This window comes from Colossoma macropomum, unplaced genomic scaffold, assembly GCF_904425465.1.
Source record: "Colossoma macropomum unplaced genomic scaffold, Colossoma_macropomum, whole genome shotgun sequence".
Lineage (NCBI taxonomy): Eukaryota > Metazoa > Chordata > Actinopteri > Characiformes > Serrasalmidae > Colossoma > Colossoma macropomum.
In genome coordinates, this window is record NW_023494784.1 from 40,195,015 (window position 1) to 40,267,103 (window position 72,089).

The window sequence follows — 72,089 nt, forward strand, 5'->3', positions numbered from 1 at the left end:
TGCCTGGTTTTAAGAAGAGGAGAAAATTCCATACAACAGAATATGTAATCAGTTCTGCTTCCAAAACATACACATATTTTGTTTTTTTTATTCTTCCAGCTCTGTACAATGTAGGGTTTGCACAACTTTGGATTTTTTAAAGTTGACATTTATTTGATGAAAGTAGTCATTGATGACAAAATGAATAAAAACACAAGAGAAGGGAATGTTTTGCAACAGGTGACTTAAACAATCCAAATCCATTATGCTGCCAAGCTCCACAGGTCAGTAGAGAGTGACATGCCCTTTCCAATGGGTTGCACTGCTAGCCTTCCGTGAACTGGGGATTCAGACAGTGGAATCTCACAAATTTGTTTCCAACTTAGGAACACCCAAGGTGGCCTTTCAAAGATGCTAGCCTGTAGTGGAGGTCTGAAGAGCAACATAACAACAATGTGCAAATGAAACATCTTTGTATAGGGTTAAATTTGAGCGATTGTTTAATTTTACTGTGAATATTTAATATAAGCAGTCTATTACAGTGAGCAGTCTGTTAGGGTGTGAATAAAGACCCTAGCTACTCAAGTGCAGAATTCATACATACCAACAGTGACCACAGCAGAGCATGAGGCACTACCAGCTTGATTCCACAGGTGTATTGTGTATTTCCCTTGATCTTCCTTTGCAGTGTTCTTGATTGTCAAGCTAAATGTTGTACCATATTGATTTATTGTGTACTTGTTGTGTACACATTCCAATCTGCGTCCATTCTTCTCCCATTTTGCTGTTACTTCTCCTGTGTTTGCCACACAGCGAAGAGTAACATCTTCTCCTTCTGCCACATTTTGATCAACCAAAACAGAGACAAATTCTGTTGGAAATAGGAGGATGAGAGTATTAGGAAACGATTCTCATTCAACAGGGAGATTTCGTCTACATATGTCAGTATTCACAGTATCTGAAATGTTTCAGTGTATCTGAAAGTGCATTTGGAAACTAACAAAATACATATCAGGAAGCACTTGTCCCACAACTGAAAGCAGAAGGTGCTATTATGCCAAGTACAAATGCCCAGGAAATAAAGGCACTGTTCTGTAATTTTACCGGTCATATTTTGCTACGTTTTTTCTGTGCAGTTTGCTTAGATATAGAGTTAAACTTATACACAGTTGTGACTAAAACCATTACAGTTCCATTTGTAACATTTTTCAACCATTTGGAGAAACTGACAGCAATAGCACAGTTTGTATTCAAAGTGCAGGCCTATCCACAGCGCCTGGGGAGCAGTTGGGTGTTAGGTGCCTTGCTCAAGGGCACTTCAGTCACATACTTCGGCTCAGGGGATTGAAGCAGTGACCTTCCAGTCACAGCGCTGGTTCCCTAATCTCCAGCCCACGACTGCAAAAATTTGAGCAGAACTCAAAAATGCTAGCCAGTACATGATTAGCAAACACAACATAAAATCCTATTATTATTCATTAAAACACAAAGAAGTTGACTTAATTGCAGATAATATGTTTCGGTAGTGACAATTCTTAATGTTCCACTCGGATTTTCAAACCGTCGGGGCACATTTACTTCAGAGCAATAGGATCTAACGTGTGGCCATGAGGGACAGGCATGCAGTCTCACTTCCTGCCATAAAATGGAGGGGTGTGACTAAAATAAGGCTCTGCTTTTGGAATAAAACTGTTTGTGTTTTAATAGCAAAAACAATTGTACAGCATTTTTGAGTACAGCTTCTTTTAAGTTAAATCTTCACTTTAAAAGAAATTTTACTAATATTTTCTACGAATACCATGTCTATGAGCATCTATTAGCACATTCATAACATGTTATAATGTATTCATGAGGCATTATAAATATGGCTATAAATATGAATGAAAAATGGATTACATTTCACATTAACGTGTAAAGTACATAATGCATAATAAGTAGTGTTAAAAACATGTTGTATTGTCAGTGCCAGCCTGTAGAGTATAAAGTACAATAAGACAAACACATTTATTTACACCATGGCATTTCCAGTATCTTATTTTTCACCATGGGTGTTAGGTCTGCACCTTTGGAGCTTAAGTCCTGAATATTCAGATACCAGCCCTAAACAAGTTGCCCAGCCCAGAGTTATTCCTACAATGCACAGCGAAGGTATGGGGAGTGAGAGGAAAGCTAGTAAAGTGCTATTTGCTCATTCACTGGTTCTAACATTAACCGCTAGAAACCTTCACTCTATAACATCACTACACTGCACTACAGTAATGCTAATTTCTGCTAGCATTCTATTGGATATGCAGTGTTAATTTAGCGCCAAGCTGACAGTGGTGTACATTGACTTTTCCACATTGGGTAAAATACTACTGATGGCAACACTAGTTTAAAATCTGATATTTGAAGATTGTAATGGATTTTACTTTGTATGTTGCAGTGTTTCAGTCTTAATACTGGAGGAGACTTCAGTACAGTGTGCCTCACTTGGAGCTGACAAATACAACTTACAAGCTGTAATAACATGTTACGAACAATACTTAAATGTGTTATGTTAATAATTTGAAAGGCATAATAAGCATGGTTATAGAATGCAATACATTCTTATAAATATCTATAGCCATATTTATGATGCCTTATGAATGCATTATAATTGTGTTATAACTGTGTTCAGAAAATTCTTTTTACATAGATTTTACTGTGGGACCACAGATTGAACTAATTCAGTAAAACTGTACATTTCAGCTTATATCTTTTTTCATGAAACCTACAAAGACATTTATAAAGGCTTATTCCAACAAGCATCAGTTGTCATAAGGACTGCTTTTGACAATTTACTTATCATTTTACCTCAGCAAGTTATGCTTCTTGAAATAAAGGTCTTTATAAATATCTACATAGGCTTAAGTCAGTTGTCATGAAAGGTGTATGTAGGTGTTGTGTAACCTTATGAATGCTGTCCTGTTTGGATTGGAATTTAAACTCACCAGGTTTTGTTGTACTTGATCCCATGTTTAAATTTCTGAAAGACAAAAATAATAGTATTGTTATTTATATATTGCATGTATATCTCTTCCCAGTATTACACAAATACCCAGGAAGTAAAATGCTTACAGAAATGGAAATGGAATCAGACTGGAAGGTTTTGTATTTAAACACTTCTTGCAACAACATGTTCAGAGGTGGGTTGCACTTAATTACATTATTGATGGACTTATAGTTGCCTGAGAATTTTACTTTTGTCCATCTATATTGTGTAAATTCTTGAAGAAAGAATTGAAATTTTTACTCAACAAAGTTTTAGTTGACAACATTTAGTAACTTATTGTTTTTGTCTGTTGGTGACAGCATCATGTTATTTTAGACCAAAGGATCACAAAAAGAGAATAGCACAAAATGTGTATATATATGTATGTATGTATGTATGTGTCTGTGTGTATATGTATTACCTGACTTATATATATATATATATAGTCAGGTAATTTGTTGTTGAACATTTGTTAGAAGGTAAGCTTGATAACAGACGGCATGGCAGCAAGTTTAACCTGAAATAGTTCAGGTGTTTTCCCCTCACATTCCCCTCTGTCAAAACATCAGTGAGATGGGCTTATAAATCTAACAATATAAATATTGGCCCTCTAAAGAACCTTTCAATTGAGGATTTTTTTAAAGAACAATGCACTGAAAGGTTATTTAGGAAACCAAAAGTTATTCTGCTGGCCATAATGACAGACAATATTAGACAAAAAATGAAATCTTTTCCAAAAGAAAAAAATCATAAAATGTAAAGCATGGTGGTGGCAGCATTACAGTCTGTATTTCTATCAGCTTGTCACTGTAGCCAAACATGAATTCTACATTGTACCAGGCAGAACTTTTTATTTGTCAAATAGTAAATAGAGTAAATAGAGTTTATTTGTCAAATTATGCAAATGTTAATGCACAGTTTTTTTTTACTTGCTGAATTCAACATACTAGGAGACATAAAACTTTAAAGGTAGCCTGTGCAAAATAATTGGCACATTTTATATATCTTATTGTATTTTATTTTTTTTTTCCTATATGATAAACGCAAATAAATAGAAATTGTGTTCTTGAATTTGCTGGAAAATGCCATTTATAAATTTTAGAGAATATGTTAACTTCTTTACTGACTGGTCATGCAAGCGAGCCATCACACATCATACAGTGAACATTTGCATTTCTTACTTTTTGTTGAATTCATGATTGCAAAGAATAACTAGACAAAAACTAGAAATGATGATGAATGCATAATTGCACAAACTACATTATGTGGGTTGTGTGTCAGGTTTAGCCATGACTAACACAGTACATGTGCTCTTATAGTAATTCACCTTTGAACTCATTTTGAAATCTTAAGAACTCCCTGCTTTCAAATGTAGCTTAACTTACCTTTGTAAGAAGTGATGCTGATTCTGTGTCTCCTTCTCCTTCTCTGTGTGATGCTCTGTGTCTGCAGCTCTTCTTGTCTATATATACACATCCATTTCACTTTCACTTTGTAGGGGACTTTCACATTGTAGGGGAGGGGGACATGATGCTTATACCGGTTTATCTTGTGAAGCACCAATTTCTAAAAAATTGAAACTAAAAGCACCTTTGAGGTTTGAGTCCAGAATTGATTTGATGAGCATTCTGGAGAGTTCTGACGAATGGTGTGGCCTGCACGTTCACCCGACATCAGCCCAGTAGAGCGTTTATGGGATGTGGTGGAGAGGTCCATTAACACCAGAGATCCTACACTTATAAATACCACAATGCTATGGGTGGCTATCCAGATGGCATGACTCAACATCCCTTCAGACATCTTCCCTCCACATGTGGAATCGATGCCACATCAAGTTGCTGCACTTCGCTGGGCTACACTGTAAAAAAATCCAACTCGCTAAATGTTAGGCAAATGTAAAAAATACAGTTGGCCCAACTTTCTCATGATGATTTAATTGTCTCAACTGTCGGGACTAAATGCAATTCCCTCTCGCTCAGAGCCCCAACATATGGAAAGAAATTAAACTAATCAGTTTTACAACTATGTTTAAGTTTTTCAATAAATCCAGTTGCTTGTTCTCATAAACGCAAAAATAAAATGAAGTTCAGTCAAAAATAAAAGAACGTTGAATAAAAGACTTCAGCCGTTGAATTCTTTTTGAAGGAAGGAAAAGGCCCTCTTCTTTATTCAGCTTCAGGTGGCAAGATGGCCTCCGGACAACCAAATGCAAAGTACATTACAGAGACATAATTTTTTATACCCTGTTTGGGGGCGATGAAGCAATCGCCCCCTCCCTTTTACCTTTTCTCATCTCACTTTGGTTCCCATTATTTCCCATTTTTACACTTCAGTTGGAAACCCTTATTTCCGATCGCACGTGTCCTTGATTTTTTAAAAACTTGCATACTCAGCTGTCCCAAGCTACTCCTATCCTCTCAAGGTTTTTAATTAAATTTTGTCTTTTTAAACTGGTTCCAACACTGATACCGTCTGGTTTCCTATCAGCTTACCTCACTCTTTGGGGTCAGCTTGCCCTCATAACAAAAGCACACTAACTTCTAGAGACTTTCTGAACCTCAGGGACTTTTCATTGCGAAATCCCCTAGCTTACACACAGCAAGGCCTATACTTAGTGAGAGGATTAATACACTTTTGTTAATTAACTTTTTAGTATATGATTATGGATTTCTTATTAATTATGATGGTAATATATTCATTATAATTCCACACAACAATCTATACTGCGTTCAGTATAGTACAAAACTACACATAAAAATCATTTTTGCTGCAAAAGTTAACACTTCACAAAAAACAGCCATTAGCAGACGCTATTTGGTTTATATTGTACATTATCAGTGCTGGACTAAGTAGCTAACTATAACATTATATTCCCACAGCAGGATGGCTGTTAGCTAGATGACACTAGCTAACATGCTAACGGGCTACTAACCCAGCTAACATGAAGAGTCGCCCGAGCTCGTTTGATGTGCGGCAGTCTCGGCTAAGAGTTTTGGCACACGGGAATCGGGATGGGTACGGGCAAGACTCGGCAACTGATGTTTAGGGAAAAAATAAAGGCAGATTCTACCTGTATTGAGGCAGATTCTACCCGTACTGAGGTCCAAGCCCTCACCAACGCTCCACCGTGGGAAGCACGCGCTTAGAGCAGCTTCTGGAAACTTTGGAAAGCTTCAAAACATGTCTGGTAAGTAAATGCTTGGTTTATTTGACGTACCAACAGTTTTTCAGTCAGACATTTACTCAAACCTAATACTATAATTTGAACTCTTCATTATGTTAAAACGAACATGAGTGTCGTTTGCTAACAGTCAGTTAGTTAGCTCGCCATTATCTTCTGTGGTAGCTCGCCTAGGGAGTCACATCTTTTAGATGAGTGCTCTCACAAAATAATATGAGAAATTATTTTTTTAATGAATTTGGAACGGTGTCGAATTTATATTCCATGTCTAATAAACTGGTGTGTACACTTGTTAGAGTTGTTAGCTAACTAACTAACGTATTTGAGCATGCTTAGCTAACGTTAGCAGGCTAAGTCAATAGCTCCGCTGGAAGACCGGCTCAGTTCCGGCTAACTTATCCTAACCCACGACGAATAAAGGCTCAAATCTGAGCAAGTGAGGTCGAGTGTCTGGCGTTGGCGTGACAGAAAAGGAGAAAATAACCAGGTTCTGTGATGTGTGAGGTTGTTAGCTTGCTGGCTAGCAGGCTAATGGCGTAACACACCACAGACCAGCTTTACTCTGGAGCTGCAGTTACAGTTAAAACGGTAAGTTATTATTTCAACTGAGCCATGATTTGGTAACTAGATGCTAAGTGACTTGTAAGTGACTTGTAAGTGACTTGATACAGAAAATACTGTATCAGACTAATGTTTGTGAAATCTTTGTTTTCTCTTCTATTCATGTTGCTTTAAGGCTTAACCACATTGGTACTGTTCTTGTAATAACCTCCACATCTCTTACATCTACCACCAGCATTTCTCAGGTATGGAAGCAGCTTTATATACATTTCTTTCTTTAACATGTTGCTGGTTTGTTTTTCTTAGTACTCAACAGTTCTCATTTGCAAAAAAATGGTTCATCAGTTCAACTTAAAATATTACTTCATATGGTACTGAGCATTTTATTCAGCTCAAAAAGTTACATTAATTGAAAGAATCGTTCATTCAAATTATTTATTTAGCTTGAATATTTTTTTTTTTATTGTTACCACATGAAGTATTTTTTTAGGTTGAACTGACAAGTAATTTTTTTACAGCGTGAAGCTGAAGTTGACTTTTATTCATACTTCTGTGCCACCTCAAATTGTGGAATGAAAACATTGAGATTTAAGGTGATTTAATGGAAAATAAAAAGGAGAACTATGGCCTGCTTTGTTGAGAACTGGTAACTAATATCCTTCAGTACAATGTGGACGAGAGTCTGCCAGCTTTTAAGGATGGAGACAATGTTGTTTCTAGGTAATAAAACTTTTTTGTTTAACCTAATTTGCACCAGAATTTTTCATTTTCATTTTAAAATCGCTAAAACTCTGACTGGTGAGGATGCCTCTGATCTCGCCTACAGCGGATTGTGTTTTCTCAACTTTTTCTTTTTTTTTTAAATTCCTTTTCATAAACTGTAAAACTATTATTGGTTATTTGTTATTTTATTTTATATATGTTTTTATTTGTGAACGTCATTGCAGATGGAAGATAATGGTGAAACAGAATTTAGTGTATTATGTATAATGAAATGTGTTTAATACGATCATGGACATTAACAGTTGCAGTTATATTATTCTGATATATAATTTGTTAAGGAGGCCTGTGTGGCTGCAGACATCAGAGTTCACTGTTTGTGTCTATAGCAAAGTCTTCTTAACAGAAAGTATTAATCAAAATTAACATTTTCTATAAAGACCTTTGCTTCTGATACATATGTAAATTAGAAGTACTCAAGCTAAAATGTTGACTGAATACCTCTACACAGGTAATATTTAACTAAGATAATTTCTGCTTTTACTCAAGTTGGTATTTGTATTTTGCCCACCCTGCTCCTCGCTGACCATCTAAGCCTGGAAAAGGTCAGGAACAAAAAAGTATTTGTATTTTTCAGGTATGGAAGCAAATTTAAGTATGGAAGTCTTTTCTAGATTTGAGAGGATTGAATGCTTCTATAAGTTTAGTTAGTCAAAAGAAACATGACTGCATCTGATTCAGTTGTTGAAGTTAGCATTTTGCCAAATGTTCTCTCTTCCTACAGCCATCTGACTGGTTCTCGACTGATCAGGACTTAAAGCTTGTCCCAGGTGCTTTTACTGATAGTTCTTTTTATAGTATTGCTCTTTGTATTATTAGTACAGATTTCATTATATGTTTTACTGCATCTTTTAGCTCAAAATATTGCCAGTGTTATGAATTTTAGGATGTATTTAGAGGTATGGCTCCCGTGCTTTGCTTTTTTCTATATTTTGCAAAACTGTTGCATGAAAGCAAGAGCTTTCAAGATTGTGTGATGTTGTGAAAAAACATAGTACATTGTTATTCACAATAACATGCTCCTTCTTGTATTCTGTTCTGTATGTCTTTTCTTTTTCTTGGTGTTTTTTTCATCTGGTGAGTGTTTATTACCAATTTTGCTTACTTTTTCTTCATTTTTGATATAGCCATGAAGAATCCAACCTCACAAGATGCAAGTGGCAAAGAAATTGACCAGAGACCTCCACATCTGTTAAGGGACGAGTATGTTTAGCACAGTGAGGTGGGCTTCAGATGTTCATTCACTTTCTGTCTCTCTCTCCCACACATACATATGCACTCACTGGCCATTTCTAAGGTATTCCTAACTTGCAGTCTTATACAATAAATGGACCTGATTAAATAGGAAATGAGTATAGATACAAGGTAGCTGTACATAATCAAGTACAACAACAATTTAGTTTGTAGTTTTTTGGTAAACATCTTTGCAACTGTTTCTTTACTTATGTTTCACTCATTTTTTTCTGAATTGTAAATTCTGTTTAAGTCGTTTTGACAATTAAAGCAGTTGCTTCAAAATGCTTTTTGGTGTAATCGGTTCATTTCCACATACTGGTGAACACAGGTGAGCTTTAAGAATTGTTAAATTTAGAGGACGTGATACAGTACATAGTAGCTTAATGTATAACATTATTTTCTTAGAACTGTGGCAGATTATTGATTACTCAGCTGTGATCACCTGTGTTGTACTACCTCTTCTATTTCTTTACACATTCATGGTTTTACTGTAGAGCTGGACACTAACTGTGTTCTTTAAGTTTAATGGCACAAATTAATATTCCTTAGTACTGATTTCCAAAGAATACATTTAGTTAACTCAACTTCAAAAAGCTTGCTTGTTAAACAAAGAAATAAAAATTAGTACAAGTCAGTACAGCTCAAAGAGCTTTGCTCAAGAATAGTTGTACTCATCTTAGCTCAACTAAATATTTCTTGTAGTGTTGACAAAAAAATGTCAGTCAATATAACAGATAAATTATAAAAGTTGAGTGAACAAAAAAAAATCGGGGAAATTCTGTACCTGTTGTGCAAGCTAAATTTTTTTGCAGTGTAGAGGGGGTCCTACACAATACAAGTTCCTTTCCCGTGACTTTTGGCATATGCAACTTGAGTGCAATTTCAATCTGAGTCACTTACTTGTGTCCTCATCTCTGCACTATTCTTATAAATGATTTTGTTTAGCGTCTTTTACATGGAGAGTATAAGACCAGACTGAGCTCTAACCCAACTGTTTGGGTTCATTTTCCATACCTTAATATCCCTAAGACTGGCTTTACTTGCATTAGAGGAAGATTAAAGCATCCTGCAACTTATTTGAAACTCTCCTGCAAGGGTTGCAAACCTCTCAAATTGTGTTGCACACAACTCTATTTGTATCTGTGTTGCTTTGTGTAACTGTCAAGTTGAATGGAAATTATTACCACATTACTAGATGCATGGGCGGCACGGTGGCGCAGTGGGTAGCGCTGTCGCCTCACAGCAAGAAGGGCCTGGGTTCGATTCCCGGCTGGGCGACTTCTGTGTGGAGTTTGCATGTTCTCCCCGTGTCTGCGTGGGTTTCCTCCGGGTACTCCGGTTTCCTCCCACAGTCCAAAGACATGCAGTCAGGCCAATTGGAAATGCTGAATTGCCCCTAGGTGTGAATGTGTGTGTGATTGTATATGTATGTCTGTCTGTCTGCCCTGCGATGGACTGGCGACCTGTCCAGGGTGTATTCTGCCTTCCGCCCAATGACAGCTGGGATAGGCTCCAGCACCCCACCGCGACCCAGAAGGATAAGCGGTTTAGATGATGTATGTATGTATGTACTAGATGCATGAAAGTTTCACCCTTACCTTTGCAACTGACAACTGACGATGGAAATCTGATACCTGAAAACAGGCGACTGATATCTGATATCTAATACCTGACAACTGATGACTGATACCTGATACTTGACAACTGATATCTCATAACTGATGACCGATATCTGACACCCGATACCTGACAGATGATATCTGATACCTGAAAAGTGATACCTGATGACTGAAAATTGATACCTGACCACTGATTCCTTACAACTGATGCATGACAAGTGACGACTGATGACTGGCACCTCATATCTCATAAGTGATGACTGATAGCTGACAACTCAGGACTGACACCTGTCAGCTGATACCTAGGTGGCAATAACTGAAGCAGTGTTGTATAATACTGGAGTACTTGAGGGAGACAGCATGACTGGAGTACTTGAGGGAGACAGCATGACTCAATTCAGTTTGAAACATGATTCTTTTTATTCTGATATAAGACGTCTTGGTAGAGCCATAAAGACTTAGTGGATGACTGTCCATGACGATTACAGTGAGCAGCCTGTTAGTGTTTGAATAAAGTACTTAGTCACTGAGGTGCACAATTCTTAATTACAAACAATGACCATAGCAGAGCATGAGGTACTGCCAGAGACATTCCTCAGGTGTACTGTGTATCTCCCTCCATCCGCTTGTTGAACATTCTTGATTGTCAAGGTAATTGATGTACCACTTTGTCTTATCAAGTGTTTGCCCTCCACACATTCCAAGCTGCGTCCGTTCTTCTCCCACGTTGCTGTTACTTCTCGTGTGTTCACCTCACAGTGAAGAGTAACATCCTGTCCGACTTTCACTTGTTTATCAGCCATAACAGAGTGAAATTCTATTCAAAACAGGAGGATGGAATTATTAGAAAAACATACTAATAAAACAGGAAATGTTGCTGTTTATCAGAGTTTTATCCAAGAGAATCCAAAAGGACAGAAAATCAATAAAAAAACATGTCTGCCTTATGCTAATTGTTTATTTTTACTCATAATAACCAATAAAATGAATCACCATCAAAATGATTGCACTTTCACCTCACAGGCACTCCAGACTAACAATTTCGGAAAAGATACTACTGTAAAATACAAAATTTGGCAGGCACTAGATAAATTTTTGATCAGAAATGACCCAAATTCATAAAGATATCAATTTTCTGTTAGCATTTACATGTGAAACAATGGAATATCTGAGCAGCCCAGGGTCTCCTGAAAATAACAACATATGGCATGTGTGACTGTCACATGTAAATACTTTATAATTGCAATTTTAATTGTAATTGACCCAAAAAATACCAAAACTTTAAGTGGATAAATGTATACATTTTAAATTTCTTTGAAATGTGTTTAACCAGATAATAAGATTACTATTTTGTTCTGGTTAAACATTCACTGAATAAATGTAACAGTGACTGATTTGGTGTTATCGTTATTGCCACGTGGTGAGCAGGGAGATCCCATTGTTTTACATAAATTTGTCGCAAAGTCTGAAAATCAGTGTGAAACATTAAAAATGGTCAGTACTGAAACACATATTTTCTGCAATTAAGTAAACTTTTTTGTGTTTTGATGAAAAATGTTAGGATTTTATGTGTACAACTGTTCAAAGCAATGTTTGCTAATCATGTACTGACTAGTTTTTTAGTTCTCAAAATTAGGTGAAATTGTCACAACCAAAATACTTCAAACATTTATATATGGTTATGTCAGTTCTCATGAAAAGCTTATGTAGGAGTCCTGTGGCCTTATGAATGCTGTCTTATTTGGATTGGATCATTTAAACTCACCAGGGCTGCTTTCAGATGCTCCCATGTTTGAATGTCTGGAACTAAAAAAAAATATTGATCATCATATATCGAATCTGTAACTCTGCAATTTTACACAAATGCATAAGAAGTAAAAATGGTAACAGAAATAGAAATGGAATTAGATTGGAAGGTCTTGTTTCTACACACATTTTTACTTCTAACAAAATATCTTAATGTCATTAATATTTAGTTGCTTTTGTTTTGCTGTTGGTGACAGTATCTGTGCTGAGTTCCATGTGGTTACACGTTTGACTTTTGAGCTTTAGCATTTTGTTTTAGACCAAAGGCTCCCAAAAAGAAGAATAGCACCAAACAAATTTCAGTTTCAATGCTGATAGATGCTGGATTTGCTATGTAGTTCCACTGCAGTTCTATAAGTTACCCAGTTCTAAAGTAACTTTTTGGGGTGCTACTTTTGGATGTCTACTCATGTTTTTGGAAAGGTACTTTTTCTTTTACTGCAGTCAGTAATTCTCTAAAATAGCAAAACTTTTGACTAGGGTTTGCTCTAATTTGGTTGTCCATGGTTCAATTATACGCTTTGTTGATTTTCTCAGTGAAAATAAGTGAAACACATCCTCTACAAAGAATACACTTAAATTTGACAATTTTCTGCCAGTGTTAATGCATGATTTCTATGTATTTGGAGAGTTTAACATATTGGAAAAAGAAAATTAAAAATCTTTTCTTGCCACTTAATCTTCAAGAGTTCAGTAGGTGATATCACATCACATCCTCTTCCATCCTCTCTGAAATTGCACCCTGTTATAGCCAGAGGTGTGGACTTAAGTCATGTAACTTGGGCTCAAGTCAGACTCGAGACTGTAGAGAAAACTGCATCTAAAGTAAATTTAATACATCATAGTCATGTCGTCAAATGTCTGTTACTATGCTTATGTTTGACTTTTTCTACAACCCTATTTCCAAAAAAGTTGGGATGCTGTGCAAAATGTTAATAAAAACAAAATGCAATGATGCGCAAATCATTTAAAGTCTATATTTAGTTGACAATAGTACAAAGACAACATATCAAACGTTGAAACTGAGAAATTTTATTGTTAATTTAAAAACATATGCCCATTTAGAATTTGATGCCAATAGCATGCTTCAAAAAAGTTGGGATGGGGGCAACAAAAGGCTGGTAAGGTTGTGTAATGCCAAAAAAACACCTGGTGGTTGATTGGCAACAGGTCAGTAACATGATTGGGTATAAAAAAGCATCCCAGAGAGGCTGAGTCTTTCAGAAGTAAAGATGAAGAGGGGTTCACTGCATGATTAAATAGTGCAACAATTCAAGAACAACGTTTCTCAACGCAAAATAGCAAAGAACTTTTGCTTTTCATCATCTACAGTACATAATATCATTAAAAGATTCAGAGAATCTGGAGAAATCTCTGTATGCAAGGGACAAGACCAAAAACCAGCATTTGCTGGCCGTGATCTTTGGGTCCTCAGGAGGCACTGCATTAAAAAACAGACATGATTCTGTAGTGGAAATCACTGCATGAGCTCAGGAACACTTCTGAAAACCACTGTCTGTAAAAGCAGTTTGTCGCTGCATCCACAAAAGCAAGTTAAAACTCTAAAATGCAAACCAGAAACCATATATGAACAGGATCCAGAAATGCTGCCACCTTCTCTGGGCCTGAGTTCATTTAAAATGGACTGAAGCAAAGTGGAAAAGTGTCCTGTGGTCTGACAAATCAACATTTGAAATTCTTTTTGGAAATCATGGACACTCTGTCCTCCAAGATGAAGACCGCTTAGCTTGTTATCAGTGCCCAGTTCAAAAGCCAGTATTCATGATGGTATAGGGGGGCATTAGTGCACATGGCTAGGGTGACATTCATATCTGTGAAGGCAACATTAATGCTGAATGAGATATACATGTTTTGGCAACTTATGCTGCCATCCAGATGACGTCTTTTTCAGGGAAGGCTTTGCTTATTTCAGCAAGACAATGTAAAACCACATTGCATACGTCACCCACTGATAACACCTGCCATATTATGAAATGAAAAATACGACAAAAGAGACCTTGAACTGTTGAGCAGCTGAAATCCTGTATCAAACAAGAACGGGAAAACATTTCACTTTCAAAACTACAGTAGTCGGTCTCCTCAGTTCCCAAACACTTACAGAGTGTTGCTAGAAGAAGAGGTGATGAAACACAGTGGTAAACATGCCCCTGTCCCACCTTTTTTGGAACGTGTTGTCCGCATCAAATTCAAAAAGGGCATATATTTTTCAAAAAGCAATAACATTTCTCAGTTTCAACATTTTATATGTTGTATTCGTAGTATTTTCCTTTAAAAATGTGGTTCACATGATTTGCATATCATTGCATTCTATTTTTATTTACATTCTGCACAGCATCCCAACTTTATTGGAAATGAGGTTGTAGTTTACAGAGGCATCTGAATAGCATCAATAGCATCAGTTAGTCATAACTGAGCACTTAAACTCTAGTCTTACTAGAGAAACTTACCAGGCCAGTTTACCATTTTCACCATTGTAGTTAATCAAAAGAAACAGAACTCTTTCTATTAGAGCAATTTTAATGTCTGCTGCAAATTTAACAAGCACTACATTTACCATGAAGCTGAAATTGACTTTTTATTCTCCAGCTTCATGTTCAAGTTTTCAATTCCACCTTAAATTTTGCAGCTTTCTTGCATCTTTATTTTTAAGAAAGTGGTTGGCCACAGTTACATACATATTCTACATATTAGACTAAACCCAAAAAACTTTAATTGTGGTGGCGGCAGCATTACTCTTTGAGGCTGTTTCTGGCAGCTTGCCATTGTAGCCCACCATAAATTCTACATTGTACCCAACAGTACTTTTGGAGAATGTAAGGTCGTTTTTCCATTTATAGTTACTGCATTTCACTGTAACACTTCACTTGCTATGACTGTAGATCTGAATACTTGCATTTTTGCAGCTTTTATTTCCACAACAATATCTGACTTGCATTTTTTGCACATTCTACTTCAATATTAGCTGCTAGAATTACTGTATCAACCAAATACTGTATACTGTATATAGTTCTGACTGCTACCTCAGTGACTGCTATGCTTATATATGTTAGGCTATCTGCTAAGCTGCTAATATGTCATATTATTTTACCCCCTCCTTTGCACAGCTCCACATACTCTCAGTATCATGTACTGCCTGTGTTCTGTTCTGTTTTTATTGTAAGTTTTTCATATTTATTTATTATACTGTATTGTCTGCACTGTGTATATTGTATTTTCTGGCACTTGTGTTTAACTAGACAAAATGAGAAAATTGATAAATGCAGAATTACATAAAGCTACATTATGAGGTTTGAAACTGTGGCAGGTTTAGCCATGACTAACACAGTACATGTGTTGTTATAGTAATTCACATTTTACCTCTTTAATCTTAAAAATTCTTATACAAAGTTACAGCAGCTCTTACCTTTACAAGAAATGATGCTGAGGTCTGAGTCTCTTCCTCTGTCTGTCTGGTGTCTGCAGTTTTTCCTCCGCATATATACAGGCTCATTTCACTTTCACTTTCGACTCCATGAGGATAACGGAGGGGAGGGGGGCAGGGTGGGGTCCTCATGACATAATTTTTCTAGTTCTGCATCAGTTAGGTAAAAAAAATGAAGAAATTGCATTTTTCTACTCAGTTTCTCCAGTAGCTGAGATTCTTTCCACTCACCTTAGACATTTTCTTTTCTTCTGTCTCCGAGTTCGACACAAAACAGAAACTGAAAGTTCAGTGATGAGGTGATTATTTCCCACTAAATTGTTTTAAAAGGATGTAATTCTACTCCAGTCCAGGAAATGCAATAACATAAAATGTAAGTGCATATTGTGGTCTTATCAAGGCAGATTTGCATCTTTTCATGTATGGACATCTGGCTCTAATAGCTATAATTATCATCATAGTGTTTAAGGCATGCACTCTGTCTAGCTGATGTGTCTGCTGTTATCATTAAAGGAAGTTTCCCAACAACAATAACAATCCTTTGAGATATTAGCACTAATTTGTGCCTGGTTTTAAGAAGTGGAGGAAATTCCAGCAATGGAATATGTAATCAGTTGCGCTTCCAAAACTTACACATATTTTGTTTTTTATTCTCCCAGGTCTGTACAATGTAGGGTTTGCACAACTTCAGATTTTTTAAAGTCAACATTAATGCAGTGAAAGTAATCATTGATGATATCATGAATAAAACCACAAGAGACGGGAATGTTTTGCAACAAGCAACTTTAAAAATCCAACTTTCATAATCCATGATGACGCCAAATTCCACAAGAGTGGAGCTAACCCCTTTCCAAAGGATTGCATTGCTAGCTTTCAGTGAGCCTGAGATACAGCCCTCAGAATTTGAATACCACATAAGGACACCTGAGGCGGGCTAGCCTGTGGTGGAGGTCCAGAGAGCCTGAGAAATTTAGAGTGCCATAACTGGGCGAAAATAAGAGTAACCAACTCCAAACTTTACTGGATTATAGGGCATTTTGCCCCCTTTCCAATGACCTATGACTTTTTATTGTAGTTTTTGGGAAACCAGAGATTCAACAACATTCAATATCTGATCCACTGTCAATGGGCGTAGAAATGCTAGAACAAAGCCAAACTCGACAGGTCAGTAGTGTATGACATGCCCAACAACTGTTCTCAATCATTTTGCAGTGGGCATTACAGTTTTGATTTAGTTCAAAACACTTTTTTTGTTTTCTCTTTTTTTTTAAGTGATCTGAACTCAATAAAAAGTGGTGGTGCATTGCCCCAGTGCTTTGAGAAGTGCTGGGTCAAATGTCATCTCACCCCTGATGTTCTGGCCACTGTAGTATCAGGGACAGACAAGCAATACTCTTTTTCTCCACTGGTGGACAAAGAGGAGGTCAAGAGTTTCTGTTGTGCTTCCCACACGAATGAATACATCTCCAAGCACTGCAGTTACTAAACAAGAGATGTAGAAGAGAAAGAAGAGAAATCTTATTTTCTGAGCACTTTGTTCTTAATTACTGACTTCATACAAATATAGTCCTGCACTGGTCATTACAAACCCCATTTTTTGGAATCCTTATTCTGCTATTCTTATAGAAATAGCTCTCTGTTTTGATGTGACAGTTTACTTTTATGGATGGGAGAGTGAAAATCAATTGATCTCTTTTCACTGTAAAGATTGTAAAAAGTTAATTTATGAGCAACATTACTTTAAGAAAGTAAAACAGGATTTAATGTTCACAATGTTTTCATTTTCAAGACTGCATTCAGTGGGCCAGGCCCGGTGCAATATATATGACTCAATGGAACCTCACCTACAATACCCTCCACAAATGTGAGAATGTGCTGTATTACTATGGTACTACATAGCACCAAAAAGGGTTCTGTTATTGCAATGATATCAATCTTGTAACAATACACAAACTCTTTTTAAAAAAAAAAACTTCTGTATAAAACCATCTACAGCACTGCAATCATGCAAATGGTTCGTTGAGTGTTCATGGTTCTATATAGAACCATTTTTTTACTACACTTTAAAAAGATGACTCTTCAAGGGTTATTTAGTTAAGAAAATGGTTCTATATAGAACCATGAAAACTCAAAGAACCCTTTGCAAGATTAAAGCATTCTTTGCATCATGAAAGGATTCTTCAGATTGATGAAGAATGTGCTGTAGATGGTTCTATTTCTAACCTTTTTGAAAAGTGTTCTATATTCCACCAAAAAGTGTTCTGCTATTCAGACAATATCAAGCTTCTAACAATAGAAGAACCCTATACAGCACATTCTTTTTAGAACCGTTTTCTTTACTACACTATAAAAGACGGCTCTTAAAGGGTTATTTGGTTAAGAAAATAGTTCTATGAAGATCCATTCAAAGAACGCTTAGCATGCGTAAAGGGTCTTTGCATCATAAGTGGGTTCTTCAGATTGATGGAGAATGTGCTGTAGATGGTTATGTATAGAACCTTCTTGAAAAAGATTCTATGTAGCACCAAAAGGGTTTTTCTATTGTCACAAGCATGACATCTTAACAATAGAAGAACACTTTTGGGTGCTATACAGAACCTTTTCAAAAAGATTCTATATAGAGCCATATACAGTGCATTCTCTATCAATGTGAAGAGCCCTTTAGTCATGAAAATGGTTCTTTGAGTGTTTATAGCTCTATATAGAACGATTTTTTACTACATAACATTTTTTACTCTGAAACAGATGGTTCCTCAGAGGTTCTTTAGTAAAGAAAATGGGGTAACACTTTCTATGAATGTCACCTTTGTAAGCATCTATAAACACATTTATAACATACGTTATAATGTATTCATAAGGTATTATAAACATGGTTATAAATATTTATAAAAACGAATTACACTGAATTACACTTTATAGCCATGTTTATTATACATTATGAATTGTTAATATAATGCATTATAAATAGTGTTAATAACATGTTATAATGTCAGTGCCAAAGAAGTCAGTCCCAGCTTGGAGAGCGTAAAGACAAATACCAAGCTAACGGTGGTGTACATTACCTTTCCCACATTGGGTAAAACACTGATGGCAGCTCTAGTTTAAACTCTGACATTTGAAGCCTGTAATGTGCTTTACTGTGAATGTTTTAGTGTTTCAGTAAATCCTTCAGTAAATACTTCAACTTGAAGCCTCACTCTTAACACTGGAGGAGGCTTTAGTACAGTACGCTTCACTTTACTTAGAGCAGATACGACTTACGAGCTCTTATAATATGTTATGATCAGTACTTATAATGTATTATGTTAACAATTCATAATGCATAATAAACATGGCTATAAGGTGTAATGCATTTTTATAAATATTTATAGCTATGTTTATAATGTCTTACAAATGCATTATAACATGTTATGAATGTGTTTATAGATGCTTACAAAGGTGACATTCATAGAAAGTGTTACCGAAAATGATTTTATGAAGAACTATGAACGCTCAAAGAATGCTTTGCATGGTTAAAGAGTTCATTGCATCATGAAAGGGTTCTATAGATTGATAGAGAATGTGCTGTAGATGGGCTTATATAGAACCTTCTTGAAAAGGATTCGATATAGCACCAATGGGTTCTTATAATATTACATGACATTTTAACAATAGAGGAACCCTTTTGGGTGCTATACAGGACCTTTTTGAAAAGGTTCTATATAGAACCATCTACAGCACATTCTTAAGAATCCTTTCATGATGCAATAAGCCCTTTAATCAGGCAAAGTGTTCTTTGAGCGTTCATGGTTCCTTATAGAACCATTTACTTTACTAAAGAACCATCTTTTGTACAATGTGGGACCTTTAAAGCTCCTCATCGGCCCAATGTGACGACCTCAGTATGGACATTACTCGTATTAAGAGTGGCTGCTCCACTCTGCCTGCATACGTGCCATAGTCACATAAATGATGTTAATGATTAGCGGGCTAATCCAGAGCTCATTAGACCCCAAATCTACTGAGACCACAGAGAGAATTATCATTAAAGGGAGGAACAAGTCTTTCTCATATCTTAGAAAGAGAGAGAGAGCGTCATCTTCTTCATGCCTAATTGGCTCTATGCTAGTTTTATAAGGGGAGAGTAGAAAGAGGGACGCTTAATGATTTTAAAGCCAGGCAGATTTAGTTTGAGGAAAAGTCACTGTTTGAAAAGAGGCTCTGCGGGTCTGTGATCTTTGCAGCCTGGCCTGGGATTGTAGACAGCGTTCCTTCAGATGTTTGTGTTGATGGTCCTTCTATTTCTCTCTCTCTCACTCTCTCATATCTTGCTTCATCTAAGGTTGCAGGGAAGGAAGTGACCTTGTCAACAACACCAGACCCTCTCAGACAGATGGATGAAGTGGGGTCACTCCAAACTAATCTTGCAGTTGTGTGTGTATGTGTGTGACAGTGAAGTAAGAGTGAGGCAGAGAAATATCATTATCTCTAACTGAAATAGTGTCTCTGTGATCTGTACTGCCACAGTGTCTCTGTGAAGCTTCGGCTGGGTCACTTTCTTTCTTTCTGGTGCATTTCTTCAGGCTGCCCACTGCACATGTTTTGCTCGCTCTTTGGCCTCAACTCCAAAAATGTTGGGATAGAATGAGAAGTCATATGGTGAGAAGTAAACAAAGTTTCAGTCTTACTGGGACGTCACTGTTATATTTTGCACTTCATAATGCACCTCATGTTTCAGTTGGAGACAAGTGTGGACAGGTAAGTGTTGTAGTCCTAAATTGTGCCTGTCTCAACTTTTTTGGAATATGGTGGTAGCATTAATTTTAGATAAACTGAATTGAGGTTTGTATTACATAAATAAAATATGGGACATTATTACAAAAAGGTGCTTGCATGTATGTATAAGATATATATATGACAAATATATATATATATATCGCTGCTATCTGTACACCAATCAGGCATAACATTATGACTTTGTATCTTTGTTTCTATGCTCATTGTCCATTTTATCAGCTCCACTTACTATATAGGAGCACTCTGTAGTTCTACAATTACAGACTGTAGTCCATCTGTTTCTCTGCATACTTTGTTAGTCTCCTTTTACCCTGTTCTTCAGTGGTCAGGACCCCCATGAACCCTCACAGAGCAGGTACTATTTGGGCGGTAGATCATTCTCAGCACTACAGTAACACTGACATGGTGGTGTATAGCAATATATATATATATATATATATATATATACACACACCCTGGATAGGTCACCAGTCCATGTGAGGAAATTTATATATATATATATATATATATATATATATATATATATATATATATATATATATATAAATATACATACATATATATATATATATATAAATTTCCTCACATGGACTGGTGACCTGTCCAGGGTGTTTATTGCCTTCTGCTCAATGACCGCTGGAATGAACTCCAGCACCCCCAGTGCAACCCAGGAGGATAAATGGTTTAGAATATTTGTGTGTGTGTGTGTGTGTGTGTGTGTGTGCGTGAGTGTGTGTGTGTGTGTGTGTGCGTGAGTGTGTGTGTGTGTGTTTGATCTTTCTTTCAGAATATTGTCAAAAAATAATCCATAATTTAGGCATGTCAACTGGGGCCTTCCTGGCCAAAGTGCTGCAGAGATTTGCATCTACCCCCATCTACTGCTCTGAATTAAGTTCATTAAGGCCTTGCTTATTAGCTGATGAGCTGAATCAGGTGTGTTTAATGAGGCAGTGTGCAGAATATTGCAGTGTTTGGGCCCGGAAGGACTGGAGCTTGACACGTGCCTTATTTGAAATACAAAAAAAAAAATCTTTTCAGGAAATAAATATTCTAACCTCAAATCTGTGTGTGTCATAATTGTTGGCACTCCTTCATTTAACACTTTGTGCTACCCACCTTTGCAAGAACAACAGCTCTGAGTCTTCTCTTATAAGGCTTTATGAGAGAGAACATGGCAAAGGATCTGAGACCATTCCTCCAAACAGAATCTCTCCAGATCCTTTAGATTCTGTGGTTCACACTGTGAACTCTCCTCTTAAGCTTATTCTACAGTGTTTTGTTTTTTTGTTTTTTTGTTTTTTTATTGGGGTTTAAGTCAGGGGACTGTGGTGGCCATGGCAAAATATTAATTCTGCGGTCAGTGAACCATTTTTGTTATAATGTTTAAGCGTGAAGCTTTAAATCACTGTCCTGCTGGAAGATTCAAACTATTCCATAGAAAACCTGTTGGATGAGCTGACAATGTGAATCTGAAGGATCTGGAGAGATTCTGTATGGAGGAATGGTCTCAGATCCTTTGCCATGTGTTCTTGCTCCCATTAAGCGTTATAGGAAAATTCTCAGAGCTGTTATCTTTGCAAAGGGAGGCTGCAGAAAGGATTAAATGAAGGGGTGCCAACAATTATGGCATGGACAGATTTGTATATCACAGATATATATGACAATAATATTACTCCACATAGAAACAGTTCATATGAACTGTATTAACTTGTATTAGCATATATATAATACATATGGGACATTATTATTACACATAGGTACTATGTATGTATATACACACACACATATATATTCTCCACTCCAGAGTTCTCCAGAGGGTCCACAAGATAATCAAGGACAAAACCCACCCTCAACGCAATCTCTTCACACTTCTTCCATATGGCAGATGATACAGGAGTGTGAAATCAAAGACCACCACATTACAGAACATTTCTACCCCCAGGCCATCAGGACTCTAAACACCTCACACCCAGTGGCCCTCCCTCCAACCACCATAGGACTTCACACTTGACTGGGAAATTTCACCTCCGCATTTAACCCATCCATGCAGCGAAACACCACATACATAGTGAACACACACACTAGGGGGTAGTGAGCACACTTGCCAGAACAGTGGGCAGCCCTATCTGCAACACCTGGGGAGCAACTGGAGGTTAGGTGCCTTGCTCAAGGGCACTTCAGTCACATACTGTCAGCTCAGGGGATTGAACCGGCGACCTTCAATATATATATGTATGTGGTGTTTCACTGCATGGATGGGTTAAATATATATACGTTTTTTTCTACTCTTCTATTTTTTATGTTTTCTTTTACTTAGAACTTAGTATTTATAGTATTTGTATCTGAACTTGTGGTCTGGGAGTAAAAAGTTCAGAGTAAAAATATTTCATTGTATAACGCAACTGTGTTTCCTTGTGCATATGACAAACTCTTGAATTATGAATTTTAAAGTACTTATATATAATTCATCTGTCTAATATGAAATGTAACTGATTTCAAAGTCTTGAAATTGTATGAAATAAAACGTGTGTGTATGTTTCCTTTGGCTATCTTTTACAAGCATCATGCAAGCCCAAAAAAGACCACTGAGACCATCTCAAACATAGAGTGGAAATGTTCAATCTCATTATTAATGCACTGAGAGCAGCTACAGCTTCAAAGCAAGCCTCAGCAAGGGCCTGTCTCACACACCACCTCACCACAGAGCAGAGGATGAATGTTCAGCGTTTGACAGAGGCGAGCATAAAAATCAAAAAAAGGACCATAAGATTGGCCATGAGTGGGCATCCAGCAGGATTATGGACGAGGAAAATGCAGGTGATTGTGTAAGCTCAACTGCACTGCTGTTCACCTTGACCTGTCAATGCGCCGCCCAAAAATAAGTTCTTTCATAGTAACTATTGCCAGTTTGGACAAGCTTTACAGGTTGCTAACTAGAATCTCCTTCGCCCCTAATGAGAAAATGTACCACAGTTTGCTTAAAGTCACTGCTGGAGTTTTTAAACACTGTGTCCACTCACTGTCCACTCTATTAGACACTCCTACCTTGTCAGTCCACCTTGTAGATGTAATGTCAGAGACGATAGCTCATCTGCTGCTGCACTGTTTGTGTTGGTCATCCTCTAGTCCTTCATCAGTGGTCACAGAAAGCTACACCAAGGACGCTGTTGGCTGGATATTTTTGGTTGGTGGACTATTCTCAGTCCAGCAGTGACATTGAGGTGTTGCACTGCTGTGTTTGATCCACTCAGACCAGCGCAACACACATTAACACACCACCACCACGTCAGTGTTACTGCAGTGCTGAGAATGATCCACCACCCAAATAGTACCTGCTCTGCGAGGGTCCATGAGGGTCCTGACCACTGAAGAACAGGGTAAGAGGGGGCTAACAAAGTATGCAGAGAAACAGATGGACTACAGTCTGTAATTGTAGAACTACAAAGTGCACCTATATAGTAAGTGGAGCTGATAAAATGGACAATGAGCATAGAAACAAGGAGGTGGTCATAATGTAAGACTTAACTTTTTTAAAGAAGTTAGTTTTGAAGCTTTACACTGGAACTGGACAGCAAGAAGCCTGACTGGAATTGCCTGTGATTGTGATGTGGAAATGCCTTTTAAGCCATCTTTTTGATGTGAATCTTTTGATGCAGATGCAAGATATTTTGCTGAATATTTTCTCAGCATTGCATATCTAAGATGTCAAGTTTGGTGATGTAGTGCAGATACTTCCATATAAAAAAGTTCAAATCAGCCATCTGTGATTTCAGAATCATGAAGGGAAGTATGCCCATACTAGGGATGGGCATAGCAGCCAAAATTGACATATAAATATGATATTCAGCATCTCTATTACTGCATTAAGTTAAACCCAAACCCAGGCCACAAAAATCCATACTAGATGATAGTGACTTTACAAGATAGGTATTTAGGCAGATACAGCCAAGCAAGCCCTCCCATTGGTTAGGCCTTCAGTTGCTGGACTGAAGATCTTATACATTAAATCAACCACTGACATAATTGAGTGACAATGAAATCAACCAATCATGATTTGATTTCCACTGAAAGGGACACATTTCATCTTAAAAATGGTTCTTCAAGGGTTCTATAGTAAAGGGAATGATTCTATATAGAACCATGAACACTTAAAGAACCATTTGCATGCTTAAATGGTTCTTTGCATGATGAAATCGCTATTCAGATTGATGCAGAATGTGTTGTATATGGTTCTATTTAGAACTTTTTTGAAAACGGTTCTGCTACTGTTATGATGTGAAGCTTGAAACAATAGAAGGACTCTTTTTGGTGCTATATAGAACCCTTTATAGAACCATATACAATACAATCTCTATCAATCTGAAGAATGAATTCACCATTTTAAGTGTGCCTTTTAGCTTGAAAACATGAGATTATACCATTAAAAAATATGCCCGTAAAGTGTAAAATGAGCTTGAGCTTGATATTTATCTGTGATTTTCCTCATCGTGCTCTATGAGCTATAGCTGTGCTTCGCATGAGCCCAGTTTAGGCGCCTGCAGTAGTCTTTCAATGTTTCATTTGCTGAATTACACTGATACATAAGACGCAGGTGCTAAATGGTATACCGGTGGAGTATAAAGTTCAGACATTTTATGGTTCTGAAATATGTGAACCTGTTACATTCAAGAGAGACTAATTAATATTAAAAAACCCAATTTATGATTGAATTTTCTAGGCTTTCATGACTTCAAAAACTCTCACTCATAACTAGTTCATATTTCTTGTAGTACTTAGATTCTAATTTGTAATTTGCATTTGTAATTTCCAGCAACAGGTTTGGAAATGACATGGAAGCACAAAAAACAGCTACTGCCCTCTACAAACCTCTCTATTTCCTGGCTTTGCTGCTCTCCAACATTTTAATTACAAAGCAGTTAACCAGCGGCCCATCTGTACGGTAGGAAGTGTGACTGAAGCACGCCTGCAATGGAGCCTCCATTAATAAAGGCTTTCTGACCAGCAGTATTCAGCCTCAGTCTCTCGGTCACTGCTACCACCAGCGTGCCAGTGGCCGGTGACAATTTTGTGATTTAGGCTTTTTTATGTAGCCATATTGCTAATGCTATTTCTAGTCCATTATCAAGCACTCAGGGCAGCTCTCCACCTGTGCCCAGCATTGAGGGCCATTACGAGCGGTCTGAAAGGCAGGCTGGAGCTCAAACAGGCGGCCTTATTATACGTGACCAGCTGCAGATGGAGAGAGTGGCACTTCACCCCACCATTCACCCCACCATTCATGGAGACCAGCTCGCCGTAATGTGTGCTGTGCCCTCTGTTGCTTACTTGCTTTCACTTGCTCTCTCTCTCTCTCTCTCTCTCTCTCTCTCTCTCTCTCTCTCTCTCACTCTCTGTTGCTCTCATGTGTTGCCTCTTATCCATACCATCTGCTCCTAATTGTGCTGATTTGTATTTCTCTTATAAGGGTCTAAACTGTTTTGAATTCACACTCAAGTCTCTTACCATTTAGTCTCGGTGTAATGCTGCCATGTGCACCTACAAGCTTGTGTGCATCTTAAAACACATTTCGTATTATTTTATGCACTCATGCAGACTTAACCTGGAAATATACTGTACTGTGCAAAAGTCTGAGACCTCCCTTCATTTATTTCCTGTTAAAATGTGAATAATCTGTTAAATAGAAGAATAATATCCGTGTAAACGCCTGAATCTGATTACATTCCCTATCGGAAAGTTTAAGTCCGTTCTGATCATGTGCATTGCATTTCTACTGTTCAACATGGCGGAGCAGAAACTGGTCTGCAGAGGAGACGAAGTTTATGCTCTGATCTTTAAAAACCGGCGGTGGGACGGACGTCCAGCTTATGTGTCTCAGAACACGACGTCTTCCTCTCGGCCTTCTTTAATAAGGACATGTGAAGGACGTTTTCCTGAGTCTGACATCATTTTAAAGCAAAAGTACAAGTTATTCATTTTTCACTTTTCATTTCTGAGATTACATATGCAACTGATAGAGGCACGTTTGTGAGCAAACTAAGTTGGCCTGACAAAGCCATCACAATGGAATCTCATGTGATTGCTAGAGGCATAGATATTGCTATGGTATCCCAGGTGGTTGCTAAGATGGTGCTAGAATGTTGATATAGTATCTCAGGTGGTTGCTAAGGTGTTACTATTCCACTGAGGGATTGCTAGGCCATTGCAATGGTATCCCAGGTGGTTGCTAAGGGATTGCTAGGCCATTGCATTTGTATCCCAGATGGTTGCTAAGGGATTTGTAGCAGTTAGAATTGAGCTTTCTCATTATTCCACCATTCATTTCCTATTGGAAAAAAATCATGGAAGTGTGATCAGTCCCAAAAGCACAAACACACCATGATCCTGCAAAGTTTCATGGTTCTAGCTAGAAAACTGCAAACTTGCCAAAATGGCACTACACAGCACAGAGTAATAATAAGAAGAAAGAGAAGATTACAAAGAACATAAGATTGACAAAATTGCATAAGCAGATTTCTTAAAAAAAAAAAAAACTGAATACTTCTCTCCTGAAAAGAATGGAAGCTGAAAGAAAGGTAAAGAGAGGACACACTTTAGTTGTTGAGACCTCTGTGTAGTTTTGTGTTCAATATTTGTTTTCCTGATGTATAAAAATGAATGCCTTGTACGTATTTACTTACAGAAAGGGTGCTCTCTGACTTCCACAGCCCTCCCTCATTTATTATTTAATTTCCAAAATAACTATTAAATTAATTTTTCAGTAGATACTTATGAGATTACATTTAAGACTAAAAGAGTAAAGTTTGTGAACAAACATTACGTTGGCTTGACAAACCATTGCTATGGAATTCCATGTGATTGCTAGAGTGTAGCTAGGCTCTTGCTATGGTATGCTAAGATGTTGTTAGGCTTTTGCTATAGTACTTCAGGTGGTTATTAGTCCATTGCGCTGATATGTCAGATGGTCACTAAGGATTTGCCAGGACCTTGCAATGGTATCCCAGGTGGTTGCTAATATATGTGTATATATATTTGCTAGTATGTATGTGAGTTTGTTTGTAACGTCTATGAGGGTCAGTGTGAGAAATGTCTTTGGGACATCAATCGTAGCAGTTAAACTTTCTCCCCATTCTGCCAATCATTTCTGTTGGAAAAAAAAATCATGTAAGTGTGATTTGGTCCCAAAAGCATAAGCCCACTATTCCCATATAGGCTTTATGATCTTGCAAAGTTTTGTGGTTCTAGCTCGAAAAACTGCAACCCCATCAAAAAAAATACAGCACAGAGTAATAATAAGAAGAAAGAGAAGATTACAAAGAACATAAGCTTGAGAAATTTGCATAAGCAGATTTCATTAAAAAAAACTGAAAGCAATTCTCCTAAAAAGTGTGGAGGCCGTAACTAGGGTAAAGAGTGGACTTACTAAATAGTGAAAAAATGATATTATATTTAGTTGTTGAGACTTCTGTGTAACTTCTATTAACTATATGTTTTCCTGATGCAGAAAAATGAATAACGTGTACTTACTTACTTACAGGAAGACTTTTGCACTTTTGTATATAACCCAGTTAGTTTCTCTTGAGAAAATATCAGCTTAACCTGGTAATAAAATGAAGATTTCTACATTAAATGCCACAGTGAAATGTGCAGTGTGTGCATGTTCATGTTTATAGAACAAAAAATTCAAATGTCTATTGAGTAACTACAATATCCCCTCCTTTATTTCATATCAATACAGCTGTTTTAGTCCTTTAGTATGTATGAGCAGCTTCATAGCTTATGTGTGTCCTTGTTTATTTATACCAATATAAAATATTTTCTTGATTGGATATTTAAATATCCAGATGGCAAAAATAATAATAAAATGTTGAAAAATTGGGGACTTTAGGGAAATTTCCATTTTTCTTCTTGTGCGCCAATTTGCTAGACTGAACAGCCAATCAGAGAGCTCTGTCTGACCACTGACCACAAACTGGCTCAGACAAGTGCTGACTAGAGCTAATAGTGTGGGAAAGCTCTCAACAACTACTGCCCACGATCAGCAACAGATGTTCAACAAGTTTCTGTTGAGGTCAGGTTAACCAGTTTCTAAACTAGAATAAATAAATCAAGAGGAACATTCTGTCCCCCCTGTGAATCCTGTAAAAGGCAAAAATGGAAGAAAAAAAAACAACTGTACAAACAAGAAAAAAAGTTTTTATAAACAGCTCACAGGAGTGTACAGTACATATGAGTCTTAATGAGTCTACAACAAGAGACAGGTGCAGGTGATAATTAGAGTGGCTTTGGAATGGAAGAGGCCCAATCATTGGGCTACTGGAAGTTATTGTTTCCCAGAGGTAAACTGGCATTTTCTATGTAATATAAACCACAGATTTCTCTCATGAACACCTGTTTCCATAGCCAGCACCTTGTCCTACGTGAAACATTTGCAAACTGTAATTCCTTTAATTAATTTAATTTGTATGTCTATGCTAACTTGCTGTGTCATAAGCCAATCCAAGTGAGAGAAAAGTGACCAATAGCAACAGCATTTGCAGCCTAATGACTTGACCCAGCACCTCGAGAGGAAGGAGTGTTGGCAAGGCAGGATGGAAAGATAACAACTGACCTGAAATCATTGCCTTAAAGCCTGTGTAAATTAAAACGTCCAGAATTCTCAAGGCTTCCTGAGAAATGCAACACCCCAGAAGTGCCTAATGATAAGGCCACCACTGTGTACTCCGGTACAAGCTTAAGAGTGACCTCATTGAGCAAGGGCCCTGACCCACCAAGTTGGTAGTCTTAAAGCTGTAATGGCCAACAGTGGCTTCCAAACCAGCTGTGGTGATGGGCATGCACTAGAACCCTATTTAGGGAGCAAAAGTCAAGATGGAATGGCTCTCCAGCTCAGATTTCTGAACCTCACACTCTCAGAAAATAAAGTTCTGAAACTTTCACTGGGGCAGTACCCCTCTTGCCAATGAGGTGATGTCAGTACCTTAAGTCTGGGAACATAATTGTGCCATAATCCACTGAAATTATGTTTTTTAAGTTGTATTGACTCCACACACCCCGTCTCGTCTCCAGGCTTTTTATTTTATTGTCCTGTTTTAAAACATTAGGTTATGAAAAGGTACAAATACAAACTTTTCACCTGGAAAAACGTATTTAAGGGTCACAATTAGACCTTAAAAGCACTGCTGCACCTTTGAGGGCACATTTACACTGTTTGTACCTTGATGAATGAAAAATTTACCTGCATAGAACCTTTATTTCTAACAGTGTAGGTAACAATTTTATAGAGAAACTGTAAATAGTTGTTTTTCTCTGTTCTAAAGGGTGTGCGTGAACCAAATTTAGCCAACGGAAAGTTACAGTGCTGCGGCAGGGTCCGCCCAGCCAGTCTGCAGCGTAACGACTGTCAGCACGCCATTTGTTTGGGACGTGAGGGCAACCAAGAAACTCCACAATCAATAATAAGTGGCATTTTGCTTTCTAATTTTCTTCAGACCTTACTGGCATTCATTTGGCCATGTAGTCTTTTCATTGTAATTAGAGTTATTGAAGCCTTGACTATTATTGCTGGAAATTTCAGTTAGTGAGCTCAGTTTAAAATTATTAGCTATATTTATAATTAGCATGCTAGTTGAAATATGTTATTATTTGTTAGGGAGGAAATGCATTGCAATCAAAGATTTACCGGTTAATTATAAAAATCCATGAATGGAGATGTCATTTTAAGGTATTTCAGTGTGAAAATGTACCAGAAACAGGCACTATAGGAGTGTTTTCGCAAAAAAAAGTGTAAAACCAGTAAAACATGGTAATTTCCACCCCTGTTCCCAACATGTGGTCTTTGAACACATTTCTTCCCTATCAATTTTTGTCAATGTATAGGAATATAAACATAATTGTTCATGTTTAAAAGAACAAAATCAAAAAACCTTAAATAACACAAATAGAAGTGTCTGAAAACGTTTCCCCTCACTGTATGTTTGTATAGAAACGTCCTTTAACTGTACAAGTACAATTACTCCCAGGTTTGTATTCAGACCTGTCTTTGCATCTGCCCTGAAAACACGTTTTTTTTGTGAAATGAATCGTAACCTCACCCATCATGCTAAAACAAAGAAGTACACACACACACTTCCACAAACTCATTCACATCAATTGCTTCCACTGCTCGTTTTAGAAACTGAGCTGTAATTGAGTTTGTATGTTAACGGGATGGGAACTGGGGAGTGCTCATTAAAATGCTGTAGCCTTATGAATAAATAACCGTGTAACAAGTGAGAACATTAGGAACGTAATGATGAAGAAGGAATCAAAAGCATTAGCGCTGTGCTGCAGCTTGCTTTCATTTGCGTTCACAAAATCACACACCTGCATGCTGGAATCGACTGGTCCACAGTAAGAAAGGTACTTTCTCAGCTTTGGGCAGTCATAAGCATTGGCTTCACAATAGCAGGTTACATGCAATATTACTTTAAATATTTTCTCTAGTAGATGGGAGGTGCAGTGAATATTTGGTAACACGATATCTGCTACAGAGTGGTGGACAGTAGCAAAGTAAATGTAATTCATTACTGTACTTAAGTAGCTTTTTTTCACATATCTTTACTTTACTGAAGTTTTTCCATTTTTGGTGACTTTTTACTTTCACTCCACTACATTTCGAAGTCAAATATCTCACTTTTTACTCCACTATATTATGAGAAATCTATCGATCCTTTTGGCTTATGTGTGCATAAAAATGTAACATGTCAAAACGAAAGAAGCGTGAAGTGAGAACACCAATCAGGGCACAGTGCGCACTTCGTTTTGAGCTTGTTTTGACCTGTTGGTCATACCGACCCAGTGCAAGCATACAGTTCAACATCAGTGCAGCAGCATAAAATTTTGGGAGTGTCTATTCAACATAAATGATGAACTAACCTAACTTTGTGTAAATAGACCACAATATAGAAATATGTACACATATGCAGTTGTGACTGACGTGTTTTTTTTCTGAATTTATACAAACACTATTTCATTTTATAGTAAATTCGTTTTGGCTAGTTTATGTTTATGAACAGAGACCTACAGATGCAATATAGTAAAGGAAAACTCATTTGTGAATCTGTGTTTAAAGCAAGTTTGGTAACACTTTCTATGAATGTCAACTTTGTAAGCATCTATAAACGCATTCATAGCATGTTATAATGCATGCATAAGACATTATAAACATATCTATAAATATTTATAAAAATGCATTATACGTTATAGCCATGTTTATTATGCATTATGAATTGTTAACATAATACATTATAAGTACTGATCATAACAAATTATAAGAGCTCATAAGTCATATTTGTCCGCTCTAAGTAAAGTGAAGCGTACTGTACTAAAGCCTCCTCCAGTGTTAAGAGTGAGGCTTCAAGTTGAAGTATTTACTGAAGGATTTACTGAAACACTAAAACATTCACAATAAAGCACATTACAGGCTTCAAATGTCAGATTTTAACTAGTGCTGCCATCAGTGTTTTACCCAATGTGGGAAAGGTAATGTACACCACCGTTAGCTTGGTATTTGTCTTTACTTTACGCTCTCCAAGCTGGGACTGAATTCTTTGGCACTGACATTATAACATGTTATCAACACTACTTATAATGCATTATATTAACAATTCATAATGTATAATAAACATGGCTATAAAATGTAATTCAGTGTAATTCTTTTTTATAATTATTTATAACCATGTTTATAATGCCTTATGAATACATTATAACATGTTATAAATGTGTTTATACATGCTTACAAAGATGACATTCATAGGAAGTGTTACGGCAAGTTTTTATTAAAATTAAACTCGTAACTAAGTTGCAAATAAATCTTAAACCGAAAAGTTATTTCAGAGCCACTCGGTTCTACCTAATGGAAACTGTTTGCCTTCAGTGTTTTGTGCTTTTGATCATTTTAATTGACATCAGTGTCCGACTAATTAAGACATTCTATTAAAATATTGGTGCTACGAGAGGGACACTAGAGTATTTTCACCTAAAATTAGTTGATAAAGCAAGATTCGTGTTACAAAAATGATAATTGGACATTAGAGCCATAATTAATCTTTTAGTACTTTCACTTATGATACTTAAGTACATTTGAAGGCAAATACTTTTGTACCTTTACTCAAGTGGAGGTCTAAAGGGAGGAACTTCTACTTTTACTGGAGTAATACTTCACCTTGGTTATCTCTACTTTAACTCAGGTACATGGTTTGTGTACTTCGTCCACCACTGCTGCTACATAACAATGACATAGCCATGCTGTAAACATGCCATGGTGGATGTCACATGCAGTTATGAGTTGCTCTGACAAATGTTGTTCAATACATGACACTGAACAACATAACTTCTGTCATGATAATTGCTGGTAATGATAACATGATACTATTATATTGATGAACAAAATCTGTCATGACAACTCCTTAATGCGGTAAATAAATAAAACCTTTCTTTTACAGCCTTAGGTGACTTTGCTTGTCAGTTTTGCTATAATCATGTACAGTCATTACAGCAATGCTGTTCTCCCATAGCTTGCATTGGCATACTTGAATAGCGAGTATGATAGTTGGCATCCCAGCTATTATTATATTATTGCACAATTATTATTGTGCAAATTAGCTTGCTTACATGCTATATAAACTACAAACTAGCTGGCCCTGTCAAGTGGTTTTGCTACTTTCCTTTAATCACCGCATTTGCTGCATTATGCATTAGTTCAGTCCTTCAAACTGAAGGGTTTTCTATCATGAAAGGTTCATTATTTGAAGCCATGTTGAACCTGACAGTGTAATGTCTGCAGTTAATAACAAGACTAAACTAAAATTCTCTACTAAAGACTCGCCTCGCAATAACATGACTCAGATTTGAAAGCCAGAGACTTGAGACCCAACTCACACTGAGTGTAGCTGAGATTTGCAAGGTAGGGACTTAAGACTCAACTTGCACTAGATTTGACTGAGACTTGCACCACAGTGACTCATAACTGAGCTTGGACTCTCACCTCAGAGACTCAAGACTCAGCTCAGACTCATATCCCAATTACTCAAGATTTGCCTCAGATTCGCACCTCAATGACACAAGACTTGACTCAGACTTGCACCCCAATGACTCCAGACTCGACTCAGGCTTGCGCCTTGATGACTCAAGACTCAACTCAGACTCGCACCCCAATGACTTGAGACTTGACTCGGACTCCCACCCCAATGACTCAAAACTCGATTCAGGCTCACACCCCAATAACTCAAAATTCGACTCAGATTTGCACCTCAGAAACTGAAGACTCAGTTCAGACTCATACCCCAGTGACTCAAGACTCGACTCAGATTTGCACCAGTAACTTGGTACTTGACTCAAACTTACATCTCATGCTAACCACACACTTAGAAGCCTTTGAAAAGACTTTTAAAAGACTAAAGTCTGACACCCTCTCACATCTAAAGAGTGTCGCATTTTTTTAGTCAGAGACTATGATTTTGCAAAGACTAGGAATCTTGCAGTGTCACTATTTACAAGACTGCAACTACATTTTTGAGATTATTCATATATACTGGGTGTCATGAACTAAACCATAAGAAACAAACAGACAAAATAAGAAACCAGTGTAACAGAAAACAGAAAAAAAATAGAAAGAAATTGATGATTCTTCAATAATGGCATTCTTAAAGTCCTCTGCACATTCCCTTACCTGTTACAGGCTCAGTGAACCTGAAATATTAAAACAGTGAGTTTACATTTTAAGTTATTATGATTATTGTATTGAATTGCCGTTTTTTACAGAGATTTCAGGCAGTCACGCCTGCATTCTCTCTCTCTCTCTCTCTCTCTCTCTCTCTCTCACTCTCTCTCTCTCTCACCGCACACCTGCGCTTACCCGCAAGCGCTCATGCGTGCCCCTGGCACGTCACTATTTGCATGAGGCAAGACTTATGTTAATATGAAACACGGTTGATTTTGTCGCAGCGTCAAGACGAGAAAAAGACTCACTTAAGACCGCCATCTTGACCACCTTATACCAAACGATCAAGATGACGTGAGCACGAAACGACTCTAACAAAACTCTCGTGATTTTATTCCAACATGGATATTTGTCTGAAATCGCTTGAAAAGTCGTTTGGTGTAAGGCCGGCATCAGTGACTTGAGACTTGACTTAGACTTACAGCCCAGTGACTCAAAATTCTACTCAGACTTGTACCCCAGTGATGCAAAACTCGACTCAGACTTACATCTCAGTGACCTGAGACTAGACTTAGACTCACACTGCAGTGACTCTAGACTTGACTTAGACTTACAGCCCAGTGACTCAAAATTCTACTCAGACTTGTACCCCAGTGATGCAAAACTCGACTCAGACTTACATCCCAGTGACGCAAAACTCAATTCAGACACCCCCCCCCGCCCAATGATTTGCAACTCAACTCAGACTTATACCCCAGTAACTTGAGACTCGCACCCCTGTGACTCACGACTCAACTCTGACTTGAGAGTCAACTTGGACTCAGACCCCTGAAACTTGGGACTCGACTCAAATGTGCATGAATAGATTTGTGAACATCCCTGGCACACTTTTAAAGATGACCAAAAAGTTTTCTTTGGAGTGATGTCACAGAAGAACCATTTAGAATCTAGCTGCCATTGGCAGGGCTTGCACTGCACCCCCTACTGGCCAGAGCTGAAAGTGCTTTATCATGTCAAAATTAACACATCCAAAAATAATAAAAGGGAAAAATAATAAAATACTAAAGTGTACGTGTGCACTCTAAAAGGTTTTTGGAGCGATGCCACACAAGAGCCACTTCTGGTTCCCTTAAGGACCCTTTAATGGATGGTTGAACCCATTCAGCTGAAAGGATCTGTAGGGAGCCAGAAGTGGTTCTTCTGTGGCACTCAAAAGCATGCTTTAAGGTACTTTTGGTATTTTATTCTTTTTACATGTTATTAATTTCAAATGTGTTATGATGAATCAATTTCCAGCTCTTGTCAGTAGGTGCAGTGTGAAATCAACCAATGCCATGAACTTACTGAAACACTATCCTCGTTATCATAGTCATGATCATTATGATCACAGCGACAATATTGTTCTGAACTTCCACAGCCACAAATGTGATCACTTGTTAAAAATCTGATGATATCAGTGGAAGAAGCCTTCCGGAAACCCATCAGTATTCTGGTGCTCACCCCACAGCATCTGTCCAAACCTCCTGCCTCTCCTGCTCATTTACTTTCATGAAACAGAGAATCGGTGAGGGGAAAAAAAGAGAGGGAATACGAGAGTGCTGAAACAACAGATAGTCATTCTGACAAGCTGGCCCAATCCTCAGAGGCTGTAAAATTAATTAGCGCGTTCTTGTATCCGTTAGTTACGATTCGGTGGCCATGATTCCGGCTTTGTCTCCGAGGCCGAGAGCAGCTGTGTTCAGAAGAACAGTCCTTTTACCGGAATCTTTTTTGAGATACTGTAGCAAAGTGAGCAGGGTTAGGAATAAGCCAAACCAGTGAGACTTGCTCAAGCGAGCCATTAAAAACCCACCACACTTCACGAGATTTGTAGTTTAGGCCTTACATGATGAAGAGAACCTCAAAGCCAGTGGTCTGTGTTATCTCAAGCCCCGTCTCAAAGCCCTGCGGCCTTTCTCCAAGTGATGACATCAGCATGCAGAGGTAGAGGAGAAGAGGCCTTGAAGATTCTAGGTATAAAATCATGTGTTTGGGACAGACGTGCAGGCTCTGCAAGTGACACACCAAGTAAGATGACATTACCGGTCATTTTGCCTCAAGGAACAAAACAGAATCTCTAAAGGCCACCACACACTGGTCATCATGTAACATAGCATCAAGTAGCAGATACAGTACAAAACACTGCTGTACCAGGTAGAATGTGCTCCAGAGAAAGAGCCTTTTTAAAATAAGGTTCATTTGTTAAATAAATGTTAGGAAATAAAATATAAGTTGTTAAGAAATAGAACATAATTTATTATGCTTGGCATTTTTTCACACACTCACTGAAAGCTGAAAGATATGAGGTGAACAAATGACTAGTCTATAGATGTTAGCTGAGGTAACAGCCCTTTAGCAGTAGTCTGTTTATCTAAAAGACTAACAGAGTTTGTCAGTCACATAGCTCCCCAACATTTGTTTCACCTGTTCCCTGAAGGGTAAGAGAAAAAAAAACAGCCACCCCCTGCTGGTCAAAGTTGATGTAACATGCTCAGTGTTGGATATTTTTTCTTTAAGTGGTGGAAATAAAATGTTGTGAGAGAGAAATAAAGAGGTTTTTGAATGCTGAAAGTGTATAAGTGATGCTAGAAATATATTTAGTTTTTGGTATGTTTTTCAGGGAAAAAAAATGGAATTTTGACTCAAAATTTCACTCTGTTTTAATCTTACCCTTCAGGGCTTCCATAAAATTCCATAGCAAATGTTTTAGCCAGGGAGCTCCACAGAAATTATTATTTTTATTCCTGGTTCACAAAGGGTTCAGGAGGGGATTCAGCTGTATAGTTGGAATAGCGTGCCATTTGGCAGGCACTTAGATCCAAAATCATTTTTTTCACCTGTTCCCTGAAGGGTAAAAAACACGGTCACCCCCTGCTGGTCAAAGCTGGTGTAACATGCTAAGTTGGCTATTCATACAGTGATGGAAAAAAAAATGTGAGGGAGAAATAAAGAGGTCTTTGAAGACTGAAATAGTACAAGTGATGCCAGAAATATATTTTTGGCTGTTTTTGTTATATTATACAGGTGTGCTGGGAAAAAATAACTAAAGTGGAACTTAGGAACACACTCAAATGTTTTTTTTTTTTTTCCATCTTACTCTTTAGGGCTGCCTTAATATTTCATAACAAAGTTCATGTAAAGTGTTACCAAGATCTACTTTCCTGCCAGATAAAGTCAAAGTTGGAGTTGTGCCTAGAGATGGTACGATTACCGATACTAATAATGAAATCTAATCTCCCAGAGCCAGACAAGATCTCATAACAAGAATACACAACTAGGGACAACTTGTAAAACTTTTGATGCCGGACAAAGCCTGACTAGCTGTTAAAAAATTGACAGTCTTAGTTATATGTTCAGTATTATCCTTAATGGAGGAGCAAGTTCATATTTAATGAAAAAATTAAGCTGTATAATTCAAGCTAATGACAGGCTTGTTACCACACAATTATGACAAATCACCCCCTGCTTTGAGCTCCGCCTTAATGAACTGTTGTGCAGTATTCTACTGTATATACAATGCAATCATTTTTATGTGAAACTGAAAGATGTTTAAGATTCAAATTTCTTCTCTTTTGCTTTCAGCTTATTCTGACTTATAATACAAAACAGAAGCAGTTATACAGAAATTGAAAAGGCTAAGGCTAATTGAAAAGGCTAATATCACATAATAATGAAAAACAGAAAACAGGGATTTCTTCATTTATTTCATTTATTTAGTTATTTGTACATATTCAAAGGCCATTTTTTCATCTTATTTTTAAGTCTGTAGTGAACTTTCCCACCTATTTGAGCCATTGTGAGCCTTACAGTCGGAGGCCCCCTGCGAGTTGGACTGGTTTAGAAATTTTACACTCAGTTTGTTCCACTTAAGTTGAATAAGTCTATGTTTTTATGTACATTTTCCTCATAGCTGTCCCCAGACCTCCTCATTATGAGATCACGTTTCACATATCCAGTTGTGACAAAAGTGAAAAAAGGTATAAAACTATCACTGGGGCAGTACCCCTCATGTCACTGGGGTGGTACACTCAAGGGTCCGTCTCAGTACCTTAGGTCAGGGAACATAATTGTACCATAATCTATTGAAATAATATTGTAAAGTTGTATTGACTCCACACACCCCATCTCGTCTCCAGGCTTTTTATTTTATTATTAAAACTTATTTAAGGTTCACAATTGGACCTTAAAATGACTTTTCTAAATTTGAGGTTACATTTACACTGTTTGTACCCTGATGAATGTAAAATATACCTGCACAGAACCTTTATTTCTCACAGTGTATGTGCGGTTCATATTTAAAATATCCACAGTGAGGAATGTGCCACTTTCTAAAAGAGATTATCAGCATTTTATTGGTGAGTGTTCAAGCAATGTGGTCATGAGTGACAGGTCGGGGTTACTAAGGAAACCCACAGGTGGTACTCCACCAGAAGGGGCACCCAAGAGCGATAAATCTTATGGAACCCAAGCCACTCTGCAAGCTCTATTCCCAGGACCAGCCTCATCTTGGTGAAACGGGTCTTGAAGAACAATGTAGGCAAAATTATTATACACACCAACAAAAAGTCAGTCTGATGGCAAAGGGGCAGGAACTCAAGCCCTCCCCCCGAGGTTTATCTGTGTACAAGAAGGCTATCATGCTGAAACTACTCAAATACTCTACTACCCCACGGGAAGAAATACAGAAAGTGAGTAAGCATTGTTTCAGGATACATTTGTTACAGAATTGGATCGCATGAATTTGTTTTTCCGATATGCCCTCCATCATTTTCTGCTATTGGCCCCATCCCGTTTACCTGGTATCCGATCTGTGCCGTCTCTACTTGTGCCCATTATAAAAGTCTCATGTGCACTGGTAGTTAGTTCTGAGAATTGTACTCAGCAGCAAAAACTCCAGAAGAAAAATTAACGTCTGTTTTTCTGAGGAAAAGAGAACGTGGCCCGCTCAGCCTCCCCAACAGCTGTTTTGCCTACGCTTGACCATTGACCTTAGCAAATCACTTTTCTGCCATGTGCTGTGGCTCGCAGGCAGCCGAGCGTGGAGGAAACACATGTCTGGGCAAAATGGCTGCCGTCAAAATGGCTGACGCCGAGCATCTGGTTGTCGTTGCTGTGTCCATGGAAACAGTCTCTCTTTGCACGGTTCATGCGCTCGGCAGCTGCCGACGCCTCGTTCAATTTAAGTTTGAAGATTTCTATCTTTAATCATCACAGCTTGGGACTTCATGTGTAGTTTTGTGTTGATTACACTGGTGGTTCTCAGGCCCAGTCTTGAGCTCCTCAACTTGATAGTGTTTCACAGCCCTGGTCTGGGATAACCTCCACTGAACATGTTAGAGTTCCTCTTGATCCCAACACACCTAATTCAACCAATAGACTAATGAACAAGCCTTTTTAAGGTGATCCTGGGTGTGTTGGAGCAGGGAAAACAATAGCAGAGCCGCAGTACTCCAGGAATAGGATCTAGCAAACCTGATTCAGCTCAGGAAAGGCTTGGATATGTGTTGAATAAGGTGTGGACTGCACTACATGGTACAGTGTAGATGTTACCAAGACTGGATTTGAGAACTACTGGTCTGCCTTCTGCAGATGTGAACCATTTGCCTACAAATGTGTTCATTTGAAGCATTCTTTTGAGGGTAAGTTGTTGATGTACACTATAGTACCCCCACATTGTAGATGTCTAGTTTTGGTGTTTTAATACAAATGTTCTTCTTTCTTTGTTTATTTCTTCTTCTCAGTACTACACATCCTTTCAGACCCATAGCGCTGAATTGTCTTCTCACAGTGAAAGGATGGACAGAAACACCTGTGGATTTTTTTCAGATCTATAGCAAAGGTGGAGCTTTGAAAGATGAAAGATTTAACTACTGTTTTTCTGATGGGGACAGTTTTCTTGGTCTACCACAGGGGTGCTCAACTCTGGTCCTGGAGGGCCAGTGTCCAGCACAGTTTGATGATTTACCTGCTCCAACACACCTTAACACAATTACACTTATCTGTTAACTGCCTGGTTAAGTGGGTGTGTTTGAGTAAGGAATCCTCCAAACTATGCTGGACACCGGCCCTCCAGGACCAGAGTTGTGCACCCCTGGTCTACCAGGTCTTCCAGGTTGTTGTTAGGAGTCCCATTTTCTTCGTATCTTTTAATAGTTTTGGAAACAATCGTGTTGCCATTACTGCTGTTTGGCACTGCTGTATTTACTGGACAAAATCTGTCAGCATATGACACCTGCTGTGACACGTTCATGGTGAGACTATGTCAATGTTATGTAGTAGGGTTTCAAGTAAAGTGTTACTGAGCATGCTAACAGAAAAAGCACGGTTTGTGTCACGCTTCCCTGGATACCCCTTGGAAACCAATGAAAATAATTTCCTGCTATTTTATTTGATTTCAGTGCAGTTTTGGTGCTTCACAACTTCTCCCAATGAATCAGGAACACGTTCTGATTAGCAATTCACGTCTCACCTGTCTTAATTACGACACCAAAAAGGCGACATCAATCTCCAGCATTTGGAACATCTGCTGAGCGCATGATGCTCGTTTCCCCAAAGAGGGGGGCTTATTCCAGTCCCACTGGGGGTCATGCTGATACAGTTAGCATTCAAAACACATGCTTGTTAATTACTGATATTCAGGTACAGCATTCAGTAAACAGACACTGACGGAGGGAGAAGAGGCGCTTTTCTTTCTCCAAACTTGTCTGGCTGTCGATCTTTTTTGCCATTGATAGAGATAGGCAGGCAGGCTGATGAGGAAATTGTTACTGATTGCAGCCTGTATTTTTCTGCCATTTTCCCAGCGTTGTTTTCATACCAACGTTTCTGGCGTGTTTTTTGCATCAATCACGATCTGACTTGATTTGGGGACTTGTTAAGTTGTAACCCACAGTCACCCTTCCTATGTGAGGGATCTTCATACTGTTGCAATGTCGCATGTAGTTGAATGCTGAAACATTTCAACTGGTTAATTCCTATTGCGGTAGTTGCTGTGGCAACCAGTTTGCAGCAAAAAAGGGAGGTCATTGACCTCTCAAATGTATGCAGTTAATTTACAGGCTGAGAGGGAAAATAATTTCACTGGGCACACACAAACTAGCCTTCGTGTGTTCGTGCACTCATAATGACATCTAAAAATGACAGCAGGCCCATGGAAGTTGATAATCAGTATATACTGCTGAGAATATATCATTTCTCTTTCCCTCTTTCTTTATTTCTTTCTCCCTCAGGTGTACATTTTCTCATAGTTTCCTCTCCAGGGACTACAGTTGCGGATTATTGGGTCTTGCAGTGGAATTAGAGTTAAAATTGCTTTCCGCTTCTATTTCTATTTCGCTCATATACAGCGAGGTACAGTTGGGGAGCTGGAGGTGTTTTGATGTTAGAGGGAAGAGTTGTTTGTCTTTCTTTTTCTTCATTCGCTTTGTTCGGGTTATGGGAAATAGCACCTCCCAGAATGTGACAGAGTTTGAGTGGGAGTCATCAGATGAGGGAGATGGGAGCAAAGTCTGTTTAAATAATGAAAACTCCAGCACTTCAGAATGTTTCCAATCAGTTTGTGAAGCAAGCGTGTATATGTGTGTTTGTTTAACTCTGTGGGGATTAAACATCTCCAAGTTCTTATCTCACAGAGCAAGCTCAATTTAGACATGGTTCCTGGCCAAGTTTCAGCTTAAAAAAACGAATGAATGTAATCAAGGTGAACTTGTTTCACTAGTTTAACATTTTACTGAAGGACAGCATCTGCAAGGCTACACAATGTCTACATAAGACTTTGACAACTGACCTAAACCTATATAGACATTTATAAATGCTTATTTGGCTGTCTTAAGACTTGCTAAGGCAGGATTACATCAAAATTCACAAAAAAAGTCTTTATAATGGCATCTGATGCTTATGTAGACATAGGCTTATAGGCTTATGTCACACATTAGCACTAAATAACTTATTTTAAAGGAAATACTTTAATATTTTTTTTTTAAATCTGACATAAGCTGTTTATGAATAATCAAGTATTCATTTTAAATACATTATGCAATGCTAATGGATGTGTTATGAATTTCTTACATCGGCAGCTTTCAAAAAAGTGTTAGCATAAAGTATTACCGAGGTTTAGATGCACTGTAAACTGAGTTTACTTTTAAAAATTCTAACTTTTTCAAATTTCTCTTTTGAAAACATATTATTTGAGTAAACTTTTGAGTTAATCTAAAATTAGAAAACCTGCTTACAGCTTTGTAGTAAACTGCAATATGCAATTACCATTTACAGTGTACTCAAGCTTGGATTTTTCTCATGCTTTGAAGGTTTCAAGGTTCGAAGTTTATGATGAATGGCCAATCACATGAAATATGAGGAGCTGAGCTGACCATTTTTCAAAGAACGAAGAAAAAGAAAAAAACATGACCCAAAAATGACTAAAAGGGTCCACCTATATCAGAAAGCTGTCCCCAATTGGTCAGAAAGTCAACTCTGATTGGTCCAAGAGTTGTTTATGATCCAAAATCCAGAGCCGCCATCTATACCTGATGATGATCTCCTGGTCAAAGCACTGCATTAAGCTATTTAGAGAGTATTAAGCATATGTACAAGTACTTTGCTTGTCTTTAAGTGGAAATAGCAGGCAGTAACTGTAACCACACTGTGTTTTATACAATAGTGTAAGAGTATAGTTCTGAATTTAAAATTGGAGTGGGTGAACAATGTTCCAAGATGTTGTAAAATATTCAGTATATTCATATGATGGCACAACTTAATTCTGTAGTAATGACCAAATTATTTTAAAAGCTGTTCATGCTGTTCATGAAATCACCTGCGACAATTATTTTGCTTGGCAAAATATGAATTACTGTTCATGAATTACTTTGCCTGGCAGAACAATTTTTTATTTATTCATTTATTTGTGATAAAAAAATACAATAATTCTTATTTTACAGTAATAAAGTCATGCCTTTCGACTCCCATGGTAAAACATGGCCTCATCACTTTTCAAATTGCTTAATTAAACTGCAGTTATACCTGCCAGTGTCTCAACAGCTGCATGGCTTTTGCAGAGCCTCATTCTTTGCCTACACTTTTAAAAGTAAAGCCATAGAACAACCTTAGGTTCGCTAGAAAACCTTTCAATGAATGGTTCTTTAGAGCAATACTCCAGCATTCTCCAACCTAATCTGCCACATGTGTAGAGTATGTTTGCATATTACAGTCAATGATTTGGATGCTTTCACATAGGAGAAGAACAGAAAACCAATGCTGAAGCAACTGCCCATGGAGCATTAAGTAGCACTCCATTTGAAGGCTACCTACATAGGGGCTTAATAACACATGCATAAGAGCTAAATAACCTTTATAAAGCAATAACTAAATATGTATGTATGATCAGTAATCACAAGATAATGTAATTGTCATTGTATTGACATAACTAAAATGACAAGCATTTGTTATGTTTATAACAGTGTCATTAAGTGTTATTACCAAGTATTTACAAAGAGGCCAATTTAGAACTCAGTTGTACATATTTCTAGTAGAGTTCATGTACCGAATCAACATTTGTATTAAAACCTGTATGGCTGTCAAAATGTCAAAGCATTTCTTAGAACTAAGAAATGGGCTTTGACCTTATAAATTCCGACATTCAGTGATGATGCCTCATAACAATATTTATAGGTGGATCAAATATCTGTTATTTTAAGGGCCCTTATGTCAATACATTGTTAATTATAAAACATAAAACATCTTAACAAAGAAATACTAAACTTTTATGCATGTCAAGAAATCCTTGTGTAGACTTCAAACAAAGCATTACCAAGTATTCTTTTAAAGAATCACCAATTGAAACATTTTTTAGTTGGTTGCTCCAAAGATTGGACCATCTGCAGTGAAAGAAAGTTACCCTTCTTTTAATATTGGGTATAACAGACAGTTATTAAGAATTAGATAAGAAACAGTCAAAATGACAAAGTGGCCTCCGTGCATCGTGCTGCAGCAGAGGCATGATTATGACTATGATTATGATTTTGTGGAGGTGTAGGCGTCTTCCTCAAACTGGACTTGATTCTGACCTTCTGAAGAGAAAGCTCTCAGCAGCAGCCTCAGTTTTCCATGCTGCCTCCAATCACACACCGACCCTTCCAGACCCAAATAATACTCCTAATTGTTATGATTTACCCGTTGCCATGGCACCACGTCTCTGAGTCTAGCGGCCAAAGGCTCCATCCGGTGATGACTGAGTCACTTAAGGGCATATGAAACATGCACATACTCAAATGTGCCCTGAAATGAAATGTACCTTAACATCTTCATCGTCTACTGTGGCTTCTGAATTTTTAACTTGTTGACAGCGTCAGATATTACATAAAATATTGCTCCACACTCCTTTTCAGATGTACTGTTGGTGCAGCTGAGACAGGCAGTTAATTTTCCCACTTGCTCAGTTATGATAAATTCAGCAACACTACTATATTCTGTCTGGTGAAGATTAGACTGGAAGAGCTCAGGTTATAGCCATGATGCATAATGAAGGGTCTTCAGGTACATCTTGTGAAGTTAAATGCAAAGAAACATTTCAGATAAGCAGGACCTTGGAATCTAAAATGCTCAAAAAATGTACCTACATTTTGCAGCAGTTTTAGTTATGCATTATATAATGTTGTAGAATTGTAAACTGTAGTCAATATTTCAGTGTTTTTCTTTCTCAAGAATCCCACAAGGATGAGAGCTCATTAATCATGTGTACCACTAACTCAAACCTGGCATTGAGAATTACAGAGCGAAGGAATGCAATTCATACAGTGTATTCATCAGCTGCCTATAGTTATTACTGTGCTATACTACATGCATAACTATGTAATTACATGTAATTACAGTAAAATGGAACACAAATTGGGGATTAATTGTTTGTTCAGTGAAACCAATGTGTGTTATCACACAATATACACTTGTTATGCAAATGAATAAGCATGACGTAAACATCTAAAATCACATCTTAATGGTGTCCTGTTAGGTCTTAATTAGATTAAGATAAAACTAATAACACTATCAGTGATTATCACATAGCAGGCAAATTATGTACTACAACACATCATAATGTATAAAACACAATACTGAATTGTTTAGAAGTGTCTAATTTGGGATTTATTAAACAAAATAATAGACCATATATAACAATCGAATAAGACCATTATAAATGCCCAACACATGTTTATTCAATATGCGTGATGCTACCATAAATTATAGTCAATTTGCATTCTATATCAACAAGTTCAAGTCTGCACTTCTGACTGCACCTCAACTTTCTGTAACACTTTGGTTTTTTCAACAATTTCTGATCATATTATACTATTTCCTTATCTACTCACTGACATGAATGTGGTACGGATTGAAAGCTTAGAATCTGCCTTTAGAAACTGACAGGCGTGTTTCAAAAAGCTATGATCACATTCTTTGAAAACCTCTATAGGGTTAATCAAACAAGCAGCCAATTTTTTGAAAATGTCAAAGCTCAAAGTTCTTGCAGGGCTATAGAACCATATATGAGAAGAAAAACAGTAGAAGCTCATTTATAAGGCTGGCTTAGCAGACAAGGAGGAATAATCGTCAAGCTGTTGAACTGTCCCTTTAAATCAAGAATTTGCAGTAAAGTGACTAATGATATATATTTCGGCTTATGACACTCAATACCCCGTCTCCTTCCCTCTCTCTCCGGCCCCCTGTGATTTTAACTGTCAGACACCAAATACCATTCTTCACAGAGCGCTCGCATTTATTTGGATGTGGCTTTCAGGGTAAATATGGGTAAGTGTTAGGGAAAGCGTCGTAGCCTCGCTGACAGAGGAAATTAAATCACTGACTTGCAATGCGATCCGCTGCGTACTTTGGCTGAACAGCAGCGCATTTATCATCAGCACTAATAGCGAGACACATAGCTTAACTCTTCAATGCTGGTGCCAAAAAGCAGCTATTGCTGCCTTTTAATGTACTTTTTCCCTCTAATAATGTGATTTATCAATGCTGTTGTTATGTTTTCATATGTCAATAACAATCAAACAAATGCACAGGAAGATGCGCCGCCCTTTTTAGTGTTACACTGAGGAAGAAATCAATAAATGTGAATTGCATTCTGAATTGATGCACAATCTTGTTCAGACACTATCACAGTGCATCCAACAATAAAGGCAACATGGAACTTCCAGCTCACAGAAAGCTCAAATTTCACCTGCTGGTCCATTTGACTGACCAACATGAACATGCACAAGCACCAACTACTCTGGGGGCAGAATGTAGCCTCTTTCTGCAAATGAAACTATCTTAAATCTAGTCAGTGTATCTGAGATTTCCCATTTTGAAACTATTATTAATTTATTAATTAATGTATTTATTAAGATTATTTCACTAATTTTTTGGTATTTTTACTTGCTTTAAGCAAGTTTGATGAGTCAAATCATCTCCCTATATTGGCAAATAATGTCACTGGTTTTGTTGGTTTCTTAAAACAAGCACAAATTATCTGACAATGTTACTAAAATCATTTGAAAAAGTTTAAAATGCCTAAAAGTGAGTTGAATTATCATATGACAAGCTTACAATGAGAAATAATACACATATTAACCAGATTTAAGATCATTTTACTTGCGAATTTGCCATTTTTTTTTCAGTGTACTTGTCCCCTAGTGGCCATTCCATGAGCAGAATGGAAAGGTTTTGAATATTTTCTATTAATATAATCAAATGAAATACTTTGTTTTGTAAATCAATAAATCTATTACAACAAAAATAAATATTAAAACAATAAAAAAAGCACTTTGTTGACTTGCTTGCTTACCTAATGAAACTTTAGTCCACTTTGGGTTTGTAAATCATACAGATATACATCAAAATATATTCCATAACTACATTTTATGGCTACTGTGAACAGGAGTTAATAGATAAATAAAACAAAGAATATGCCTCAGTTTCAAAAGTGTTTTTTAACATGTCCTTGCCAACTTCAAATCACCATTCAGAGGTGCACAAGTGGCCTTCGCAGCACAAAGGGGACAGTAAGCAGGGGATTTTTTAGTCAGAACACACTTGCCTTTGGTTAGATTAGCCTCTGTGATCTAATTAGCTAGCTGTCCAAAAATTATAATTGCAGAATGTTCTTTGGGAAGTCGGAGCATAACTTTTGTGAGTAATTGCCATAAGATTTGCTGCACTGCTTTTAACTTTGTTTTTGTTAACTGTGTAGCCTTTAACTTGCTAAATAGCAAACCAGCAGATTAAAGTAATGAAGTTACGTCCCACAGTCATATTTAACCCTCTGGGGTCTAAAGGCATTTTCTTGATTTTGGCATATATTGTTAAATTTGCCTATAAAGGCATTTGCATATGACATTGTACCCACATTTTACATATCGCAATGTTCAGAACAATCCCAGCTTTCTCTATAATGAGACCTGGAGCACTGTGTAAAGAGATAATTTGCCCTAAAGCTAAAAATATTGAACTTCAGTTTTTAGAAATGCTTGATATCTCTTGTGAAAACATAGCTTTCCTAATGTGGATTAATTGTTTTGGTGCTTGAAATGGGTTTAACAAAGTATTAGGTTCACAAAAGTATGAATAAAACACTTATTGAAGTGTTTGACTGATTAAAAAAATGAAAGGTGTCCAACATTATGGGTAAGTCCTCAGTGAGTGTCCACTGGTCAGTTTCACACAAAATATAGATGGACACACAAATCCACCAATTTACACGCAGTGAGAGGCAGATGGCATGTGTCTCAACTTGTCTTCATTGGCTCATAACTCTGGATGTGAGTCACGTACATATTGTACGTTATTGTTATGGTTTATAAACAGCTTTGTCCACCATATTGGGGGGGTATTGAAGAGGAAACTACATCTAATTGCAATGATTTCTGGGCAAGTTCTGCTGCCAAAGTCGATACTTATGTTCACTAAATCTCTTGTCCATCTGAGGGCTCCTCTTATAAACTTCACTCTGGCTAATGAAGTTGCCATTTTCACAGTGGCCATAAAATGTCATTTCTGCTTATTTTGGAGGCTTCTCAGTTGTGCTAAGCATTTTTTTCCTTCAAAATATTGACATATACTTTATATGTTGATGGAAATGTAGCTAGATTTTTGCTTTCATAGGTGAGTAAGCAAGTTTATGAAAGTGATTTATTGTGCTCAATGCTATTTATCTATTGAGACAGGATTATTTGATATGAAGAAAGCTGCAGTCGTGCTGTCTGTTATATACTATATGGCCAAAGGTATTTGGACACCTCTACGAATTATTGAGTTCAATTGTTTCAGCCACACCCATTGCTAACAGGTGGATAAAATTAAGCATACAGCCTTGCAATATCAACAGACAAATATTGACAGTAAAATGGGTCGTACTGATGAGCTCAGTGACTTTAAACATGGCACTGTCATGGGATGCCACCTTTGCCACAAGTCAGTTGTGAGATTTCTGTCCTGCTAGATCTGCCCCTGTCAACTGTAAGTGCTATTGTTTAAAATGCAATTGTCTAGGAGCAACAGCAGCTCAGCCATGAGGTGGTCGACTACACAAACTCACAGAGCGAACTGCATCTAAACTGCTTCTGGAAGCAACATCAGCCATAGAACTGTGCATCAGGAGCTTCATGAAATGGGTTTCCATGGCTGAGCAGCTCCAGCCTAAAATTAAAATGCACAATACCAAGCGTTGGCTGGAGTGGTGTAATGCACACCACCACTGGACTCTGGAGAAGTGGAAACATATTCTCTGGAGTCATTAATCATCTGGCGGTCTGATGGACGAATCTGGATTTGGCAGATGCCAAGAGAACACTGCCTACCGGAATACATAGTGCTAACAGTGAAGTTTGGTGGAGGAGGGATAATGGGCTGGGGCTGTTCTTTCCAGTGAAGGCTAGCATACAAAAACATTTTAAACAATTAAATGCTTCCAACAATTTGGGGAAGACCCTTTCATGTTCCAGCATGACTGTACCTCTGTGTACAAAATGAGACCTGTAAAGACATGGTTTGATGAGTTTGGTGTAGAGGTGCTCCAGTGGCCTACAGAGAGCCCTGACCTCAACCCTACTGAACACCTTTCGGATGAATTGGAATGTCTTTTGTGAGCCAGGCCTTCTCGATCAACATCAATGTCTGACTTCACAAATGCTCTTTTGACTGAATGGACACAAATTCCCAAAGACACACTCTAAAATCCTGTGGAAAACATTCCCAGAAGAGTTGAGACTGTTATAGTCCAATATATGCCCAATGGCTGGGCCAACTCCCTTTTAGTCCCCATGGTTTTGGAAAGGGATGTCCATCAAGCCAATATGTGTGCGATGTGTAGGTGTCCACATACTTTTGGCCATGAAGTGTATTTCAGCCTGGCCATCATTGTAAAGAGTTGTGAATTGTTTTCACAGCAGGGGGTTCTCATCCCTCCCCTTTTGCCCCTCATTGCTTGCAAGCAGCTCAACACAGAGTCCCAGTTAATTAGATAATGGAGTTATGGGGATTTAATTATATATTGCTCAAAAATGTCTGAGTCGATTTCCTTTCTACTGGCAGGGGGGCCTCCAGAAAGGGTCTACCAGCAGTAGAACATTAGGTAAGATAGTGCAGTGCAGTCATCGCTGGCGCAGATTGGGTTGGGTGTCCTAATAGCTTAAAGCAACACTTGTACTTTCATAACTTTATGCTGATTAAAATTCCTTCACTCCAGCTCACATGCACTCACTCTATCACTCTCTCACATACAAAATCACTCTTGTACAACCCCTGTTTCGCTTTCCACTCTACCTTTAACTGTATTTGGAGAGCACTCACACTCCTTGGCTTCATATCTGGGTCATGTCAAATTCTTGTAATCCACACAAGCCTTGCTTTCTACTCTTTTCCTTCATATATCTCTCTCCTTCTCCCTCTCTCTCGACTCCCTGTAAGTGTAGAACTTACTCTTCAGCTTCACTCTCACCTCCAGATGGAGGGATGTGTGCATGAGGGGGATTTATGCTTGACTTGCGGTCACAAGCTCTTTCTCAGGCCTAATGTACACCCTTGTATGAATGAGCCAGTTAGAGTGGTCAGGTGGCACAACTCAAAAGCTAGCAAATACAAATGCCTGACATTAATGCAAATGCATATTTTAAAACCGCATTCTAATGAGCAGTCAAAACACATTCATGGACCCAGCATTTATAGGACATGCAGAAAATAGGATTATGAGAGTCATATAAATCTAATCCAAAACAAGTTCCATTTGTGATGGTAAAAATGGACAAAATTACACGCCGTCTGAGTTTCTTTTCTCTTTCGCTTTGCTGGTTCTTTTACTTCTTTATTTATTTACCGAAGTTCTCGTAAACAGATTCAGCGAGCAGTGTAAGTATGCACTCCGTCTTCCTAAGTGTTTGCCATCCATCATTCCAAGATGCTTTCCCGCGCTCCAATGACGATCTGCGGAGCGCTGTCCTCCATTCCCGTTTCTCCATTTTCTCCACTGTAACGAGGACAAGCGGCCCTCGTTTCCATTCATTTGGGACCAAATCGTTCGTGTTCTCCCCCCCACCCCCCCAACCATATCAACGCATGGAAGGAAAATAGATGCAGTTCGGCTCTTCTGCTAACCAAGCTCTTTCTCAGAGTACCAGAACAACTTCGCTGTGAGGTGGCAAAATAATTAAATGAGGTGTTTTGTATATATATATATATGCACATCATCGCTGTCCAATGAAAAACATGTATCTCAATTTTTTGTGATTTTTACTTTTTTTTGCATCATTTGAGCTTAACAGCTGTCCTTTACAGCATGTGAAAATGTCATGATGATTGGACCAATAGAAATGCTCGAAAACGACTTAGAATAAGATCTCTTACCATTAACTTACATTGAAATAAAGAAAGTTTTTGCCCTCTCCTGTAAGGTTACTATTTTTGGAGATGCTTGTTTTTCTTTGGACAGTGACGATACAGCACTGAGCCATTTATTCATTTAATGTCCAGTCAAAACAGCCACTAAAAAATAAGTTATTAAATAAGCTAATAACTCAATCATTTTTCACTGTCAGGGAAAAAAGCAAAGACATATTTCACAGAAAATTATGCAGAAGTCTTAGCAATTAAATATAATATCAAATGTTTGAGCATTAATTACATCCATGCTTTCTTTATTACAGCTTCCATTCTTTCAGTTTTTCAAAGAAATTTGCAGGGATACAAGTACAATAAACCAAAAAACAAATCAAATGTCTCTATCTTTAAAAATAGCATTTATAATATATTTTGTAATATATATCTTAATATAACATCGAACCACAAAGTTCTTTATCTATTGACTGCAAATGATTGATTGTCTTTTTTTAGACACGCTCTATAGGGACTATGTGTGTGAAGGGGGTCTTGGGGTCTTTACAGGGTGGGGCAAAAAAAACATGGGGGCAGGGTGTGTACTTGACTAACCCTAGTGGCCAAAGTGCATAAATCCTGTCTTGTGCCAAAAATGCATATTTCTCTTTAAATTTTTATTCTCAATTACCTCCTCTTATCTGATATATTAATTAAAAATATTTCAAAATAAATTATTTTTTCTGGTGTTTGTATGGTGTGGGGGTTACTTACCCTTTGGGGATTTTTTAATATATTCTTAAATTTGCATTTAAAGGCACTTGCATACGACATGATACTCACGTTATATTTCAAAATGTCCAGAAACAATCTCAGCTCTCTCTATAATGAGAAAACCCTAAAGCTGAAAAGTTGAAGTCCGGTTTTATAAATTCTTAATATTGCTTGTGAAAACATAGATTTACTCATGTGGATGAATTGTTTTGGTGCTTGAAATGGATTTATGAAGACCTTAGGTTCACAAATGTTATGGAATGTATGAATAAAATAGTAGATAGATGTTATCCTCAGTGCTACTTTCCGAAATTGCAGCAGCAACTTCAGTGGCTGCAAACATTTTGCACACCATTTCACGTGTGTGTCTGAGGCAACTGAAAGAAACATGAAAGATGTCCAGTGTGATGGGTCAGTCCTTAGTGATTTTCGGAGTATCCATTGGTCAGTTTCACACAAAATATAGCATATGGATGTGTGTGACACACAATATTGTGATAAGATGGAACTGAAAGGCCGACTCTACAGATTCAGGAAATGTTTGAACAGCATTTCTGTGCAGTTTTGTTGCAAAGATATAAAAACAAAAACACAGAGAAACATCGAATTTGATGTGCTGGTGTGTTCCAGCACTAAAAAGCAGTCAACATGTCCTTGTGTCTTGACTTTTACATCATTGTTCATGCAAAACGCATGGGGCTTGACTCATAGGTCAAGACCACCATGTTGAAGATTAGCCATCAGCTAATCAGCAGTGTTAACACGTCAACTGTTTGCAGTTCTGTTGTGGTCAGTCACCTCAAATGTACAGCCTATTAATGGCTAAAGTTTTGTCCCCATGAAGCAAAGGTGCTTTGACGAGGTGCACACAGTCAAATGCGAAAGTCTGAACATCCCTGATCTTAATGCATCTTCTACAGTGAACAAATGTAAATGTAGAAATTTTCTGCTGAACATTGTAAAAAAACATAAAACATAAAATATTAAATTCAGCAAATAAACAGTAATTGTGCATTAAAATGAACAGAAAGATGCTCTCTGTAGACATAAACATATTTTGACCAGGGGTGCCCAAGCTTTTGCACACGACTGACTGTAACCATATCCTCTTGAAATGAACAGGTGATTATGCTAATGATTCTCTCCAGGTCCTGAAAAATAGCTAAATAGCTTTAGGTCAATAAAACTGACCAAGTAGCTGTATAGTTTGGAGCAAATGCTGGCTGGCTTTAAGTAGCTTCCATTCATTCAGCTCTACTGGTCCCTGTGATGACCCCAGCTAGCCCATTAAGACTGCTGAAATAATAAAGCAACAAAAGTTCTGCAAAGATATGGAGCAGAACACTAAACTTAGGTTCATGCAGCGTCCAAGTTGTTTTCGAATCACTCTCAGTTTAAAGGTCCTGCGGTGTGATTTCTTAACCCATCTCCCATGATGCACCTGGGTGTCCCGGGATGAAAGTGGCGAGGCGTTGGTCGGCGGCGCATCAGAGCAGACAAAGTTTCGTTCCGGCTATTTCCAGAAGCCCAGGGTCTTTCGATTATTTCATTTGTCGTTCCCGGCCAGCCTTTCAAAGCCACTTTTTCAGACACTTTCCTTACCTCTCTCGCTCCCTCTCACTCTCTCTCTCTCTCATATCCGCTCAGCACTCAGAGAAATATGAATTTTTGATGGGGTGCATTTGGAGCAATGCGAGCAGGAGAGTCTTGGCTTCTGTACTTGTGTGATGAGGTTGTCTCCTGTGCTCTGATCAGCCAGGGCCGTGTTGAATGCATTCTTTCTCTCTCTCTCTTTCTCTGATCAAGTCCATGCTTCAGTCTGAAGCATTAGGAGATGACTGCTTCACCCACTCGACTCACTCTCCAGCTCCACATCTTTCAAAGAGGCACATTTTGTGAGCGTAAATGCATGGAAACAGGCCAAGGAATGTGGAGCACGTTCATTTTCATGCTTTTGATTGGGCTCTGTTGGAGAAGCAAAGCTTCAGGCCAGCGTTTTACATGAGAATGCGACACATGATTCCAACTGTGACGCTATAATCACAGTTTCCGTGCTGTTAATACATTCCCGAGGGACAAGTTTGGTCAAATTTTGCTCGGAACTGAAAAACGAATCAGGTTTAAGACACTTAAAGAGGCTCTATCATAGGAAAACAAACCTCCTGGTTTTGGGTTTGATTTTTTATCTAAACATTGTTAAAGTTCCAAAATTACAGTCACTGAATTGTATACATTGGAGAAATACATTGTTTAAATTTAGCAAATGAATAAAAAAAAATTGGATCATAATTCATCGAAAAATGCTATGTTTGAGCATGTTTTCTGTAGGGGATGTGTTAACTGGTTCTTCAAGGGTTCTTTAGAAAAGACAATGGTTCTATATAGAATCATGAAAACTCAACTGTTTGCGTGCTTTAATGGTTCTTTCCATGGTGAAATGGTTCTTCAGACGGAAAATGTGTTGTATGCGGTCCTACATAGCCTAGAACTGTTTTGAAAGTGGTTCTATATAGCACCAGAAAGGGTTCTGCTATGGCTACACTCTTGTTAAGGTTACTGAAGGGCTCTTTAATAAAGGGAATGTTTCTATTTAGAACCATTTCATGCTAAATGGTTCTTTGCATGGTAAAATTGTTCTTCAGATTGATGGACAATGTGCTGTATTTTTGACAATGGTTCCACATAGCACCAAAAAGGGTTCTTCTATTGTTACAAGCTCGGCATCATAACAATAGAAGAGCAGTTTTTGGTGCTATATAGAACCATTTTCAAAAAGGCTCTTCATAGAACCATATACAACACATTCTCCATCAATCTGAAGAACGATTTCACCATGCAAAGAACCATTTAAGCATGCAAATTGCTCCTCGAGTGTTCAAGATTCTATATAGAACCATATACAACATATTCTTTGTCATTCTTAAGAACAATTTCACCACGCAAAGAATTATTTAAGCATGCAAATGGTTCTATGTAGAACTCATGGTTCTAAATAGAACCATTCCCTTTACTAAAGAACCCTTAATCATTGACCCATTTTTTAAGAGTGTATGATTTCAAGCATGCAAAATGATCATTGAGTGTTTATGGTTCTATATAGAACCATTGTCTTTACTAAAGAACCCTTGAAGAAGCATCTATTTTAAGAGTGCTATTTTAACCTAGAGTTCAGACTTCAAACTTTTGCATATGAATGCATGTCTGTATTAAAATGTAACTGTTTAATTAATGTTTAATAATAAAGAGAGGTTGGAAAGTGGGTTTTGGTTCAGAAACCCACACAAATGTTAGAAGTGGACTTTGGGAGGAAAAAATAAAACAAGAAAAATTGCAAGTTGTAGACCATTCAAGTTGATGTTTCCTTGCAATCTAGATAGGAGAACATCAGTATTCTGTGGCAGCTACTGTAAATGCTTTATTGAAACATCTCACCAAAGGCTCTTGTCTTTGGGGGTTCCAGACAGCTTCACAGCTCCGTAGGCCTCGCTCATTTACTTGCATTCCAAATCTCTCTGTTTTCCTGATCATTCCAGCCTGGGGCCCGCAGTTCCACAGGGCCAAGCAAGCAGTCAGAACAGGAAACACTACAGTTCTTACAATGGATATCTGTCTGCGGCAATCACCGACAAACGCCCTCACACAGAGACACACATATATACGCATGGACGCGTACCTTGCCTGCCCTAAGGCCACTATCCATATTGATATGATCATGCAATCCACTGGCTGCGAGGGCAGAGGTTGAGAGATTATGAAAATGTGTTATACGAGGAGAACTGTGCGTGACTGAGCGTGTTAAAACCCTCTATGTACTAGACATGAGGTTAACACAGTCTATTAGCGTGTTGTTATGCATTTTCAAAAGATTAAGTCAATAAGGAGCAGAGGTTGAGGTATTAAAGAGCGTGGCCCGTGATACTTCTGGCTCGAGCCTCTTCAGCATGTAACAAATAATTCCTTTCAGAATACAGCTCAGCTTTGAAAAAAATGCCTCTTGTAATGCTCTTATTAAGTCTTATGAAGCTAGTAGCTGCTAAGTAACAGGCTCCTTATTACCACACTATTACTATCAGTAGCTAGGGGTGAATTAAGCATTTCCAGAGCTCTTTTATTGGTGTATTACAAATCATAACATTCTAGTGTCCATTATTATGCTCTTATTAAGCCTTATCAGCAAACACATCAAGCTAATAACTACTAATAACCTGGCTGCTCATTACTACTTTATTAAGCAGTAACTACAGTGAATTAAGCACTTTACAGAGCTAATTTATTTTATGGTCTTTGCACAGCACTGTTATGTCCATTATTATGCCTTTATTAAGCCTCATCTGGCCAACAGCTGGTAACTTATCAAGCTAATAATGGCTTATTAACTGGCTGTTCATTACCACACTATTTATCAGTAACTAGCAGTGAATTAAGCATTTTCCAGAGCACATTTATTTGTATATTATACATCATAAAATTTTGCACGACATTGTGGCATCCATTATTGTGCTCTTATTAAGCCTTATCAGCAAAAACATCAAGCCAATAACTGATAATAACCTGACTGATCATTACAACTTTATTAAGCAGTAACTGGCTGCATATTGCTACACCATTAATCAGTAACTAGGGGTGAATTACGCTTTTCCAAGCTCATTTATGTGTCTATTATACATCATAATCTTCTGCACAACTCTTTTGTGTCCATCATTATGCCCTTATTAAGCCTTATCAGGCCAATAGCTAGATATTTATTAAACTAATAACTGCTAATCAAGTGGCTTCTACACTATTAATCAGTAACTACAGTGAATTTAACTGTAGTTACTGCTTAATAAAGCCGTAACGAGTAGTCAGTTTAACCTATTTTCTCACTGGTGATTAATTCAGAGAATTTAATAATGAAATAAATGGAACATCAGCTGTGAGAAATCATATTGTTGGTGGATATTTAGGAGCTACTCTCTTGATAAGGTTTGTAAGGTCATTACAAAAGCATTTTAGTCTCATCTTATACTGAAATGTCACCTAAATTTACATTTCAATTTTTTCTTGTGCTTTATTTTTTCCCTCAGGTCTACATACTATGTTTGTAATACAGATAATAATTCATAATTCATTTATACATGCTTTTATCTCTTGGAATTAAACACACTGTTTTGCTTACTGTGGCTTTAAGACTGTTATATGTAAATGAGCTCTGTTCTGACTGGCTCTTCCTCATTTAAAAAGCAGATCAGGCTTCAACACTCTGTATAACTCCAAAGCGAATGAGTGGGGCTAAAGTGCTGTAGGCTGAATAGGTGGACATACATACATGTGTTTTAAACATAGCATCACAAAAACAATGGGCTAAAAGGGGCACTCTGGCCTATCATGATATTTGTCATGCATCCCTCAGTATTATCGGTTTGATTAAATTCATAATTGTGTGTCATTTTGTGCCATTCGTGTTTTCTCACTACAATACCCAGCATGCACCACACAGCTACATTAAACAACCATTGGAAAAGCCAGAAGGCATATTTACAACAGGTCAAATTTTTCCTGTTGGCCAGCATGTCTGGTGTAGCACATCAAATGCTTTTATTACCCAAAGCGTAAGGAAAATTGGATTTTCCATGATATGGGAGACCTAAACATCTAAATAATACAGCCACAGTCGCTCTCAGACATGTGAACTCATCTTCCATTAGTTGATTATAATGTAATACCTAAAGCTAAGCTGGCTGCACCCGATATTATGGTATGCGCTGTGGTAACAAGGCACCACCAGCACAGAATAATGAAGAAACATTCACAATAGACACCATTTCCACTGCACACACACACATGCTAATACATACACACTTAAATGTGCACCTATTGTTTGTGAGAGTCCACAAGGGCTTTCCAAATTCATTAGCTTGCAATGCAGACCACACACATGCTCAAACGCGCCCACCCACCATGCCACGATCAGGCCTTATGCTGGGCTGCTAATAGAAGTGTTTGCATATAAAACCTGAGGACGTTTGGTGAAAGGGTCACGCTAATGAAGTCTGATCCCATTAAAAGACACGGAATGTGTGTGTGTGTGTGTGTGTGTGTGTGTGTGTGGACAGTGAGAGATAAACAAGACATGAGAGCAAAACGCCAAGAGAACAGCAAACATGTTATAACCATCTCTGCCAGAATGAAAGCACATCCAATGTCAAACACAATACATGTACATACGTATATATGTATATATATATATATATATATAGAGAGAGAGAGAGAGAGAGAGAGTATATATATACGTGTGTGGATACCTGACCACCACGGCCACATGAGCTTGTTGGATGTCCCATTCCAAAATCCCAAAGCCATGGTCTTTAATATGGAATTCCCCCCTTTGCCGCTATAATAACCTCCTCTCTTCTGGGAAGGCTTTCCGCAAGATCTTAGAGAGTGTCTGTGGGAATTTGTGCCCATTCAGTCAAAAGAACATTTTGAGGTCAGGCAGTGATGTTGGACGAGAAGGTCTGGCGTTGACACTCCAGTTTATCCCAAAGGTGTTCAGTGAGGTTGAGGTCAGGGCTCTGTGCAGGCCACTGGAGTTCCTTCACACCTTGTCAAACTAGGTTTTTATGGAAGTCTCTTTATGCACAAGTGCCCAGTCATGCTAAAACAGGAAAGAGTCTTCCCACAAACTTTTTCCACATAGTTTGAAATATATAATAGTCTAAAATGTCTGTGTATGCTGAAGCATTGACAACACCCTTCACTGGGACTAAGGGGAACAAAGCCCGAAAAACAGCCCCAGCCCATTATCCCTCCTCAACCAAACCGTACTATTAGAACTGTGTATTCTGGTAGGTAGTGTTCTCCTGGTATCCACCAAACCCAGATTCATCCACCAGACTGCCAGATAACCATTATTCCACTGCTCCAGAGTCCAATGGCAGCATGCTTTGCAACACTTGGCATTGCACATAGTGATCCTAGGCTTGTGCACACCTGCTAAGCCATGGAAACACACTTCATGAAGCTCCTGGTGCACAGTCCTTGTGCTGATGTTGGTTCCAGAGGCAATTTGTAACTCTGTTGTATGTGATGCAGGAGATTTTTACATGCTACATGCTTCAATTTGCCTGGTCTACCACCTATGATCTGTTGTTGCTCCTAGATGCTTCCATTTTACAATAATAGCACTTACAGTTGACTGGGGCAGATCTAGTAGGGCAGATATGTTACATACTGTCTTGTGGAAAAGGTGGCATCCAATGACAGCAGCACTTTTAGTCACTAAGCTCTTAGGTACGACCCATTCCATGGATATGTGCTCGATTTTATACACCTGTTGGCAATAGGTGTTGCTGAAACTCCTGAACTTAATAATTAGGAGGGGTGTCCACATAATTTTGTCCAGAAAGTCACATAATCAACATTTTGTTTCTTTAACAAAGTGTTAACAGAAACCAATAGGCCCAATCCCATTTCTTGTTTTTAGCCCTAACCCTTGTTTTCCTTGCCCCTTTGTACTGAGTTACAAAGGGAAATGGTTGAAATCTTCCCCTGCAAAGTGGGACAACCCACAAATAAACGGAGCAGCAGTTCTGATGCCCGAGGTGGCAGAATGTAACTGCTGTACCATGAAAAAAGGGCCATAATACATTGAAACAACAATGAACTTGACCATCTAAGCCATCTTGACATTTTTCTTTTTTCTCATAACACTGCATTTGGAGTGTGCCTTTGAAAAACTTCTGTTTAGAGGGTCATGTAGCCCTAACACTTCACCCTACTCCTCTATCAAAAATCAGGACACCCTACCCCAAGGTGAAAACAAGCAAAATGGAGGGGTAGGGCTAAGTGGTAAGGGCAAAGGGTGAAATGGGATTGGGCCTTATTGTTTATTTAGTGCTTATATGTTTTGAACTGTACTTTCAAAACAGTCTAAGGCACCCACATCAATACCACTAAAACCTATACTGTTGGTCACTCCAATATTAGCATACCAGGATAGACAGTATATCACCCAGCAAAACGTTAGTATCTGCTGTATTATTTAAATGGAACCAGGTTGTCTAGTTCATTGTGAATGCTGCATTACATCAAGCCCAGTGAATAAATTTCACTTTTTGAACCCATTTTCAGCTTTCTTCTCTCTCCCGGAGTTCAAACGAAGTTCCAGCAGATACCTGAATCTCTTTAATGTGAGCAAAGGAAGAGAACATTGTAGTACTTGAAAGTTTGGCCTTTCAATTTCTGATCTGGCTTTGGAAGTTCCCCTTGCTATGGGTGGAATTCAGAGCATTGCGGTTGTTAGAGGGGTCATGAGTTTGGAGAGAGAGAAAGACAATGATAATGAAAGCTGAAGGCCAAAAAGACTTTTAAGATGAAGAGTTGTAATCATGCTCCTTACCCTGCATGTTCTCATATCTAACACCCTTTACATGTCTAATACAATCAGTCGACAAGCAGATCTTTTTTGACAGACTTTTTACTTTGGTCACTGTTTTTTCTCTCAGATCTTTTCTCTGTACACTGTACACTGTAATCCCGCATTTTGTTTTAACTCATATAAATTAAGTCTGTTGTACATAAAACTCAGTATTTCCCACATATTACTCATCAATTTTAAGTTAAGGGAATGTTTTGATGATTTTGTACACTCAAATGGCATTTTTGAGTTGAGTTAAATTATTGCTATTTAGTTTAGTCTGTTGCTATGGCAACTTTGAAACCCTACATTCAAAAAATGACGACATTTCTGTTGGTTCTAATTGTTTCTTTCTCACTAAAGTTGTTGAACAAATGTGTGAAACTGAGTGAAGCTAAGTAAGCTGTGAAATACAGTTACATGTTTGTTTTGTTAACACAGTCTTGTTAGATTAAACGTATATTTCTTTCCCATTGGCTCCTGACTCCATCTATTTGCATACTGAGTGTTTCTTTCCATTTGTTTTACTCACCGTCAGTGTGCTTTCATTCCACCCAGGCTGCCTTTCCTCAGGCGTATGTGTTTTATATATGTTTTACTCAGCTGCCTGACATTGTGTTGTTGGCTAAGAGCGAAACTTATCGTTCTCTTTGCTGATGAGTGGGCATTTGTGTCGGACAGTGACCATGTTCACAGTAAAGGTTAACTCTTCGGTCTTTGTCAAAGTGGTCAATATCACTTAATTCGAAAAAAATTCTCAATTGCCTAATGAAACGTGTGGTTAAATCGCAATTTCAAGATGTTAAGTTAAAATAATTAGAATTTCTGAGTTGCACAAACATGTGTTTATGTTAGCCTAACACAAAAATTATAGTTATTCTAACTCAAGTTTTCATTACACATTACTTCATTTTTTTAAGGCAACCGGTTTCCTCAAATTTTTTAAGTAAATTCAACTTATCCGGGCTTACAGTGAATCATAGTGACTCTGTGATCTTCTTTGTAAACTTGTCCTACTCGTATCCTCATTGCAGAGTTTCTCTGTGTTAATCTTGGTTCCTCTCAGTGGTTGTTCCTTATGCCCTTAGAAAGTTTCTCCTTTTGAGCCCAGGTTCCTATCAGTGGTCTTTCCTCATGCTCTCAGGGCATCTCTTTTTGAGTCTTGCTTCCTCTCAGTGGCTCTTCCTCATGCTCTTACAGTTTTTTTTCCTTTTAGTCTTGGTTCTCATCAGAGGTTCCTTCTCATGCTCTTATGGAGTTTTTTTTTTTTTCATTTTGAGTCTTGCTTCCCTCATGGTTCATCCTCATGAACTTAGGGAGTTTTTCCTTTAGAGTCTGTTTTTCCTTTCAGTGGTTCTTCCTCATTCTCTTACGGAGTTTCTCCTTTTATGTCTTGGATCCTAGCAGTGGTTCTTCCTCATGCTCTTACAGAGGTTTTTCTTTTGATTTTTCCTTGTGTTCTCAGGGAGTTTTTCCTTTTGAAACTTTTTTCTTCTCAGTGGTTCTTCGTCATTTTCTCAGGGAGTTTACTTTTTGAATCTTGGTTCCTCTCAGTAGTTCTTCCTTATTTTCTTAGGGGGTTTCTCCTTTTGAGACCTGGTTCCTATTAGTAGTTCTGGTAACACTTTCTATGAATGTCACCTTTGTAAGCATCTATAAACACATTCATAACATGTTATAATGCATTCATAAGACATTATAAACATGGCTATAAATATTTATTAAAATGCATTATATGTTATAGCCATGTTTATTATGCATTATGAATTGTTAACATAATACATTATAAGTGCTGATCATAACAAATTATAAGAGCTCATAAGTTGTATTTGTCCGCTCTAAGTAAAGTGAAGCGTACTGTACTAAAGCCTCCTCCGGTGTTAAGAGTGAGGCTTCAAGTTGAAGTATTTACTGAAGGATTTACTGAAACACTAAAACATACACAGTAAAGCACATTACAGGCTTCAAATGTCAGAGTTTAAACTAGTGCTGCCATCAGTGTTTTACCCAATGTGGGAAAGGTAATGTACACCACCGTTAGCTTGGTATTTGTCTTTACTTTGCAGTTTCCAAGCTGGGACTGACTTCTTTGGCCCTGACATTATAACATGTTATTAACACTATTTATAATGTATTATATTAACAATTCATAATGTATAATAAACATAGCTATAAAGTGTAATTCAGTGTAATTCCTTTTTATTAATATTTATAACCATGTTTATAATGCCTTATGAATACATTATAACATGTTATAAATGTGTTTATAGATGCTTACAAATGTGACTTTCATAGAAAGTGTTACCGTAGTTCTTTCTAACACTCTTAGGGGGAGTCCTTTTGAGCCTCAGTGGTTCTCCACTTTTGTATTTAGAGAGCTTTTTTTTGAGTCTTGGTTCCTATCAGAGGTTTTTCTCATGCTCTTCTGGAGTTTTTTCATTTTGAGTCTTGCTTCCCTCATGGTTCATCTTCATGCATTTAGGCAGTTTTTCCTTTTAAGTCTGTTTTTCTTCTCAGTGGTTCTTCCTCATGCTCTTAGGGAGTTTTCCTAAGATTGACAATGGTCAGGGGGCTGAAATCACATTATTGGATGAATGCTGCTCTGGGACACTGTCTACTCTGAAAAGCAAATTACCTGATACTGAATAAAAAAATTCTGATTAAGTGAAATATTACATATATGAATAAACAGCAACATATGACAATTTTATTGTTGTATATTTTAGACAAGAATCATACACAATAAGTTAGTGATATTCTTGAATAGGAATAATGTATACTTTATATAATAATATAATTATTGTCCTATTAGTACTATTATAATTAAGAACTTCATAATTCTGAACAGAGTTACAAAGAGTGATCTGTGTAAAATATCAGCTTTTCTGAATTAAATTTGTGTTTGTGTTAGCTGCTGAAGGCTCTCAAGCATCTGTAGACATGTGTAGAGTATATGCAGGCATCCAGCATTTGACATTTGACCTCTGAAAAGTGTGGCCCATAAAGATCATCTGTGCTGCCCCATGTGTTGTAGATCTTTCCGGCTGGCCTGTGAGAAGGCCTGTCACCGCCTAGGACCCCTGTTCATCTTTCATCTTTCTCACACACTCACACTGCCACACTTTCTCTTCTGTCCTTCACTTGTCAACACCACGACACCAGATCCTAATTGGGTTCTGAACCACTGCGTCCACTTGTGCTTGCTATGAAACCTGATAGAGTTAGCAGTCAAGTTAGCTGTCAGGTGTGAGGTCCTATTTTATGCTGACCAAGGATCAGCTTCTCTTCCCTTAGGTCAGCAAGAGCTTTACATTTTTAATCTGAACCTGAATATAGCCTGTGAATATTCCCCACTAACTGAACCTGACCACAGGACCAAGCTTTTCATCCAGACGGTCAAGATTCTGTCTGAGAAAATTCTGTTAAAAAACCCAGCTGTAGCCAAACAAATTTCTTTCTGAACTCAAAAAAATTCTGTTCTGACCCAACTGCAGCCTAACAAAAACTGTTTGAATCTGAGGATAGTTAATGAAATTCTGTCCCAAACCAACAGTAGCCCAAAAAACTCTTCCTGAACCTGAATGTAGCCAAATAAAATTCTGTTTGAATCCAACAGCAGCTCAACAAAATTTTGTAAAAAACCAAACTGCAGCCCAACAAAATCCTATTTTAATTCAACTGTATTCAACAAAATTTTGTCTGAACCCAGAAAATTCTGTCCTAACCCAACTGCAGCCCAACAAAACTCTGTTTGAATCCAAATACTACCTAATAAAATTTTGTCCCAACCATGCAGTAGCCAAGATTTCTTCCTGAACCTGACTGTAGCTCAACAAATTTGTGCCTGAACCCAACTGTAGCGGCCTGTAGGCCAACAAAATCCTGTCCAAACTAGACTGTAGGCTGATAAAATTCTGTCCCTACCTGACTGCAGTCCATCAAATTTTTGTTCCAAGCTGACTGAAGTCCAACAAAATTCTGTTTGAATCTAACTGTAACTTAATAAAATTCTGTCCTGACCCAACAGAAGCATAAAAAAAAATTTGAACCTGACTGTAGCTCAACAAAATTCTGTTTGAATCTAACTGTAACCCAGCAAAATTCTGTCTAAACCAAATTTTAGCTCGACAAAATTCTGTTTGAATCCCACTGTAACCCAGCAAAATTCTGTCCCAACTCAACTGCAGCCCAACAAATTTCTGTTTGAATATGAATATAACCTAATAAAATTCTATCTCAACTAGACAGTGGCCGTAAACAAATTCTTCCTGAACCCGACTGTAGCTCAACAAATTTGTACCTGAACCCAACTGTAGTGGATTGTACACTGACAAAATTCTGTCCAAACTAGACTGTGGGCTGACAAAATTCTGTCTGAACCTGACTGTAGCTCACAAAAATTCAGTTCCGACCCGATTGCAGCACATCAAATTTTTGTTCCAAACTGACTGAAGTCCAAAAAATTCAACCCGAACTTGGCCACTACCAACCAACCTCCATGTTCCTAATGACACTGAAAATGATTACAATTATAAATAACCAAAATTAATACAAATTTCTAGCCCATTTACCAACTATCCAAGATTAAGTTCTGGATTCTGGAAGTTTTAAGGAAGAACTAAAGCAGGAGTAAATGCAGGCCAAAATCCAAGATCGGATGTGAGAAACCTGAAGGCCGACAAACTTTGAAACTTTGAAACTTTGACAAATGAGATCTGAACCCAGCTGATCTCAGATCTCAAAACATCCATGTCTCTTCAGGTTCTAGGAAATATTTTAAGTTCTAGTAGATGCAGATCTTGGGTCAGAATAATATGGAGAAGTTCTACAAGGCTGCTGCAAAGCAACCCAAGCGCAAAGAGCTCAGATGCTCGGTTGTCCAGTAGAATGTTTAGAATGATGTAGCTCAGGTGGATGTAAGGAGATTCCAATCCAGTTCTTCAGGGTGCCACTTCAAAGGGAAAGCTCCATTTAGTTCCATCAAAGTAGAGACTCCATTTGGATCATCAAAAGGGAGCTCCCATTCTCGCTGCTCAACAGGCCTCTTCTCGACAGACCCAGTAGTGATTCCATAAATCCCCATGCACACACGCTGATACACTCACTGCCTCTCTGCAAAATTCCAGATATCGATCTCTCTCTGCATTAGAGTGCTGCTATGAGTGGACTCCATGCTGACAGCTCTTATTAGTGGCCTAACAACTGTTTGATTTTATATTTATACATATTTTTTTCTACTGTCCACTATCTGTCTCTCTCTGTGTGGGACGGATGGATGGCAGCCATGGGCAGAGGCAGCTGATAACATGAAAATAAGTGTGTGATGAATTAGCTTTTAAAAGCTGGCAGCTAAGTGCAATATAATTTATTTTGAATGAGCTCTTTAAAAAAAAGGATTTTAAATAAAACAGTTTGTCATTCATTCAAGACTCTCTGTACAGAAGCACTTGCCACAAAATCCATAATTTCATGAAAGATTTCTTGCCATTTAGGTAGTTTCATAGAAATTTAGCCTCATTTCCTTCACACTCTGTAGCAGAACAAAATGCGATGAAGCAGTGGTGAACCATGACAAAGCAAGCTTTGAATGCTGAATATGCCATTCATATGAAGTGTGTGAACACCAAAAAAGTTGGGACAGTGGGTAAAATGCAAATAAAAACATAAAGCAGTGATTTGTAAATCCACTTTGACCTGTATTTGAAAGGAAAGCAGTATAAAGACGAGATAATTAATGTTTTTCCCTTATTAACTTAATTGTTTTTTTTAATATAGAATCATTCTGAAATTGATGCTTGCAATACATTCCAAAACAGTTGGGACAGGAGCAGTTTAACATAAGGATTGTTGTTAAATGTTTAGAGAACATTTCAAAAGAGGTGATGCAATCATGCTTGGGTATAAAAGGATAGTCCTAGTCCTTTATGAGCAAGAGATGCATTGAGGCTCACTATCGTGGACAAAAATGCATCAGTAAATGGTCCAGCTGTACAAGAACAATGTCCCTCAATGAGTGTTTGTAAGGATTACAGGTATTTTACCCTCTAGAGTGCATATTATTATCAAAAGATTCAGGGAATCTGGAAAAAAATCAAGGCCATAAAAACCACAACTAAATATCTGTGACATTCGATCTCTCAGACAGTACTGCATTAAAAACCAGCATGTTTCTGTGATGAATATCACTGCATGGACTTGGGAATGCTTTGACTAACCATTGTCAACAAACATTATTTGTCCAACATCTACAAATGCTTTCAAAAGTTAAAACTGTACTGTGCACAGTGGAAGCCTTATGACAATGACATCCAGAAATGCTGCCAACTTCTCTGGGCTCAAGCTCATCTGAATGCACAGTGTAAATGTGAACTGTAGTCTAAAGACTCAACCTATCAGATTGCGTATGGAAATAATAGATGCTGTGTTTTCCAGGCCAAAGAAGTAAATGACCATCCAAACAAGGGTTTGTGATGGTGTGGGGGTGTATTAATAGTTAACTTGACTTGTGCATTTGTTAAAGCACCATTAATACTGAAAGATATGTACAAATTTTGGAGCAACAAATGTTGCCTTTTAGAAGGTGTCTTTTTCAGGGACGTAGTAGTATGTTTATTATTATATCACAAAAAATAAATAATGTTCATAAAATGACCACAATTTACAATGATGGGCAACTGAACGTTCCTCCCCCTTTAGCAGTCCATAGTTGCTTGTCAACAATAATGTACTCCAAACAAACTCAATTTTTTGTAGACATGTTATTATAATTAATGATAATAATAATAATAATAACAATAATGATACATACATACATACATGCATCAACTAAACCGCTTATCCTTCTGGGTCACAGTAGGGTGCTGGAGCCTATCCCAGCTGTCACTGGGTGGAAGGCAGGATACACCCTGGACAGGTCGCCAGTCCATCTCAGGGATAATAATAATAATAATACATTTTAAATAATTTTTATATATTTTTTATTTGTTTTAATGTAATATATTTTATCACATTTTATATTGTCTGACATTCTATAAAAGCAATACGCCATTCAAGGCCTTGTGCTACAGTGATTTTTTTCAATTTGTGTGCCTAATCACACCCCTTACCCATTAAATCACTGTAATACACACCTTGGCTAATTGCTTTTAGATGCAATTATTAATTTGTCCCTAAATATAATTTTTAAAATAATCCTGCTAACACTGTGGATTTTGCTTGGAATTCTCCTCACAAAAATCCAGTTAGGGTTTCCTCCAATTCTTTATCTGCCACCTGCAGAACTCTTAACTGCCTCCTTCATTATACTGGTTATTGTGTATGTGTAGTGGGGAGGGGGCTTGTATTACACCAGAGGCCAGGCCCTTGTATCTCTGCTTTTCTTTCATGTGTTTATCCTCTAACTAATTACTATCAAAGGGGAGGTTTTCAGACCACAGTGAAGTCAATTATGGCGTGCTGTTACAGGCTGTGGAACGCTCTGTAGTAGGTATGTGCATGTGTGGGTGGATGAGGTGGAGCTAGGAAGCTATGCCGACCTTGCCGTTCTCTCCGTCATAAATTACAGGTGTCCACTCTTTCATTTACCACTCGGGCAAAAAAGGCCGCCATGTGCAGAGAATCGAACCCCAGAGTCAGGCCCATCAGGGAAACCGTTACAGCCCATTTAGCCAATAAGAAGTGGTTAAAGAGAGCCTGACAGAAGGATAAGAAGAAGAGATAAATACAAAAAGCTCCCCACAAAAACCCACAGCATCATCCCTACTTGTGTATTGCTCTACCAGAGGCTATAGGGTGAATTACTTTGTCTTATTGGTGGTTGTAGGTGATTGAAGTCATGTGAATTATTTCTGACTTATAGAGAAACCAGAGCTGGCATTCCTGAAAGTGCAGGTTCTGAATTTTTAATCTATACCACATTTATGTATGTAAGTAGAAGAGAAGAAATTTTATCATGATTTGAATCTGATGAAAAGTTATTTTTTTGTGTACAGTCTCATTTTGTCATCTTTTCACATCAAAACACATGTGACATGAAAACTTCGCGGTCTGTGGGGTAAAAAATTCAGGCATTTCATATTAATGACAATTTTACATTCATATTTTAATTCTATGCAATAGCTGTATTATTATGCCATTATGTATAACTGACATTTTTATTTCAGGCAGATATGATTGTCAGTTGTCAACTGTGACTTTTTAAATTAAATATCACTGCATGGACTCGGGAATACTTTGACAAACCATTATCAACAAACACTGTTGCTGCATCCACAAATGCAATCTTAAGACAGTACTATGTACAGTGGAAGCCTTATGACAATGATGTCCAGAAACGCCACCAACTTCTCTGGGCTTGAGCTCATCTGAAATAGTCTGATGCACAGTGTAAATAAAAATTGTTGTAGAAAGAGTCAACCTTTCAGATTGTTTATGGAAATGATAGATGCTGTGTTTTCTGTGCCAAAGAAGGAAAGGAGCATCCAAAGCCAGGGTTTGTCATGGTGAGGGGGTGTATTAGTAGGTAACTTTTTTGTTAAAGCGCCATTAACACTGAAATATGTATACATGTTTTGAAGCAAGATATGTTGCCTTTTAAATGCTTTTTTAGGGATGTTGCTTTTTTCTTATGTCACAAAAAGAAATAAAGTTCATGAAATCTCCACAATTTACAATTATAGGCAACATAACATAACATAATTTTACAGGTATATTTTAGATTTTAATTCTATGCAATACTTGTATTATTATTTTTGGAGTATTACTGACATTATTATTTTAGGCAGATATGATTGTCAATTGTCAGCTGTGACTTTTTACATTTAAATTATTTTTTTTTAATAGGTCTGTTCTGATTTTTTTTTTATTTCCAAAAGAAGCTTATAGTCTTACAAAACATTAATATGGTAGTACTGGCTGCAGGGCTGCCCGGTGTTCTCTCTGTTATTTACTTCTTATTTTTGTATTTTTCATCAGTTTCCTTCATTTGGTGCTTTTATGTCATTTCAAATTTAAATCCTGGTGATGCCGCAACCAAAAAAGTCACTAATTATTGGTGTGCTATAGACAATATTTTGTCTGATACCAATAATAATGCTGGTTGCAGTGATATTATCGGCTAACTGATATATCAGTCGGGCTCTAATCTATGTTGATATACAATGTACATTTAAAAAATAAATATATTACTATGTTATTAGATATGCAATTACATAATTGCAGTTGAGATACGGCAAAACTTGACTTCTACATTTTACAAGTCGTTTAATCAGTATGAATGGTTTAACATTAGATGTCAGGGGTCTGAATATTAAAAAGTTGAGCATGTTCAGTGTTAGAATGTTATTATGCTTTTGATCTGATGACCAATCAAAACACTTAGCCAGCTTAGTTGTTGCCAGAAAATGTAGGAAGCAATTGACTTCTTACTCACCGAACTGACATTCATTCATTGTTAGCCACATTAGCATGCTTGGTTAAGCTGTTCTTTATTAGCTCACTACCATCACTTCACTATCATTCAGCTTACTTTCCTCTTTCTCCATTTCTTCCTCTCATTCTCCATTAGCCTTTCTCCCCTGTCGTTCTTTATGACTCACCCTTCCATCTCCTTCTCCCCTCGTTCATCACTCGTTCGGATCCAAAGTGACAAGGTCAAATTAAGTATGCGAGCTAATGGAGGAAGAGCGAGGCTCATAGCGGCTGCCCAGGTTCACCCTCCTGCTAGCATTTCACACACGTTCCCAGCACCTGAGAGACCCTTTCCTTGATGTAACATCTCGATTTGTTTTATCTTCTCACTTTCACGCCTGTCAGTCCGTCTTGGGAGGTTAGCGGTTTGCTGGTTCATTTTGCTGTCCTTTAAGTCTTGATTATGGATGGATTCCATGCTGTTCCACCGAGTAAATATTAGGCTTTAAGGCATAATTATAACTTTAACTTTTGCATTATCGCCTGTTTTTTCATCACCGCACTGCTTCCAGTAACCACCCTCACAACCTGAGGTGCACGTAATGGATCTTGATTAAAGACTTTAGAGGCAAATTGCTTTCATCTTTCAGCGACGCTGAGTGTATGATTACTCCGCTTCAAACAATTTGCCAGTTTTCCAAACTATTCGCTGCACACTCTCGCTCAAATACTTACGGACGTCTATCATGTGTTCCTAACCGGGTCGACCATAATGGCTTCTTTCAGAGTTTACAGAGCAAACCTACTATTTAACTTATGACATTTTATGCCTCTCAAGTCACAGAAATTCTAGGGTTGGAGCAAAAAGTGTCCTAGCATGGGTCCTGCCTGGCCAAAGCAATGCATTCAGTTTAACAGCTGTACACTATGTCCAGCAGTTCCATTTATCTGAGGCCTCTTTGGAGACTGGACTGGCAGGAGAAGAAAGAGAGCAGGCAGGACCCTCTCTCAGTTCCTGTGTAGTATGTCCTTACTTTCTTTCTATTTCTATTCAGCAGATGCTAGTTAAACTCATAAATAGAATTATGTTGCAATGTTTAACATAAACAGCATGATTTAAAGTAATATGCTATTTAATGTTACCTAATTATATGCTATTTTATATACACTTAAAACAGACGGTTTTTCAAGGGTTGTTTAGTAAAGAAAATGGTTCTATTTAGAACAATGAACACTTAAAGAACCCTTTGAATCATGAAATGGTTCTTCAGATTGATGCAGAATGTGCTGTATATGGTTCAGAACCTTTTTGAAAAGAGTTCTATTGGTCTATTCATGGTTCTATTTAGAGCCATTTTTATGCTAAATGTTTTTTGCATGGTGAATGGTCTATTTCACAGTGGATTGACAGAATATGTATGTGGTTCTATATAAAAACATTTTGAAAATGGTTCTATATAGCAACAAAAAGGGTTCTTCTATTGTACACAAGTATACAACTTGACATTGTAACAGTAGCAGAACCTTTCTGGTGCTATATAGAACTCTTTCTAAAACGGTTCTATATAGAACCATATGCTAAAGAACCATTTCACCATGCAACAAACCCTTTGATCATGCATATGGTTCTTTGAGTGTTCATGGTTCTATATAGAACCATTTTCTGTACTAAAAAACCCTTGAAGAACCATTGTTTTTAAATGTGTGCAATTTGTTGATATTTATTCAACAGTATTTATTTGATTTGTTCTAAGTTACTATTGTTACTGCTTACATCTGCACTGTCCATAAATATTAGGACACTGACCAAGCTATTGGTAGCTTTCTACTACAGCATATTGGAGTTGCAGTTAACTGGTTCACGGTTTAGGAATTACAACCATGTACATACAGAGCACCCACATTTTTAGGGGATCAAAAGTAATCGGACAATTGTGTGTTATTCCTTCAGTATTTCACATACGTTATTTCTAGAGTTGATTTCAAGGATGGCATTTGCACTTGGAATCTACTGCCATTAACTCCCATTATGAAGTCCAAAGAGGCAGTGAAGCAAGCCATCATTAGAAAAATCAAAACAAACTCATCAAAAAGATAGCAACAATATTAGGTGTGGCCAAATCAACTATTTGGTATTCAACTCTTTGGTATCTGGTAAGCTTAGAAACACCAAAAGGCCCAGAAGACCACAGAAAACAACTGTGGTGGATGACAGAACAATTATTTCCCTCATGAAGAAAAACTCTGCACAACAGTTGGCCAGATTGAAGAGTTTAGCGTATCTGTGTCAAAGTCAACAATCAAAACAAGACATCACCAGATGGTTTAACACAAGATGTAAACCACTGGTAAGCCTGAAAAACAGGAAAACCAGATTAGAATCTCTAAAAAGCCTGTACAGTGCTGGAACAACATCGTATGAGACAGGGATTAACTTTTCCCAGAGTGATAGGAAGAGAAGAGTGTGGAGACAGGAAGGATCTGTCAAGCATGTATGACTGTCACTGGAACTGGTTTCCTTGTATTTAGTGATGACATG

The 72,089-nt window shown here is 37.7% G+C and overlaps 1 protein-coding gene and 1 long non-coding RNA gene across 2 annotated transcripts; both read right to left on the reverse strand.

Moving 5' to 3' along the window:
* Positions 1-361: 361 nt before the first annotated feature.
* On the reverse strand, positions 362-4,415 carry LOC118810897 (myosin light chain kinase, smooth muscle-like). The gene is made up of 4 exons (XM_036575038.1): positions 4,378-4,415; positions 2,952-2,986; positions 584-850; positions 362-411 (listed from the first exon to the last, which is right to left on the reverse strand). The coding sequence occupies exons 2-4, from the start codon at positions 2,974-2,976 to the stop codon at positions 362-364; spliced, it is 342 nt and encodes a 113-aa protein (XP_036430931.1). The 5' UTR covers positions 2,977-2,986; positions 4,378-4,415.
* A 6,375-nt stretch (positions 4,416-10,790) lies between these two features.
* Positions 10,791-15,638, reverse strand: LOC118810549. Its single transcript, XR_005007430.1, has 3 exons — positions 15,600-15,638; positions 12,135-12,175; positions 10,791-11,186 (listed from the first exon to the last, which is right to left on the reverse strand). It is a non-coding gene; the product is annotated as an uncharacterized LOC118810549 (long non-coding RNA).
* Between the last annotated feature and the right edge of the window lie 56,451 nt (positions 15,639-72,089).

Bases quoted from the DNA above. Each gene is read 5' to 3' on its own strand.
- LOC118810897 (XM_036575038.1), bottom strand. From the start codon at position 2,976: ATGGGATCAAGTACAACAAAACCTG. The intron at 851-2,951 runs GTGAGTTTAAAT...TATTTCCAACAG, and splicing joins ATCAAGTACAACAAAACCTG to AATTTGTCTCTGTTTTGGTT. The intron at 412-583 runs GTATGTATGAAT...GTTGCTCTTCAG, and splicing joins CTCTGCTGTGGTCACTGTTG to ACCTCCACTACAGGCTAGCA.